This window comes from Acipenser ruthenus, chromosome 4 (genome assembly GCF_902713425.1).
Source record: "Acipenser ruthenus chromosome 4, fAciRut3.2 maternal haplotype, whole genome shotgun sequence".
NCBI lineage: Eukaryota > Metazoa > Chordata > Actinopteri > Acipenseriformes > Acipenseridae > Acipenser > Acipenser ruthenus.
The window spans coordinates 74,820,525-74,892,613 of NC_081192.1; the positions used below are offsets into that span (position 1 = coordinate 74,820,525).

The window sequence follows — 72,089 nt, forward strand, 5'->3', positions numbered from 1 at the left end:
GTAATTCAGTAATATGCGAGAATTGGTCAGGGGTCTGAATACTTTTGCAAGGCACTGTATATATATATATATATATATATATATATATATATATATATATATATATATATATATATATATATTATATAAATAAAAGGCAGTTTAATCCCATCAGATTCTATAGTGGGGCCCCAACCTTCACCCCCAAAAAGCTTTTCATAATCATGTTTGTCTGACATAAGGTGTCGGGTTTAAAAACAATACAATAAAATCGCACACACACATACATTTACAGTATTTTAAATATAAATCATTGCGTTGAAATAACACTAATATGTACAGTAGGTCTATACAGTATACAGTACAGTAATAAAATCAAATGAATACGTAGCACTTTTCTGGTACGTTAGCCTATTGGTAACACAAAATAAATCATGAAACTACATGATTTTAGGGTTTTATTGTTATTATTATTATTATCATCATCATCATCATCATCATCATCATCATCATCATCATCATCATTATTATTATTATTATTATTATTATTATTATTATTATTATTAACTTGGTGTACAATTAACACACAATAGATCATGGTCCTATTCTCAGAATGGGCTGGAGGCACATGTGTGCAGTCTGTTGCTCCCAACACGCTTGGAAAACCAGAAATGTCATAGAAATTTGTTTTCAAGGCTTGTAAGTACACCCTGACTTTAGTGAAAATTAGGTACTTGGGTGTTTGTCTCAAAAATACATTGAGCACAACTGGCAACACACAAGAAAAAGCGGACTGGGAAATGCCAGCAACAATTGCGACACAAACTGATGTAATTGTAAGTGTCACAATTGCCCGCAGCTTTAGTACATCTTATCACAATATTTTTGATCCCTCATTTGCACGATCTCCACCCTGTTTTTACTGAATTTCTGCAGGAAATAAGAACTGCGGCTGCAAAGCATTTGTTAAAATGATGCTAACAGTGTTGTGTTTGTTTAGTGCATTTCACACTACAGTTCCTTCTGGTTTGCATGTGGTTTGCAACGATTGCAACAGATGCAACACTTTAGTACATCTACCCCTAAGTATTTGTCACTGAGGTGAAGTAGTTTTAGAAATGGCCATTAGGTGTTTGCCCACCCCCATGAGACCATGTCAACTGCAAAACAGTAAATAGGAAATCACTATACAAAGCAGACTGGCATTGGTAACACGCAGTATACCCATTGTTTGCAGAATGTAATACAGTCAACCTCGGTTAACTCGACATCCCACGGGTATGCCATTTAGTGTTGACTTATCCAATGTGAGTGAACTACGGGTGCACATGAGCCACGGCATTAACATGCATATAAGTAACAGAACTCACACGTTTACAGTATTAGGCCTACAGTATTTACAAGTTTATTTTAAGTTAAATGTCTTTATGAAAACGGTTGAAAGAACTAGTGATTGAATCAATTACAGTATACAGTATTGTACAAACTCGGTACAACTCGTAATATAGATTGATTGAAATAAGAATTAATAAAAACTACAGTGATATTTTTAGAAAACAATCCAACCACAAACTGTTGACTATATTTTTAATTATTGGCTTGTACTGTCTAATTTTTATACGGACCCATATTTTTTATACGGACCCAAGACTGTCTGTCGAATTAAGCGAAGGTGTCGAGTTATCCACCAGTCGAGTTAATCAAGGTTGTACAGTAATCCATCACGTATCTGGCTGTCACTTATCCGTCCTAACCGTTTATCCGACATGAGCAAGCTCTTCGTCAACGTTAGTTTATTATTGAACAGAGAAAATTAGTTCAAAATAGAAATACCTTATAGGAGGTTATCGCATTTGGTCTTCTGAATGTCACCATATAAAGAAGATACGTGGCCACCATGCATGAAAGCGTTAATGTTTGAACACTTCATTTTGATCACATAAAAGCGATTGACTAAAAGCGCAAGATTTTATATTTGGGTGAACGGAAAGGGAATGCATTATTATTATTATTATTATTATTATTATTATTATTATTATTATTATTATTATTATTATTATTTATGTTTTGGTCTTTATTTATTGTAATGCGTCTTTACCGTAATTCAAATCCAGCAATGAGTTGCACAGGTGTACGATGGTCAGAGCTGGTTCGGGAGACTAGATGCTTGTTGAGGAGTTGGTTAAACCTGTGCCAGAAATAAATAGAAAATACTTTACTGTACAGTCCTAAACTAAAGTCAATCTTCTGGCATTTCATCATCAAAAATTACCGCTCTCACTGAATTCTGCTGTCGTTCACCCCAATCCACTTCGGAAGTACGAAAAACCTGTGTCTCGAAAACTTAAAAAAAACTACAAGTACCAGACTGCATGATAATGCGTGGCGTATAGGGAGGCCTTAAAATGTGTGGAGAAACTTGTAGTTTTTATACGTTGACTGGTTTCCTGGGCGCTTAGGTTTTAGAACTACAAATCCCAGCACCACGCGAGTATGTACGCGGAACTGTCTAGCTCCGGTTTGAGAGACGGCTGGTGTCTGTTTCCTACAGGAAAGAGTAGGTAAGCAGTGAGTCAAGGAAGATACACCAGCATTATAACCTCACCAACTTTACAGTACAATGAAACTGCCTGCCGTCCTACCCTCTCTTGAGTTCAACTACATCACCATATTGCTGGTAAGTGCCTCTGTTTGTGTCACAGAAATCAGGGTTTTAAAAAATTCCAACGTACCGGTAGTCCATGTCATGGCTTTGCTTGTGTAGTCTGCATACTGCTTTGTGAGTGGCTGAGTGTAATGCAGACAGACGAGTGGGAGAATACTCAGTGTGGCCTAGTACTAGTGACCAAATCAAAAATAAAACCGAAAAGGGGGAGGGGGTATACAATATGAGTTTATTGTCGCCTTCAGCTCAATGTTCAGGATTTCGAGGCCAGTGCAAAGTGTACAGTAATGTTTGAACAGCTTGTATTTAAAACAATGGTTACTTAGTTTAATCTTATGTCAGATTGACACATTGGCATACCTCCTTACTAACTTCTGCTATGTATGTGTAGATAACCACACGTAAATCTATACAAAAAATAATAGCGAATTTTTGGAATGGTAAGTGTATGCCACCTAAAAGACGTGTGGCATTAAATATATATATATATTACTTTCCTACTAGAGGATCTATATATCCTTTAAAATGTCAATCACAGCAACATCAGCTATTATAAACCATTCTAAAGTAGTCGTGTATTATATAGTTTATTATTTGAAATACATTTTCAGTTCAAGGACAAGGGCTGAAAATATCTGACAGAAGTACATTGCAATGGTTATTTTACTGCCAGAGATTGGCATGGCTGTGTACTAGTAGTATAGAGACCGTTATAGTTCATCTGTGGCTTTCGTTTCTAAACTGCTGTTATGCTGTGCTAAGAAGTTTAATAATACTTTGAACATAATCTTTCGAGTAATTTGATGAGCGTTTTGGCTAAATTCCGATGTCTCTGCGGGGCTCCCAGTTAAAAGGAACCGGTTTAAGGCATTCTCTGTTGTGGCTCATTTTAATTGGTCGGCATCCCGGAACTAGTCAATAGTCAGTAGTGTGAAACGGATGCTGTGACGTCTCAACTATTTTCTATATCCGCAATAAAACGGGTAGCTGTGTAGTTTCCAGCCACTATTTTATCTAATGTAAATAACTACTGTATTACCTTTTTATCGAATCAGAGTAGACTTTCACCTTTTTAAACTCGAGTAACTACGGTTCTTTGTTAGTTTCGTTTCACGTTTTCACATTATTGGGCTAGAGTTGCGTTATTATTATTATTATTATTATTATTATGATGTGTGAAATTATATTATGTTATTATGTGTGAAATTATATATATATATATATATATATATATATATATATATATATATATATATATATATGCAACGTTTCATTTAGTTAGACACACTGGAAAATCTTAAGCCACTTAACAATACTATAAACAAGTTATAAACATACTGTTTCAGCAAGGCAAAAAGATGTGTATTTTATTTGAAAACACGTACATATTTAAATGTCAGGCCCTACCCTTGCACATAAACGGTATATTTAAAGTGCACTATTACTGATTCCCATTTAATCCATGCCAAATTTAGCCCCACGTGAAAAAACGAGATTCCATACATTTTGAATATGTATGAATGTTTGCAGAGATGTTCATGAACTGCACAATCCTTTACATTATTTTGACCGTGACGTGGTTTTCTTTCCACTGCAGAACGGTAAAGCGAAATTGTGCCAGTAGACAGTGCTATTAGTGTATGCTAATATTAATGCCTCCCTGACCAACCGCAGCTCTAGTTACACAAGCTTGTACTAATGTGATTAATAATATTAGCAGGATTGTACAGTCACTACTGTGTTTATTAATTGTTTTTATTGTTGTTATTTTGTTATTTTATTGAAAAATTTAACCCATTTAATTAACAACAAAAAGTATTTTTTTATGAAATATCCCTGTGCCTAAAACTGAGCTAAGAAAAAAGTTCCATAACTTTTTTTTTTAATAAAAACTGTGCTTTTTTAAATAAATTTATTATTATTATTATTATTATTATTATTATTATTATTATTATTATTATTTAATCGTACTTTGTTATCCGGGGTAGTGAGGTATCAGTACCAGGTTTGTGTTACTGCTTCACAGTGGCGAGAAAGACATTATTTGCTTTATGGAATACCTGGTTACTTACCAAACTGACTGGAAAACGTTAAGGACTACTGGGCCCGTGTTAAGTAACAATTTAAACAATGCACAGCAGAAGAGATGCTACCATCGTACCTGGCTGAATGTATGTGGAGAGAAAGGTACGGCAGGAATTGTCAAGATGCATTTATCACAACCTGGTCTCACAAGGGAAAAGTAACAAAGTAACGTCTTGCCTAGGCGCTGAAAACATTACGTAGTTAACGTTTCGCTCGATCTACCACCATGCTTTGTAGCTACGTACCACAGAACCCCAAATCTGTGTCTCATACGTCACCTTTTCAGTACTGGATTTTTTTTAAAATACAGATTATTTTTTTCATTTCTTTTTAACCTTTTCAGTAAATGTAACTATTAATAGACTAAAGTGGCCATTTGGATCAGTATCATAAGATAACTTTTACCACCGAATCTGTGTTTAAGAACAAGAACAACTGCAGCCTGAGCTGAACCATGTGCCATCCCTATGTCTTCTCCCCATTGAAATCTTCAGAAATTTTTATCATTATTGGAGGAATGAGATTCTTGTATGAAACAAAAGTCTGAATTCAAGTTTTTAGCATAGAGAAATAAAGCTTTACGTTTGATATTATTTCTTCTTCTTCTTCTTCTTCTTCTTCTTCTTCTTCTTCTTCTTCTTCTTCTTTATTTCTTAGCAGACGCCCTTATCCAGGGCGACTTACAATTGTTACAAGATATCACATTATTTTTACATACAATTACATTGTTTTTTGACATACTATTACCCATTTATACAGTTGGGTTTTTACTGGAGCAATCTAGATAAAGTACCTTGCTCAAGGGTACAGCAGCGGTGTCCCCCCACCTGGGATTGAACCCACAAACCCTGCGGTCAGGAGTCCAGAGCACTAACCACTACTCCACACTTCTTAACCCCCTGGCATTAAAATTAATTATCGAAAGAGTAGAAATTATGAAATCTTAAATAGTACTTTAACAATACAACAGCATTACATAAAACGGAGCCATACCCATTTAGTTTAGATGTACGTTGTGCCATAAATATTAAGAATTATTAAAGTGTGAAGGTTTAAGCTATCAATATAGATTATTCATATTAGCAAGAAAACTCTAAATAAAAAAAAAATAAAAAACAACTAAGACCTAGCTTACTTCACAATACATACTGTACCTACATACACTGTTCCTTGAAAGGCAAACCTCAGGGATTTCATGCGCTGGTTTTACTGGGATGTGGAAATAGGCTTCCTTCAGGTTCACCGTGGTGAACCAGTCGCCTGGCCTGATGGACTGCAACAACCATTGCGAAGACAGCATCTTGAACCGTCTCCAACTCGGATACAGGTTCACCTGCCTGAGACTGAGGATCGGTCTGAGGCTGCCATCCCGTTTTGGTACCAGAAAATACCTGGAGTAGAACCCTCTGTTCTTGCTGGGGCGGTCTGCTATGCAAATGGCCCGCTTTTGCAGCAGAGCTGCTACCTCTTGAGCCACCTGCGTGGCAGCTTGCAGGTCCGTGACAGATGTATTTGTCACACCCCAGAAAGGAGGGGGGCCAAGTTTGTACAGTATTGAGCACCCAGGGGTCTGTGGTGCACTGTTTCCAGTAGTCCAAATAACTTATGGAGAAGGAGCCCTGTCATCTGAAGCTGCGTCAATCCTGTTTAAGCTTTGTTATGTGAAATATAAAGACATGTCCTCATTGACTGGTCTACTGCAATACATGGCAAAATAATGTGATTTAAATTTTTAGAATATTCTTACAGCAATAGCTAAATAATGCATAATTCTGACAAACACAGCAATCTTACAAAAGTACCTGCTTTGATGGAAAGGAGGGAAAATACAGCTAATTTACAAGAGGCAATAAAAAACAAATATCACCTGCAATTTCCAGGCGGTGAAGGTAAGAAAAAATAAGTTATTTGGAAGTTTCCATACTGGTATGTGCTGTGGCCACTAGTTTAGTGGTATAAGAATTCTCCCAATGAGCTTCAAGTGTGTGGTTTAATGTAGCTGTTTAATGCTCTGGCAGTTTGCTTTATATGATTCCACTTGCTGTATTACCTCCGAACTCCGTGAGTGGGATTGCCAAGTACCTGATTACACGCTTCACGTGGTGACTGAAACACTTGAATAGTAATTGTACAAAAAGAGGGAAAACATGTCTAAAGGAGCCTGAATGCTTGGTGCACACAAGTATAAATCACTAGCTGGAGGCAGTTTTCAAAAGAAGATTGTGGGGAGGGGGCACTTTCCATCTGTCTGTTTCTATAAAACTTTTTCGTGTTATTTAAGCAGTTTGCATAAATGGGGTGCTTAAAGCACCTGTGTAAACTGAATAGGAGGGTACTTGTATCTGAAGGATTGGATTACAGTATACAATGATTCCCTTTTGCTGTAACAGCAACAATAGTGGAATCCATCCCAACTCGCTTACAAGATTGGATTTGTCTGTCTCTGTGTTTTTATTTAGGCTATTTTTTTACCTCTTGAATTGACCCCTTGAGGTTTAACAGTCAACAGCGATTGTTTACTACTGAAACAAAAGGATTCCAAACCCAGCAACTGTTAAGCAAATCAGAAACAAGTGCAGTGACTGAACTATGATAAATAACATTCTTGGATGGCTCTTCTAAAATCCTGAGAAACGTCCTCGTCCTGCCAAGCAGGACAAACAAAAGGGAATTCCACAATTGAATTGCTGAGAATGCAACCACACATGTTAAAATCTTAATTCTGGGATGTGTGTGTAAACCTGGGGCTTGGGTGAGGTAACCGAAGAGATCACATCCTTTCTAAAATGATACTTGAAGATCCACATTAAAATACAGTAAGAAGGGGAGTTGACCAGTTGTACTGAATATCTCTATTTCCAATCTGCTATACAGTGGCTATTTAAAGGGGGTAGAAGGCTTCTTGTGTTGTACTGAAATTTAATCAATCAGAAATGGTTTACCATTGAACTTCTACAGTAATTGTTCTGGCAATCCACAGTGCAGTACAGTAGTAGGAACCATTTGCCAATACACAAAGTTGATCACTTAAAATTTACAAAATACTGCAGTGCATGTTAATTTAATGCAATCAATATATCCATAATTAAAGCATCATGCATTTTCCCCTCAATTTCTGGATTTATTTTAGAAAAGGTAGACTGGCCTGTCTTTACCCTTGCTCTTTGTCCCAAGTGATTCATGACCTGGGTCCCACCTGAAATAAGGGATTTGTGGACTGCATAATTAGATTGCTTCTATTGAAAATTTTAGAAATATGGAACTAGAGGCTAGAACACCATATTAATCACCTGAGCATTTTAACAAAATAAAAAAAGATATGATCGGTTTTGCGTATCAGATGTATTAAACTTTAATGTATGTTTCATGGGGGGGTGGGGGGTGTATATACAGTAGAGTGTAGCACAGATTTTACAGTAAGGAGTGTGGCTTCATTCCACACTGAGCTCCAAGCGTGTGCAGCTACAGTATGCAATTTTAATACAGAAATGTTCTTGGCAAAGTGTGTTGATACAGTACTGATGTGAATGTGTGCAATGAGAGCAGTGTTAAGCACTGTTACGACTTTTAATGACCTGTTTAAGAAATGAAGCAGCATTTTTCTTCGTTATCCGAGTTATGTTAAGACCCCCGTCCTCCGTTCCTCCCTCCCTTTTATGATCTATGATCTATGAGCCACGATTTGCAGATAGAACTAGAATTAATGCTTTTAAAATCTTCCCAGTGTGTGTAATATGAGGGAATGAATTATTCTCACAGCACTGCAGTAAAATGTGCTGCACCATACAATTTGGAATGAGAATGGCGACCATTCAGTTGATCTAGTGGAGGCGCCTGTCCATACCTGTGTGTGTACAGGTTATTAAGTGTGTCAGAATCTGGGAGTACAAGAAGATGCCAGTCCATCTGTCTTTCTGTATGTCTGTAAGACTCTGCATGTTACTCTTACATTTTTACTCAGATAATCCCTTATTTAAGAATGCTCTGCGTTTGATAAAATGTAGTGCACTGAATAATAAAAGAAATAAAAAATCGGAATGCCTCTAACTGAATTACAGTAGGGTTTGCAATACTTCCTAACATCGCTTTGTTCAGTGCAGTGTTAAGGATACAGTAGAGAGAGTAGTCTCGTCTCAACTTCAAAATGAGCTGCTGATTAATAAGTTACTCAAACCTTTTCAGTGCAGCTTCAGAGCTAGGCATAGCACTGAAACAGCCTTGGTCAGAGTAGCCAACGATTTGCTCATGACTGCAGATTCAGGGGCCCTTAATATCTTCTTCTATTAGACCTCAGTGCAGCCTTTGACACATTCAATCATAATGTATTGATTGAACGCATGGAAAAATGACTAGACCTTACTGATACTGTTCTCTGCTGGTTTAAGTCCTATCTGTCTGACAGACACTTGTCAGTAACACTTTGTAACTCTTAAACTTAACATCAGATATTTCTCCAGTTACTCATGTTACCACTTGGCCAGATTATTAGACGCTTTGGCCTCAGGTATCAGTTTTATGCTGACGATACACAATTATATGTGTGCACGAAACCTGATACAAGCACTGTTACCTCTGTACTAGTCAGTTGCCTTTGTAATATAAAAATTTGGATGCAACAGAGTTTTCTTAAACTAAACTGTGACAAAACAGAAATTATATTAATCGGTTCCCAGTCTCTTGTTCATAGAGTTGGTCATTTTAATTTGGATATTGACAATGTAAATGTATTTGCTTCTACTGTAGTACATAACCTGGGCGTTATTTTTTCTTCTTCTTTGATCTTCGAAGCCCATATTAAAAATGTCACTAGGGTGTCCTTTTTCCATCTCTGCAATATTGCACAGATAAGGCCCATTTTATCTTTCTCTTATGCTGAAAAACCGATTCATGCTTTTAATACTTCTAGGCTTGATTTATTGTAATTCGCTTTTATCTGGAGTCTGTGTGAGAGTTATACACAAGTTGCAGAATCCTGCCGCCCGTGTTTTAACCCATACAGCATCTCGGGAACATATTACACCTATGCTTTTTAAACTACATTGGCTCCCAATACGATTCAGGGTTGACTTTAAGATCATGCTCCGCACGTACAAGTCGCTCCATGGCACTACTCCGGGATACCTGCGAGACCTGCTTCATGTCTACTCTCCTGTTCGCACTCCCCGGTCTTCCAACTCCGGTTATCTTCGACCACCTATTACCTATTACCTACGGCTACGGTCCATGGGAGCCTTCTGTAGTTCAGCTCCTTACCTCTAGAATGCACTACCCAGCTCCATAAGAGACACAGAGACGGTTGAGATTTTTAGAATCTGCCTCAAAACACATCTTTTTAAACTAGCTTTCAAGGATCTGTGTTAATGCTATCTCTTTGTTTTTTATCACTGTATTTTATTTTGCCCTGTCGTTTGTTATCTTGTCTTCTATCAACTATGTTAAGCGCTTTGGGATTGGAAAGGCGCTTTATAAATAAAAAAAAGTATTATTTATTATTCTATAAATTCATACTCTTCAGAGTTTAAACTAACAACGATCAATCATTTGGAAAAGGGGAGAAGCTTTCAGAAATACTGATGGACTCCAGTGGTTCAAAATGCAAGTTGTGGACTATGTTAAATTCTGAATTTAAAGTCTCTTTTTGCAAAGAAAAGAAAGTCTGACTCGCACGAACAGAGCAGGTGGGCTATATGTTTTACTTGCAGCCACATGTACACTGTAAAATGTTCTATGTCAATTTAAAAGTTTGTTATTACTTCTGTAAAGTGTGTGCAGTATTTCCTGTTTTTTTTAAGTTTCAGTTTCATAGATTTCACTTTGTCAGTCATTTGTGTTTCTGTTTTTTCTATGACTTACGAAAACCACATTGAAGTGTTTTCATCCAACACTTGTTGGTTTGGAAAGCAAACTCATTGTAGAACAGACGACTATTTCTTTACATGTGGAACTCGACAAGTTCTGAATCACAAAATGTGCTGAACTACTCCCAAGTGAACTTGCGCCATATGGCCTGTCGTAGTACAGACACATCATATATTATGTTCACTGACGTATTAATCACCTAATGAGAAAGGGCAACATTAAAAGAACAATGTATTCCTTGCTTGCTAGCAACACTTTCAGTATTATTAGGCTTCCTGTTCGCACAAAGATGGCGGCCTGACATTTTTTGGAAAAACCTTTCAAAATCTTCTTGGGAAGAAGTTGCTGCGATAAATTTTACTATCAAAATGGCTGCCACCAAATTCACCAAAACGCGGTAGGTGTGGTTATCCTGAGGACAATGGAATTCAAATATGGCAAAATGGTGTTCTTTGGTAAAATAAGATGTCCGCCAGACCTACATCTTCTTAAATTTAAAGCTGCTTCAGTTTAAAAATGGTTTACTTGATTAATTCCAAACCCGAAAACCATCATGCCTGTATGAGTACAATTGAATTTTTCAAAAATTGTGTTTGTGCGTGAACCAAGATGGCCACCTCATGCATTTTTTGGAAAAACCAAAATCTTCTTCTGGAGAACTGGTGAAGTTACTGATTTCAAACTTGTCAAATATCAAGAACTAAACCCGCATCCTCCAGTAATTACTTAAGTATTTGGTACTGGTACTGGGCCTTGGGAGCCGTAAAACTCCCTGGCCGTTCTAGTTATTATTATTATTATTATTATTATTATTATTATTATTATTATTATTATTATTAGCATGCAAGACAATTGTTTATTTCTCTTTTCATGTTTGTTGCTAATTTGATACGTTTTCAGTTTGTGAAACAAGCTGATTTAATTAACTCCCAAGTTTGGAAACTTTGCCACAGCCACACAATTTTAGTGAGTAAAGTTTAAGTAATGCTTTTCACAGTACAAGTTGCATTGTTTTGCAAATGCATTGGTCAAATTATAAACACGAATTTGGTCAAGATACATGGCCAAGTTACTTGATTTTAAGAAAAAATTTAAGAATGGGAAAACAATCTGAACATACTCAGTTCAGATTAAAAAAATAAATAAATATATATATATATATATAAAAAAATAGTTCTGGCACAATTCAGGCAGACAGTTGCAAGGTATATTTACCTGGGGCTAGAAAGAATACATGCTTAAGAGGCAATTTAAGCCTTTAAATCTGGATGCCTTAAGGGGGTACCTGTTTCATTGCTTAAGCATTCATTGAAAATAAAGGAATGTAGGCTACAACAACAAGCTTGTCATTGTCTGCAGATGTATGCAAAAACAGTGTGTCCCAAAGACATCTAATTCCATTGCTCCAACTGGACAGGATTATAACCAGGAGCACCATTTACTTCCATAGAGTAATTAGACATGTACAGGTATCTGCTTTTGTTTCGTTGTGTCCCGTTTTTGGCTAAAGCTTAGTTTACATACATGCAAACGTGTTCCTGGATGGACGATGCGTGATAATATGCCAGCTGTCAGAATCAGGTTTAGTTAATTACGGAGTGTCAAGGTCTCTTTCTCCACTGGGTTATTCTTACGGGCAAAAGCAAAGGTTGTGGATTAATTTTGCAGGACTCTGGGGTAATGCTATCCTGATGTGAACCATATTTTGTTGGTCCTGTAACAATGATCTGCTAACACGACCATTTCATTTGTAGGAAATTGTTTTTTAGAGTTCTCATTCAGAAAATGAGGACCCTTATGCACTGAATGTATCCATACTAATATTTGTAACCTCTCGGGTACTGTGAGATTATCTCCAAAAAATCTGCCACTTGACCTCCATGGCCTTTCTTAAGATTGTATTTAGTGCAGCATGAGGAGGGGCTGTAGTCCTGCAGAGGTATATGATGGCAGTTCTTAGTTCTTGCTCATCTTCACATACATTGGATTCTTGAAATACAATAGATATTCATATTTCCTGATTAGAACTTCTTGCTGTATTGCCATTGTATTTGAAAGAAAAGTGTGACATACAAGTGCTTTCTTGCCTTAAATGAAAAACAAGTTTTATGTCTAAAATAAAAACTTAGTTTGAGTTTTAATTTTCTTTAAAGATTATCTATATGTATCTTAAAATTGAGATTCTCATCTATGCAAAAACCCAGGTATTTGTATACTTTTACAGATTCTATTGTTGTAATCTTTGTTAGCCAGATTTTGAGACTTGGATTTAGTGAATAACATTGATTTAGTTTTTCCTGAGTTTTTAATACAAGTTTTAGGTTATAGAGATTACATTGAATAGTGTCAAATGCAGATTGCAAGTCTTTAGAAACCAAATCTAGAGTGGGAGCACTAGAGTATAAAATGGTATCATCAGCATACAAGTGAAGTTTAGCGCTAACGACATTTTGGCCTATGCCATTAATGTATATAGTGAACAGAAATGGGCCTAGAATGGAACCCTGCGGCACTCCTTTATCAATATATTTTTTTTTTAAATCATATTTTAGGCCATCAGTATTTATACGTTGAGTTCTGTCCGTTTAAATAATTCTGAAACTCTAATAGTCTAATACACTCAATTGCAATGAAACTAGCTGTACCAGGATAGCTAAAACTGAAAACATCCAGGTTTAATCTGCAGTGTACAACATTACAACTAGTGTTCTGTAACAAGTATTACAACAGTGATTTGTGCTCCTCTTATGCAGACACCAGGGAGTTTGTCTGTAGGGACTGCTGATAGTAGTTGTCCCCATAGGGTGATGCATATCCCAGGCAACCGAGGCGTAGCCAAGGGACCAGGATATACGCATACAGTAGCCTACTGATTTGAGAATCAGTTGGAGAGTATGGGTGGGACTCTGGGAATATCTGAATGTGCCATCCTTCTGTATGCTTTATTCCCCTGTGGAGCTGTAGCCGGTTTGAACATAATATTACCCGATAAATTGACCTCTAAAATAAAAAGTGTTCCACAAAGCTGAAATTACTTACTCTATCTAAAGCAGTGCATGCAGGAATCCCACTCCAAGAAACAATGGCAGTCCCTACGATTTAGCAAACGTTTAAATTATCCAGATGGATTTTCTTAATTGCTTTATAATGTCCGGCTTATTCTGGTACTCAACTATACTGTATTATGAACTCCTCAAAATACACATGTTCAGTATAAATCTATTGAACACAGCTGGGATAAATTGACACAGACTACTGATATTCACTAGATACATCAAAATGCAAGCCAGTATGCTGGTGATGTTTGGGTGGTTGGTGTGTTGGTCTTGTGGAACTACATGAATGCTGCTTCTGGTTTTATTTTCAGTGTTTTCAGCCAATAATCTGTCACATGCATGCCCCCTGCAGGCTTAAAAGAGAGGAATATTAAACCTTTGTCAAATATGCATTTTATGCAGTAGGATGTGCAAAGTCATTAATTCAAAGTCTTTACATGTTACACATGTAGTCTCGTGCACATTTATGTTTGTGCATACATCAATGTGCACTCTAAAGGCAAGGTTTTCTGATTTGGTTACAAAGATCCTAACCGTGTTTAATTTCATAAACTTCTCAAATTAAACAAAAATCAACATCCCTAATAATGGATTGATCAAAAATAGCACTGATTTCACACAACTGGCAAATATGCAAAAAACTACTATAGCAATTTGTTTTATTAAACTTATTTTATAGGACAGAATGCATCTCGTGTTTAGATGGCACTGCTATACCTGCTAGGCTATTCCATGTTTTTTTTTTTTTTTTTTTTTTAAACTGTGAAACCCTCCTTCCAATATTCCCTCATGTCTAATCTCTGTGCTGCATTATTAGTTTAATGAGCTGGTTTAACTATCTATACCAGGGGTTTTCAACCTTTTTTTGAAACTGTACCCCTTCTGTCTGGAGTTATTCTTACTAACACATTTATTTTTTCCCCTGTTGATCTAATATATAATTTGTCATTATTTAATATATAATTTGTTTGGGACTGACAAACTGCTGGTTTAGGACAGAACACCAAACAGTAGGCTTCATTATTAAAACTTTTAATTGCATGTCTTTGGATGCACGGTATAAAAATGTAGTATTTGGGAATCTCTTTGGAAACACTAGTATTCACTTTCTATTCAGCAAAGTTATTTTAAATCTTACAAAATGGTCTGCACTGCAAATGTTTCACGTTACCATTTACTTCCCATCTCAGCACAATTGTGTGCCATTTAAAATGTTTACAATATCAAAAACATCAAGATGAAACTAGAATAACCAACATTATTTTTTATTAAAGCCACATAAACAGTATCTTCTGTCGCTTTGCACTTTCTGTACTCTTGTGTTTTCTTCTTTTTTGTTTTTCTTTTGCAAGTTAGAAATCCATTTCAAGCAGCCGCTATTGCTGTTACTAAAAATGCAGCCGCGCCTAATTACATAAAACAAAAACGTCAAAAAAGAAAAGGGCTTGTAACCAGGAGGTCCCCAGTTCAAATCCCACCTCAGCCACTGACTCATTGTGTGACCTTGAGCAAGTCACTTCACCTCCTTGTGCTCCGTCTTTCGGGTGAGACATAATTGTAAGTGACTCTGCAGCTGATGCATAGTTCACACACCCTAGTCTCTGTAAGTCGCCTTGGATAAAGGCGTCTGCTAAATAAACAAATAATAATAATGTAGCGAGGTGACCAAAACTGGACACAGGATTGTAAGTGGGCTCTAACTAGAGCATCCGATAGTCTATTCATGGCATAGCTTCCATAGACCTGATGAGGTAGAGTGGCTTCCTACTGTACATGGCACAAGGGATCATTGAGTAATGAGGTATGGTGAACACACACAGAGAACAAGGCCTGCTTCCACTAATGATGCACTAATTAAGAGTCTGAGACCCAGCAACCACAGGTGCTAATGGGACCTGCCTTTTGACTGATGAGCGACTAAATGCTCCAGGAACAACAGTTCAGAGATACAAATGAAGGAATTAAAATGAAGTGCCAAAGATAAATATGTGGTTTTTAAAAACTACACATTTTCTTATTTCTGTAACAGACCTTGAACATTTTCTATAACATTTGCAGTTCGTGCCAGTATTTCATCCATAAGTTTAAAATGCTCAATCAAATTATAAGGTAAATTTACTAGTCAGCAAGTCTACGAAGCTGAGTATTTGGTTTGGTTTCTGATGTGCCAATACAGTATCTCATGTTGCGGTAAAGCAAGTGAGATGCTGGGACATAAGAATTCCACATAAAGCTTTCCAATGGGTTTGGCCAATACAGTTCAGGTACAGGGTCAGAGGGTGGCATTTAAGTAGTGTTCCTAACTAGTCAAGTGTTAGTCCCTAGTTACCTAAGGTAACATTAGGTAGTCAGAGATTAGAGCAAATCTGTGTTTGTGATACCAGCTTTAAATATCTACATTTTTGCTTGTTTCTTCATTATTTAAAATGCAAACTGTTCCAGAAAACACTGGGTTTCTGAAAAGACTCCTAACACACACACACACACACACTTATTATTATTATTATTATTATTATTATTATTATTATTATTATTATTATTATTATTAATTTTTTTAGTTTTTTGGTTTGAAGACGACCATTAGGGAGTGCATGTTGTAATACCCACTTCCCTTCCCTCTGAAATTGCCATCACACATTGTGGCAGGATAAATTAGGCTAAACTGGTTAAAGTGAAAATAAAGTCAAAGCCCTGGGGACTTGTGAGGGTGTTGATATGTTAACGAGAGGTACGGAAATGTAATTGGATTAAATCATGAAGAAGATGTCTTGTAATTCCAAATGAATTAATACCCACATCAGAGTAATGGTCGCAGTGCAGTGCACCATTGTTACATGCTCTGCTGTTTAATAAAATGGGAAAGGAGAGAAGGAAGTGGCAGCTGTGGAGCAAAACATTTTGAAAAGTAAAATGCTTTTTATAAAGAGCATCTCGGGATCTTTTAGAGGTAAGTGCTGTGGTTAGGCAGGGAAAGTACTGAAAGGCCCGGTCAGAAGTGTGTTTGAAATTTTTTTGTTTCGTTTTACCCTTTGTGGTTTGTACTAACTGAATTCTAACCAGGACTGGGGATGGTAGTTGATCTCTGTTGTGAAGATTTCAAGAACCATTTACATATTACTCACTTTGACCTATATTTTACTTGTCTCTTTGTTGCAAGTGAACTTAAAACAATTCTCAGGTTTTAAAAGTTTGTTAAATATATCTTGGTGTTTTCTTTTATTGAAGGCAGCAGTGTGGAGTAGTGGTTAGGGCTCTGGACCGGAGGGTTGTGGGTTCAATCCCAATGGGGGACACTGCTGTTGTACCTTTGAGCAAGGTACTTTACCTAGATTGCTCCAGTAAAAACCCAACTGTATAAATGGGTAATTGTATGTAAAAATAATATGATATCTGTATAATGTGAAATAATGTATAATGTGATATCTTGTAATAATTGTAAGTTGCCCTGGATAAGGGCGTCTGCTAAGAAATAAATAATAATAATAATAATAAGTTAAACAGCAGATGTTTGTCCCTATTATTAGGTGGCACAAGCAGTCACTTCTAAAGTTTTTAGTAGTAGTTAAAAAAGGAAATGTCTGCTTCAATATTAGAAAACATACATTTATAATAATCCAAGCAGAAACAACATCAACAAAGTGATGGAGAACAGTTTTAAGCTAAGAAAAACAAAAAATACTACTTGGCCCCATACAATATTACACTGAGCAAACCTGCAATTCACACCTGCTTCTGCTTCTGCTGAAAGAGTTAAGCTCTTGTTGTTCCATAGCTGCTGCCATCCCTCACCATTCTATCTATAGCTGGCTGTTTTTCGGATTCTGAAGTTCATTATCGGGCAACAGGGAATATCTCGGCAGTGAGTGGCTCCCTGATTGATGGCTTTCAAACCCAGCTTCAGGGGCTGTTTGAGAGGAGAGGTCTCAGTGCTCGGTCTCCCTGGAGACAGTCTTGCATCTTCCCTGTTCTCCCTACAACAGCCTGCAACAACTCTCCAGACCCTGCCTCCCCACTTTCGCCTCCCCACTTTCCCCTCCCAACTTAATGCAAGTCTGAGCAGCAGAGAGATTATCGCTGGCAGGAGAGGAGGATGGGCAGGTATCTAGAGACAGCAGCACACCACCCTACCCTAACCCCCGCCCCCCCCCCCCCCCCCATATCAGAGCTTCAGGTGGCAGCTTCCACTTGTCAATCTAGATTAGGTGTTGGATAAAGGTGTTTGCTGCAAGAGCGGAGGGTCTTCATTTAATTATTTTTTCTGGAAACAAGTTCGCCACTGGCCCTGCCATAGCTGTTCTCAGCAGCTGGCTAAAAAAAAAAAAAAAGTGAGGTTCATGGTTTATCGAGGAGTAAGCCCGGCTATTAAAGCCAGGCTGCCGACCAGATGTAATGCTAATTAGAAGCAATGCTGCTGAGGGGAGAATAGATTACTAATATCCTCCAGGCACCGTGCATTACAGGTGATGACCCCAGGAACGTGTGGGGAATGCTGCACAAGTGCACAGCTAATAGGCAAACTCCCCTGGCACCACTGTCATAGGAGATAGCTGAGCACTGGCCCAACATGAGGAACGTGACGAAGAACATTTTCTCAGGTTAATGACATTATTGAATCCAGACATCCCTAAAAAAAAGTCTAGTCTTCTTTTTAGTATATTTTGTGGATAATGTACAAAATATATTTCTCTTTGCTAGACATATACTTTTGAATGGGAAACATAAAAAATGCAGCATATCCTCAAGTCTTTCAAATTAAAACATCTGGGGCAAGTTGCAGATTTAATAAAGAAAACAAACCATAGGCTAACTGCTTATGAAAACCTTATCTGATTGTGGTGAAACTGTAAGGATAATCCTTAGAACAAGTCATTGGGAGTATAAGAATGTGGGGATAAATGGAGACCACCTTCTGGATGTCTGTCACACTTTCATGTTGTACATACTGTGAGTATATATGTCACAGTTGTTTATTTTTTCATGGTATTATATTAACATGTTTCTTGATAGATACTGTAATCGGCATACTCCAGGTGAGCTGTAACAGAACTGAATAGCTAAGTTTGCAGGTAGCTGATCATTTTAGTAACACTTCTCAACAAGTTACTGTACAGTATATAAAGCTGGTCTGTTCCCACGTTCTCTCGTTTCCAGCTCAGCACCTGAGGGGTGTGTGTGTCTGAGAGAAGAGAGAGATATGTGATTTACACTCTCAGGGCCTTTCCCTGGGAAATCTGATTCTGGTCCGAGGTGGAACTGCAAAGACTCTGCTGTTAGCTGAGATAAGATAAATGCCAGCCTACCTCGTTCGGAATTTAAGAAGGTAAACCATACCTTCATCCCCCTTGTAAAATTATGCAATCAATTCATTCCTCAAAGGCTGATCCCAGCCATCATAGTTTACGTGTTTTCAGGGTAATTGCACAGCAAAAGTAAATCGGCCAATAGCACCATTTCACTTGTAATGTGTAGTTCTCAACACTCTTAGGTGAAACGTAGAAAAAAAAGTCAATACCTGTGTGACAGGAACGGCTGAGTGGTGACGTCACGGCAGAAGAAGGGACCACAACAACAAAAAGGTATTGTGCAGTGGCGCGGGCGCCGTTTTATTTAAAGAATCCAAAAAATAAATAAAATATTCAAACAAAAATAAACACTTGCTCGCAGAGCAGAAATAAAACAATTAAACAAAAATAAATCTCGAACACAAAATAAATAAATAAACCATACAGGTCAGGCTGGGCAGTCGCTGTCACTGTTCCTGTATGCTATGGTTTAGTTTCGTTTTTAAATAAACCTTCTCTCGCTCTCCGTCTCTCTGCTCGCTCTCTCCTCTCTATCACCCACCCCGAGCTGGAGAGCTGCAGGCTTTTTATATTCAGGTGACCATCTCCCGATTAGCAACAAAATTAATCACTTAATTAATTCGGGAGATGGCCACCTTCTGCACGAGTTTTTTCATTACACCTGGCAGAGGACGAGCACCGATCTCGCCTCTGCCAGGACATGTTTTAAAACTAAACAAAACAATAACAAACATACGGCGCTCGCCGTCATGCATACAACAATCAAAATAAACAAACACAAAATAACACAGGAGCGGAGGGGGAACCCTCGTTCTAAAAATAAACAAATCAATGTACAGGGCTGCTCGCCCTGTTACAACCTGTCATACAGTAAGAGAAATAAGTCGCCAAAGTAAGGTAGAAATGTCCTTCTCCTCCTTCTTTTTCTCCCAACATATTTTTTTTGCAGACCCCAGGCACTTATATCCACGCATATGTATATTACAGGACATCCGAGTTTAATGACAATTAACTTGTTTTGTCAACATGAAAATATACTAGGGAGCGCATTTATTTTTACGTCTGTATCATCTATATTAAACGATTTATTGATATTTTAAATGGACTAGTCGCACGCATCGCACACAAAAAATGATTTATTTATTTTAAAATGTAATATTTGCCTGCAATATATATATATATATATATATATATATATATATATATATATATATATATTATATAATATAAATATGGTTTGACATGAGTGGGATTTGAAACTATAACCTTCAGTTTGCAAGCATGTTGTGTTACTGTCAGTGCTACATGATTAGTTGTGACAAGCAGTATTTTGAAAGATGAAGTCAGCCAGCTGAGAATTCTCGGGACCATTATATTTTGGAGATTTTTCGAGTCATCATCATCATTCTGAGATTCTAATCTTGAGCTCTGAAAAATGTTGGTTTCCTGTTTGTTAGTGTAACGCTCAGTGTGGTCCCTATTGGCGCAAGGAAGTACAGTTCCTCTCGATACTGGTTGTTGAGAGTAACACTATTTGTGGTCCCAACTGGACAAAAGGAACAGACATTTTTTGAGAATTAGCTATGCTGAAGGATAGCCTATATATTTGGTTAAGTAAAACATTAATAAATATTGAAAAATCAATACATAAATCAATACATAGACATTGCTTTCTTTTTTTTTTTTATCTATCTTGATATTTATTTATTTATTAATTTATTTTTCTTTATCATATAAACACTGCCATTTAATAATGTATGAAATGAAAATAATGCTCAACAGTTCTTGTTCAATTGTATATTAGTGAAAATTTTTGTACATAAAGGTCGTCATGCTTTCATATATTTTTACTTTCAAATTTTAAAAAAATATATTGTAATGACCCATACAATTGCTTTGTTGCAGGACTTGTTGTCAGTTCAGTTTGTCTCGTCTGTCTTTTTATATGTTACATGTATTGTGAGGGGAACGGCTCATGCTGTTATTTAGCATGGGAAGGGGGGAGTGAGTGAATGAGTGAGCAGAATGTGTGTTGCTGTTTTCTGGGGTTGCAGTGCATGGATGTGACTGGTTCATGAGCCACATAGTGGCGGGAAACGACGGGAGGTTATATAATAAGGGGGTGCATGAGCCTGGGGACTGGAGACAGTCCAGCGCTGAACTTGAATGAGAAAGTGTGGGTGAGACTGAGCGAGCGTGTGAGCTGTGACCGGAGAGAATATGCAGTGATAGTGCCAAGACTAAAACATAGGGTTATTATTTTGGTACCGTGAATTCCGGCCCCTGACAGGTATTCTCTGTAGTTTCAAGTAAAACAAACATTTTGAGAATTCAACACTGTCTCTCTGAGTACTACTTGCTAAACATGAAAACATTACAATATACTAAATGAACGGATCAAGCTTATTATGATAGTTTGCAAAATCAGATGAAAGCTTTCAATGCAATCAGGATAATACATAATCATTATTTACAAAATCTTGTCTCGCTACTTGTTAAAAACTAACTTTACTGCTATACTACTTGCAAATGTTATGAACTGGAAGTACAAACTTTGTGGTGTGAAAGCTAGGATGTCTGCACTACAAGCTGCATTGGACCCATGTCTTGGGTTTGATTCCCACACGGGGTTTATATTGCAAACTTAAAAAAAAAAAAAAAATTAAATGTATTTTATTTATGTGTCATTGAACATACATTTTTGCACACAACTTTAACGTTCATATATATATACAGTGTGTGATATATATATATATATATATATATATATATAATTATATATAATGCAGGAAGCTAAATTAACATCGGCAAGACGAATTAGAGAAATAAGTAATGAAATAGAGATAGTAATAAATGACATAAATTGCATGTTCCCTCCATCAGAAATGAGACAGTTACTTCGTAAAGTAGACAACCTTGAGAACAAAACACTAGAACATTTGAACAACAAAAAGATAATGAAATTACACAAATTAAGAGGTCAACCGGGATTACAAAATAGAATAGGTCTAGAAAAAATTAAAATTTCAAATCATAACAAATCAGAGAATAGGGAAAACACTGCTGAAACACTTTCGAATAGAATGCTTGAGCAATGCGAGTATAAGAGTTATGACGACTACGACATCTTTAGATGTTTGAGTGTAGTTTTATATGGTTCACAAAATGACCATTGAACAATTAGGCATAATGTAATAGAACTAATGGAAAGCAATGTAAAACAATATGAAATGTACATCGACTCAGTGACCCATATTGAAAAAATGAAATTAAGTGATGGGAGTGTAGATTCTTGGGCTACAGAGGCAGAAGTTGGCAGCTGTAGACCTCCTAAATAGGCCCATACACGTATACATAGACTTAAAGAATAAGGACTGTTTTAAATACGAAGGCACAATAGAATATATTAAAAATAAGAACGATCCAATTAATCTTTTATACAGCAATAACCATTTCTCAGTTATTGTATTTAAAAACAATGAAACCGGAAGAAAATCTAAATACTGTGGCATAATTAAGAAAGATAATCAAAATAAATCTAAAACAGTAAAAATAAACCAGGTTAAAGTAAATTAAAAAAATGCAAAATAGAGAATTAAACATGACTAAGACAGAGAATTCAAAACAGAAAGATAGGAGACCCAAAAATAGACATGGTACCAAATACACAAAAGAGAAGACAGAAGACATAGTATTCAATTTATCAAGTAAAACTTTAACCACATCCCAAAAAGCGGTACTGAGTAAAGGACTTAAGTTTATACCGACTAAAAGATACATCGATAAAGATAAACTGGCCACTGAATTAAAGGAGTGGGAGAGACGCATGAAATTAGCAGAATATTTTTTCAATGAAAATATCTCGGATTCAGAGGGTAATTATGAGCATGGGATTAAGGTTAATAATACAAGCACATGGACTCCTCCGGATGGAAGAGATAAATGGTTAGATATGTATATTGAAGTAGTTAAACAAGAAATAATAGTAGGACTAAAGAAAAGATGTAAACTTAATTTAACCAATATTGAAGAACAAGCTATGACTGAGTTGAAATGATGATGATATAATGATAAGACCAGCAGATAAAGGCTCAGGAATAGTGATAATGAACACAGATGACTATATGAAATCTGTAGAATGTGAATTAAATAATACATACACATATGAAGAAGTTAAAAGCAGTAAGATCAATAAATCGGTAAAAGAGGTTAAGGAAATTGCGGAGAGACTAGACAATAAAGGCATTATATCAAAAGAATTTAAAAAAATACATGCAGCCACATAATGCTAGAACAGGCCTAGCAAGAGGAAATCCTAAAATGCACAAAGAAAATCACCCTATGCGAATGATAGTCAGTACAATTGATAATCCAACACACATAATAGCTGGAATAGCAGAAAAACAACTTAGGTCGCACGTTGAGAAATTACCAAGCTATGTTAAGGATACAACACAATTTTTAAAAAGACTTGAATCAATAAAACACAACCTTCCAGAGAATACAATTTTATTTTGCATGGATGTAAAATCCTTGTACCCAAGTGTCCCTCGTAAAGAAACTTTAGAAGCTTGTCAAAAAGCACTAGATAAATCAATACCTACAGCAGAGGTACTGAACATGATCAACATAGTTTTAGAAAACAGTTATTTTACATTTGTTGATAAGAATTACAAACAAAACGATGGTACAGCAATAGGATCTAAATTAGGAATGCATTTTGCCAGTACATACATGGGGAAATGGGAAGAACAATTACTTAGAAAATCGGAAAGAGAACCTTTAGAATACATTCGGTTTGTAGATGATGTTTTTGGGGTTTGGACACATGGAGAAGAATCTCTTTTCCAGTTTCATAAAATGGCAAATGAAATACACAGTAATATTAAGGTGGACCTTCGATGGACAAGAAAGAAATAGAATTTTTAGATACCATAGTAAAACTTGAAGGTTCAATTGAGACTGACCTCTTCTGTAAACCTACTGACATTCACCAGTATTTACACATGTCCTCTGCACATCCGATACACACTAAAAGGGCAATCCCAAAGGGTCTAGGAATAAGAATACGAAGAATATGCTCAAAAGAAAGTGACTATGTAAAACAAAGAAATGTATTAAAAACAAATCTTAAAAAAAGAGGATACAAAGAAAGAATTATAGAGACGGAGTTAAGAAAAGTGGATAAACTAAAAAGAGATGATCTACTAGATTATAAAAATAGAGATAAAAAGGTCAAGAGAGTCCCATTAATAATGACTTACTCTAAACTTTTGCCCAATATTTCTAAAATAGTTTGGAAACACTTGCGGATTCTACATAATTCAGAAAAATTAAAAAAAGTATTTCTTAAGGCCCCAGTTGTAGCATTCAAAAGAGAAGCTAATTTAGGTGATATTTTAGTTCACAGTAAACATAAAAGAATAATTGACAAAATAGGTTCTACGAACATGTGCACTAGTAGGTGTAAAGTGTGTAAATACATAGACAAAAGTAAAAATATAATTAAACATAAGAACACCACATATCCACTAAAAACTAATACCTAGTGTAAAAATAGCAATGTTGTTTATGGAATAGCCTGTGAAAAATGTGATGAAATCAAATATGTTGGAGAGACTGGAACTACTTTATATAAAAGAATTCAGAACCACCTTTCATTAATTAGAAATAAAAAAATGAATGAACCAATAGTACAGCACTTCACCAGTCAGGGACATGATATAAATGATGTAAAGTTTGTAGTATTAGAACAGCTCAAATTAGACAATGCGACATATAGAAGAATAAAAGAAAGTAAATGGATAAATAGACTGAACACGATTATGCCAGCAGGACTCAACAGAAAAGAATGAACTAATTAACTTCAATAAATATATAACATTTAAATAAATAAACAAAATTCATTCAAAAGTTGTGCATGCTGATGCGCTGGGGAGGCCAAATCTAGACTGATCCTCAGAGCCAGCATTGCATGATATAATAAAAATATAAGTTTATATAAAGTAGTGTTAATTAGAATTAATACAGATTCAAAGATAGAAGTAAAAATGATGTCACAATATATAGAACACCATTGCATCATGTAAGAATAAATCATGGATTTGAATGTAAACAATAACAAGTAGTTGTCATGCCGTCAAAAACTTATAAATACCTCCAATGTTTTGATTCAAACACAGGCTCCCTTGAGAAAGATATGTACAACATATCGAAACGTTGGGCAGCTGGCTCTTTGAGCTAAATATATATCATGGGCGTCAGGGTTCAGTATAAATCCTCTACGCAACCTGGTTTTTCTCATTTTTTGTATAAAAAGCAGCACACCGTTTTAATTTATACTGTGGAGGGTAATTGCTTCTCATCAACTTCAGTCTCCAATTAATTTCATGAGTCTTCCCCTCCTTTCTCAAATGCACAAACCCGCTGCATTGAAATAATCCATTCCCAACAACATAGGAGGCTTGTTGCTAGGGCGCTGACGTCACTGCCTTGTGACTTTTGCTAATGCATTGCTGCCACACGTGAACACCTCATTGGCTAAAATAAAAACTGCTTCAGCAAGTAGATATTTAATTTGCTTTGTGTTATTGTGCAATGCGTGTGTATATGATAACAGTACGATGTTAATGCTTTGTTTTTAATTGTTTTGTATATTGTTGTTTGTGATGTGCAGTACGGAATAAAACAAACAGTAATTCTAAGTTTGAATGTATATTGCAGCTAAGGCATATGCAGTTAGAAAGTAAAACTATATGTAATGGCAGGATCTGAACCCTAACTTTTCACTCCAACTACATAATCGCTGTGCTACACAGATTCACATCTTAACCCTTTCAACAGACTAGGCTACTATTTACATTTACCCTATCCAAACGGCAACACATTGCCTCAATATAGGTTGAACCGCTTTTACAGTGGTGCTATTTGCTTGGTGCTGGCCAAGGTTGCCCCAATTGTTTCTTCTAACTTAGCTTGTGCTTTTGATACAAGTTAGTAGAAACAATTGGAGCAACCTTGACCCCCACCGCTTTTACAGTTGTGCCTATTTGCTTTGTGCTGGGTTGCCCCAATGGTTTCTTGAAACTTGGCTTGTGTTTTTTATATCTCCATTTTAAATGGCTGGGTGCTTTTGATAACTTGGTGTTTTTTCACGTCCAATGTGTTTTTGTTTGATTAATTAGGCTCTGAGAATACTTGTTGTATAAATATTGATTTAACACTACATCTAATTTGTCCTGGAAGAGCTGTAGGTCTTCTGCATTATCAGGTGCTGTACAGGTCACTCTAATGTAGGAATAATGAGAGAGATTGAGACAGAGCGACAATGTATTTTATTCTGTATAAATGGCCCTGTCTAGCACCTTGTTAACACCGAGCACTGGGTTAGATTAACAAATGATTGATCCTCAAACAATCAGTCTGTCGACAGCACTATTACTTTAAAGACGGCAGTAATGATTTTGAGCCTACTGTAGCTGTTGCAGGGATTTAAAGATGTTTGTGACTAAGTTGAGTGTTTTGTTCCTTTTCATTAAACATATAGGCCTATGTGTAGTTTTAAATGGTAAAAATATATTGTCCACTTAGAATTTTTCTGTCGGCAAGAGGATGTTCTCTGTAGTTCAGCCAGTAACATGCTCACTTGCAATTTTTACTTCCACATGTACACAGACAATAATCCCAGATTTACAAAACATTCCAGTATATAGTGTTTGAGGGTAGTATTTCATGAGCTGGTTTAGTGTATCATTCTGGTGGTAGTACATCTTCTTTTCCAGTACTGTAAAGAAATATGTAGTGGCTTGCTTGTAGTAAACAGTACAAAAGCAGAAGGGATTTATATTGTAAATACGGTGAGAGAATGCTTTAAGAATTTACTGTAAATGTGTTGTATTTCTGTAACTTAATTGAAAAAAAAAATGTAAATGTAAGCTTACTGATCAAGCTTACAGCTTAGCATTGTCTCCTGTATTCTAAACTAAATGCATTTCTGTAGAATTAATTTGCTCTGAGGTCATTTTGCAGAAAAGCATGCATTTCTTTCAATTCATATTCTAAATATTTTTTTTCCTTTGCTTGTTTGCTGGTTTAATGTTTTTTTTTTAAAAAAAAAACTCCATTAAAATGTGTCGTGTGTTTTATTTACTTCATTTTTTTTTTTTTTTCAGGTAACATGGTTTTACAATCCTTCAAGAAGCGAGATAACAAGTCTTGATAGTGGAAATATCGACGAAACCTTAAGTGAGTGCAGCTGTTAGATTTTTTTGGTGTTGGGTAAACATTAATTTTATTGACCGCTGGTGACACTTAATGCTGAAAAATCATGCTGTATTAAACAGAATGGCATCCCAAAATATATTCCCTCAAATACTATGTAGAAATTGCATGGAGTTCCACAAGGCTTAATCCTGGGCCCCCTGCTTTTCAGTGTCTATGTACTCCCTCTTGGATCAATTATTAACAAATATAACCTTGGATTTCATTGTTATGCAGATGATACTCGGATATATTGTTCTTTTTCTACTAATTCGGAGATGGTGGGTTCTGTGCTGTCTCAGTGCCTGAGTGAAATCCAGTCATGGATGGCTGTAAATTGTCAATATAAATCCCAATAAGAAAGAGGTTCTATTAGTAAGCTCTAGACACAACTTCGCTAAATCACCTTGTTTTGAAATATCTCTTGATGGGAATCTTTTGCTCCATCTCGTGCTGTGAAAAACTTGGGAATCACTCTGGATCCAGAACTATGTTTTGGTCACCCACATTAGCTCAGTTATAAAGGCCTCGTTTTATCATTTGAGGAACACTGCCCAATTGAGATCCATTCTATCTGATAAAGATGCTGAGATGTGGGTTCATGCCTGTTATTTGTTAGCTAGATTTATAGTAATGCTGACTCGCACTCGCTGTTCACAACACATTACCCCAGTTCTAAAATCACTACATTGGCTTCCTGTTAAGTTCAGGATTGATTTTAAAATTATCCTTACTACTTATAAGGCCCATGGTTTAGGGCCTTACTATTTGCAAGAACTGTTGGTACCTTATGCACTTATTCCTACCATGAGATCAGCAAATGCTGGCCTTCTGGTTGCAGAAATCAGGAGGGGCAAGGACCTTTAGTAGTTATGCTCCCTGCCTTTGGAACTCTGTTCCAAATTAGATCAGGAATGCTGGCACCGTTGACATTTTTAAATCAATTTTAAAAACATATCTGTTTGAGTTATTTTTTAGCTGGATTGCTAGGCCATTGCATTGTTTTTATTGTAAAGCACCCTGGGATGCTTCGCATGAAGAGCGCTATATAAAAATTTTATATAGAAAAGTGTGTCCTTAAGAAATTTCACTTGAGTGTAAAAAATTGTATTTTTTTTTTCATTTTCAGACAATGCGGATGTTGCTTTAGTGAATTTTTACGCAGACTGGTAAGTCTTTTTTTTTTGTTTGTTTGTTTTTTCCCCCCCTCTCTGTGTGCTTTGTTGTTACTGTATGAATCACTAATGAATCACTGAAATAGCTTGGTTGGATATTATTATTATTTATTTCTTAGCTTATTTATTTCAGTTTTTTTTATTTTTCTTAAATATTTCCCAACATAAAACCAATGTCACCTTACAATAATTGATTTTGAGTTTCAGGTTTTTAAAATAAAATATCAAACAGAGCGAAATTTCAGTGTACCATTTGTAATTCAGTAATATGAGAGAATTGGTCAGGGGTCTGAATACTTTTGCAAGGCACTGTATGTATATGTATATATATATATATATATATATATATATATATATATATATATATATATATATATATATATATATATATACACACACACACACACTTTTTTTATTCTTATTTATTTTTTTACTATGCTGTGTCGCCTGTGTTTGTAACCAGGTGTCGGTTCAGTCAGATGCTCCACCCAATCTTTGAAGAGTCCTCCAATGTGGTTCGAGAGGAGTTCCCAGACCTCAAGCAGGTGGTCTTCGCCAGGGTAGACTGCGACCAGCACTGTAAGTCCGTGCAAGAGAGCTGTTCCACAGGACAGTCAAGCTGAATAAAATTAAATTAAACAGCATCTGTATTGTCAACTACATTCTTCTGTAATTTAGCCTTCGTTGCACTCAAAGTAGCCAATGTTAACAGTCCAGTTTGTTTACATTTCACAAAAAAGACACCAGTTACCGCCTTCCTTGAAATTTACTAACAGTACCACTACATCACTGTGAGCAAAGTGAGCATGCTGCAGCTAATATTACTGTCATGTTTTTTATTCTACTGATTTTACATTTGCCTGGATTTTATAATTAAGGAACAGTTTTAAAGTCCACCACCAGGTGGCACTATGTGTTGCATTAAAAAAAAAAAAAAAAATGTAGCAGGCCTACAGCAGGGTTTTAGAATGATGTTTCTTTTTTTCTGTCGGTGGATCTATATGACGTAGACATAATGCCACTTCTCTGTTTCCATTTCATTCTCAGCATATATAGGGGGTGAAAAAGAGTATTTCCAGGTATCCACAAACTAGCCTTACAGAATAATTTATGAAAGGACCAGGCAGGCTGAGCCCACTTGCCTCTTGTTTTGGTGCCCTACACATCAAGCTCACACACACACACACACACACACACACACACACACACACACACACACACACACTCTCTCTCACCAGTCTTTCGTAGATAAAGGAAATTAAACAGAATTATTAATGCGCTGCAAACTGTTTTATGGCTAATGACAGAACTGCACTTCCCTCTGTAGTCTGTCAGTTTAAGGTGTTCTTGGGTGGGGGTGGGGGTTGCTGTCTCCTAGTGAGCAGTTTAATGAAACAAATTTAGAAAATTAACCCTATGCTGGATCTTTTATCTAGTGTATCTGGAATCTCTATATGGGATTGCTATGTGTGTGTGTGTTTTTTTGGCTTGACTGACTGCTGTTCCCAGCCCCTTTTTCTTTTGCCTGTTAAAACTGTAAATGTGCTCAGGTAAATATATGTTTGACTGTCACAGCACTTTAGCTTTGAAGAACAGACTTGTGTAGGATAAATGTGTATATCATATATTAGACCCTGGTATTGATGTAATTCAGCCATTTGAAATGTCTTTTTATTAGATAGTTTGAAGCAGATGGACATGCCATAACATTAAAATAAGCTACATTGTTTAATTGATATATTGTTTAAAAAATCTAAATCTAATATAATTTGTGTAAGATACAAGCTGATTTTTGCCCACTCTGGGTCAGAACCTCCAGTAAGCTACTAGATGCTGTGACCGCTTGTGGAGTGGATATCACTTGTATTGTACAGCACCCTAACAATCTTTTGTGTTTAACACATGCTTTTTCTTCCTTCCCAGCTGACATTGCCTTGAGGTATCGGATCAGCAAGTACCCCACGCTCAAGCTGTTCCGCAATGGCATGATGATGAAGCGCGAGTACCGGGGTCAGAGGTCAGTCTCGGCCATCGCTGATTTCATCAGGCAGCAGAAGGTGGACCCTGTGAAGGAGATACATGACCTGGAGGAGCTGAAAACACTTGATGTGAGCCAGCTTCCTCTATGCATTTAGTGTACCGTGTGGGGCTGCCCGGGCTGTTTTATTTTGATGTTTGTATGCCATTTATACGATTTAAACACTGTCTAATGCTCATAAAAATAAACACATCTGTAGAAAAATGAGAAAACTTCACTAAGTAAATCTTTGTTGGCTATCACAAAAAGATGTATACTTACATACAGTACTTTCAATGACAACAACAAATGCTGCAAGTCAACAGACTGCCGTACCTTAAATCTAACGTAAAACCCATCTTTGGACAACAATGTAGTTTCCTTCCACTGCCAGAATTACAGCACACACAGACACATGAATTGATTAGAAAAATAATTAATGTAGAAATACTTGGGTTAAAGTGGCTCACCTGGTAGAAGCGCTGCCACGTGCTGCGCAGGGTGCATCATACAGCGCATGTGTTTCGTTCTGGCTGTGCAAAGTAGGCTAGTCTTAGCTGAGGACTCCGAAGGGAGCGTCGCATTGGCTTTGACGTTCCTGTCGGTTAGGGAGGTAAAACCGGCAGGGACTGTTTCTCCTCATCAATCTACAGCAAACCTTGCTGGCCAGACGCCCAGTGAGCTCAGAGCAGACACCTGCAGGGCTGGCCTTTGTCCTCCAGAGGTCGGTAGCTCGCTGACATCTGCTCTTTGAGTTCCTGGGTGAAAAATGAAGCTGGCTTGGTCGTGGGATTGGGCATTTCAAATTGGGTGAAAATCGGGTGAAAAATTACAATTGGACACACTATAAAACTGAACAAAAACATATTGATTCATGTTGCAAACTTGATGTTTGTAAAGATGTCAGACATGTTGGATTTGTTAGTTTGCATTACATTTTATTTCCCTCTCCTTTTAACAGAGAAGTAAACGACACATCATTGGCTTTTTCGAGGGAAAGGATTCAGAAAACTACCGAACATTTGAGAAAGTGGCAAATATCTTGCGAGATGATGGTGTCTTCCTTGCTGCACACGGGTATACTTTAATCACTCTTCAGTTACTATTGTAAAAAAAAATAGTCTCAGTTGCGCTGATCTGATATTATCCCCCCTGTGTGGTAAATAAGATAATTCATTTAGATAAGTCACAGAAACATGCATGTGTGTTGTTCTGTAAAATCTATACTGTAGCACTGGAAAGAATATTCACAGCTTAGGTTTTTTAGGTATTCTCTCATTATTGAGGGTTTTTAGATTGTTCTAATATATGCTTGCTATTTAATTAATGACACAACTGTATAATTCAGTCTGCCACTGTCTGTGTCACCACATCAGGCCCGGTGTGCACTTGAGGAGGAACAAACCCTCAGAACGGTGCCATGGGCTGCGCTTTTTATTCAAGTCTGTCACTCTGCTCATTACTATCTGCATACATAAGCTGTGAGCTGCGAGCTGCCCTCTGTTCAACATACATGTGTATCTTGCAGCCCTTTTCACTTGTGTGGCGGGTAGCTGCAAGCACCCCAGTGACCTCTAATAGCAGAGTGTTTTTTTTTTGTTTTTTTTTCTTACCTAACTGATTTACATTCCAAAGCCAATTTTTCTGTGTTTTTTATTTCTCTTAATTAGGAGTCTTTCGAAGCCTGAGAGGTTTAGTGGTGACAATGTGATTTACAAGCCACCCGGGGTGAGTTGATAAGCCTTCTTCCCTGTGTATTGCATTCAGGTGTACCTGGTAGCTGCTTCTGGTACCTTGTTTCACACAGGCAGAAAGATTAAATTCCAGTATGTGGGTCATGAATAAGTGCAGCTCATGAGTGATAGGTACATTGCTTTGTGACTCCAGTGCCGCATTTTAATTACATTTTAATGCTAAAAGAAAACTGGTAATTTTTTTTTCTTAAACATGCAAATCTGTAGTTGGCTGTGACAATGTATCATTTTTACTTCACTTAATACACATTGGTTTAAGAAAGCTCTATTTTAATCAATATCTATCGTTATCCAAGGCAATTAATAACTTTTTGTTTGTCATCTGATCCACGTTTGCTAAAGCAAAAGGAGTAATGGTGATAATTATTATTTAAAAATACCTGTTGTCTCCTCCTCCTGCTGCTCGCAGGAGAACTCCCCAGATATGGTGTACCTGGGCTCCTTGAGTCACTTTGACCTTATCTACGCTTGGGCACAAGACAAATGCGTTCCCATGGTTCGAGAAATCACATTCGAGAACGGAGAGGTAGGCAACTTGATACTTGGTTCACATAATTAGATAATCCTGATCTAGGCTTAGTGCACTTTTTTGCAAAAATGTGTTCCTCTATGTTGATTTAATGTGAAAGAAATTCCAATTTAGTCAAGTTTTACTAAAACAAACAATTTCTTAAAGAAAAAATAGAAAGAATAAGAGCTTTAGTATTGTTTCTTCTAATTGTTAAATATTCTATGCTGATGTAAAAACCTAATAAATGTTGCATCTGTGCATTTGCTGTAACAGAAAAGGAATGCATTCCCCTTAATTAATAGTCTAACATTGGAATGGTGTTTTGCAATGCATGCACCTGTCCCTTTCCAACCAAGCACACTTTTTCATAAGAGGCAGTAGTTGAGCAAAGTCGTGGTCCCAATGCAATAGTTCTGTGTACAAAGTTGCGATGCCAGTTAGGAAGGTGCCTTGAGCTTTTGGAAGTGTTTGGGAACAGGGTGTCAGTATTAGGCTAGTATAAGTGGACTCTACAGAGATGAGAACCGTACAGGGACAGGTACTGGAAAACCCCAGTGTCAGGGAAGAAACCAACAGTGACATGAGTCACCTCTGCAACTAGAATCACTGCACAGGACAACATGAAATTTAATTTTAATTTAAAGTAAGAACAAGTAAAATGAGCACGAGCATGAGCAGAATTTAACATGTCCCAATTCTGATCTTGTATAGTTACATACATCATAAAGTAATGTTTCAAGGAAACGGATTAAGGACAAGCATTTAGTAAACTTAAACCACTTTTTAAATAAAAAATAAAAAACATTTTTAGTAATTTAACAAATCTTTTAGAAATAAAAATGTATTTAATTTAATCGTTCATGACAAAAGTATTGGCACCCCTGCTTTAGTATGTTGTGCTTTTATTACAGCTTTCGGGCATTTTTGATCATTCTTAACCAGTATGTTACATCTTGTTGGAGTAATCTGGGCCCATTCTGTCTTGTATATTTTCTTCAGCTCAGACAAATTGGATACACAATGCTTGGCTACAGCTTTTTTTCAGATCAGTCCAAAACATTTCTATTGGATTAAGATCTGCCGATCACAAAGGCATTCCAGAACATTTATCTTCTTTTTCTTCAAGAATTCCAGAGTTGACTTAGCTGTATGCTTTGGGTTGTTGTCGTGTTGAAAGATAAACTGTCTGCCAATCAGCCTACGAGCAGATGCATTCATTCGATCTTCAATCCCATGCATGTCTCCAGTCCCTGAACTGCTAAAACACCCCATATCGTGATGGAACTACCTCCATGTTTAACTGTAAGGTTTTCTTCATTGAAGCCTTTCCCTTTTTCCTCCAAACATACTATGGTCTGTTTTGGGGGAAAAAGTTCAATTTGGACCAGAGAATTTTGTCTACATGCATACAACTCTGCTGTGTTCCAGTTCTTGCATGCTCTGCTTCTAAATCGTTCTTTAAATCCTCGGGTGTTAATTGTTGTACCTGTCTACTTCTTTCAAGTGTTTCAGTGAAGTTGTTCTGTGGTACTTTGATTATTGCTCCGATTTGTGGATTTTGATATTCCATATTTCTTTGATACTGCTCTGTAGCCATTTCCTTTGTTGTAGTTTGTAACAAGTGCTTTTCTCAAATATGACTCCAACTCCTTTGTCTTGACCATCATCTGCTGTGTTGCCAAACCATTCTTCTTCAACAGATGTTGGAATAAATTTCCTCTTTTTCTGGTTATTGATTTTATAATGCAGCTCAATCAATAAATATATTTAATTACTACTTTTGCATTTTTACAAATTTTAATTTAAAGGTGCCAATACTTTGGTCATGAACACATACTTGAAATTACTTAAGCACTTTATTTATTTTTTTCATAAAGATTGTTTCTTAAACTACCAGAAATTGTGTATTTGGTCTTTGTCATTAATTAGTGGCTAATGTTCATTAAATGCTTGAATTTAACATGTTTTCTTGAATTATCTTATATTAAGTGTCGGGTGCCAAAAGTTTTGTCTGTGACTGTATGAGACTATGTAAATAGGATAGCAAGATTACTTCAATTTATGTATCATTTTAATGCATGTCGAGGGACCTGTGGAAAATACCCCAGTGACTACCAAGAGATGCTGGGACTGATTTACTAAGTTTGCTCTACTGTTTTTCCTCAAAATTGAATAAAAAAAAAAAAAAAAAATGCTGGTCATGTTTCTTAGGTGCATATAAGGGCTCTTAAATTAACATCTGTCTACACTTTTTAAAAATTCCATTTAGAAAAAGTGCCGCAAATGTTGCACCTGGTGAAAAAGTATAGTAAATCTGGCCTGCTGTGTTAATTACGGTATTCATTTATTTAAATGTAAGCAAATCATTATGTTTTAACATAAAAATTCAATGTCAGAAGCTAGGTTCTTTACACATGTTATTAAACACTGCACACCAAAGCAATACAACAGGTCTGGAATCATTACAGTTCCATTGTGTTGTTGTGTTTTTTGGCACAAATTGCTTTGTTTAGTATTTCAATTGTGCTGCATGTTGGTGTGCACTTAAATTCCTTTATCAGATTGGAGTGAAAAAAAAAAAAAAAACATGAATAGATTTTCCTTGTAATGTAGCAAGTGCCTCCCCACCCTCATTTACATATCAATATTCCAAAATAGATGCCAGATATTTAGCATATTTAGCCCTGCATGATGGGTCTTTAGTGTACTTTTCCCACAGTGAACTCGGCCTGTAATCCTTAGACAGGAGCGCCAGTCAATGCAGGCCTGCAGCAAGTTTTGTCCCGCTCCCTGTCAGTCTCTGCTGCAGCTCTTCTCTGCTGTTTGCACAGGCAGATGTTTGGGATTCAGTCTTGTTCCCCTGTGACCTCCTGCCTAGCAACCTGTGTGTTCAAAGTCTGGCTGATCCCATTACCTAGACAATATCAGGCTGCCATCGCTGCTCCGATATTGGCTTCAAGTTCTGAGGACTCTCTGTCTAGCTCAGCCAATATCTACAACCACTGCCTTCCAGGAAAACCTGTTTGTTCTCTACGTTACACAGGCCACAAACCTCCCGGGCCTTCAGAGTGGGGGAGGGGATGGTTGACCAACTTGGAGGGTATGATACACTGGCCCAGACACACACGCACAGCGGTATAGCAAAATATAGACGATGATTTGAAGTGAATTGGCCATGTTGCACTGCTGCAGTGGGAAGACCATTCCTAACCAAACTGAAGGACTTTCCTTCAAGAGATTGTGTGTTTGTGAGTGTCCCTGTGAAAATTGTAATTGGATGTTATCCCGACCAATAGAGCACCTCCTTGAGAGTGTGGAGAAAGCAGTTCATTCAGTAACAGTCATCTCCCTGATTTGTGGTCCTTAAATTGTGGTGCCAACTGTTTGGTGCCTCCTCCCATCAGTCATTGCTCTATATGTATGTATTTTCCAAGTTAGGGATTATGCATTTTTATCCAGCTTTTGAAAAACAAACTGGACTCTGATATATCACCAAGATAGTGCAACATCTTTCACACTCCAAACTCATTAACCTGCTGCTCAACACACATCTTGGCAAACAGTCTGTGCCTCCGAACAGCATCTTGATTCCTATTTATCTATCAATTTAAATGTTTGTTTAGTTTTTTTATGTTACTACATTTTGCCATTTGAAAATGACAATGATATTGTGCACTGAGGAGTGTTAAAAGTTTAACTAGAATAAGCTGTCGCTAAACTGAACCAATTAGAAGCGAGGGTAAACTGAATTATATATTTGCAACCCAACTGCTTTTAAATAGCAACCCTTGGTTGCATCTGACTTTCTACCATGTTTCATGTTGTTTTATGACGACACAGAATAGCAGGTATTTGAGAAGCAGAAACCACAATGGACTGAAGCAGGGGGTCCCTCCCTTCAGATCAAAACTGATATTAGGCGGAAGCTGAATAGTTCATTATAATAGTTATGTGTTTAACGGTCCTCGCTACTCATGTAAAGTAGAAGGAAATGGTTGGGAGCCCCTACCTCAGCCCACTGTGTTCTTTGCTTCTCACATCCTTAGAAGTCCAGAGAGCAGAATCTGAGACTTTCTAATGTCCTTTGCAGCCTCTTGACCCTGTCTCAATATAAACCGATTAGACAAGTACTGCATATCATCCCACCATGCGATATTACATATACACTTTCATGCAGTGCAAGAATAATGAATTGACTCTTCGTGTGATTCCTCATTGTGAAGCTTATGCATAAACACCTAAGACACTGATGTGGAAGAAGGATTTTTAAACGCAGTTCCATCATTTCTGCCACCTGCTATGCAAGTCTAAAAAACGTGATGACAGCATCTCTGTGGTGTATGAAACTGGGGGTACTTTTCTGTATCTCTGATGCAATAGATATAATTTTGTTAGGGACTTTTTGCATGGAACAGAGACTCATAGTAAGATATTGTTATTAGCAGGTCAGAACTGCAGGGTCCTTTAGTTAAAAAACATGCTTGGTTTACCAGTTTCCCTCAATAATAAGACTTGATCACAGTAACACAGTGGGACAGATTCTCTTTTTTTTTTTTTTTTACTTAAAAAACACCCATTATAACTGTAGAACAATTAACAAGGACTACTTACAACATCCCTCAAGTGAAATCTCGCAGTGGTTTATCTCTGGTATGGTCACTTTATTAGGATTTTTTTTTTCTTTTTTTTTTTTTTTTTTTTTTTTTTTTAAATAATCCTGCTGATTTTGGAGTTGTTGAGAAACTAGCCCCAGTATCTTCTGTTTCTCCCTCTCACCTAAACCATGATAATTAATCTCAGCACATTGTTTGTAATCACATCAGTGCTCGGCTCCAGATGTACTGCATGAAGTCTTATTTCAATGTTTGTTTACCAGGTTCTTGTGATTTACAACTGGGTAATGACTTCCAGTATGTAATACAATTGCAACTCTCTGCAATGGAATCCACAGGGACTCGCATTGTGTGAGAGAAGCCAGTCTGCTCCTGCAACAGAACTCCCATCAAAGTGCTTGTTTGTTACACACACTCTCCCTGCCATTAAACTTCATTGAGAGACAGATAATTTAAGTTACAGAGGCTTACCTCTTAGAATAGAGGGTTTTGTAGTATGTAGCTGCATATATACCGAAGGGAATTTAACTGCAATTCCTATAATGTTTTTGAAAGGGCTAAAATATTTCTGTATTTCTTTATTTAATTGAATTGTTTTCCGAGAAACCTTTTAATATATACGTTTCCCATTTGCTCTAGTTCAGAGATCCCCAAAAAACATGTCCATCTGCTACCCTACAAGTAACACGGCCTGCAACACATTGAATCAATCACTGATAACATTAAACCCAGTACTGCCTGTTGCAGTTGTAAAGTTTTCATTGCAATGACAAGCATTTTATTTTTTTGTTTAATTTGTAAACTGGTAATGATCCATTTGAAACCCCTGAATGCCAAGGTCATCCATACCTTGAAAAAGGTTGGGAGCCACTGTTTCCAGTGCTGCACACAGCCTCTTTTAAAGCCACGGTGACTGATGCAAACAGCCACTAATCTGTTCAAAACTCAAGGTGACTGCTGCAAGAGGCTTTTCAGACATAAGGCCAGATGCTCAAAGCTAAAGTATTTACTCCAAATCATCATTAGCATTTTTTTTCTTAACAGAAAAAAAACACAAATTATAATTCTAAAATTAGTATATATTAAAAAAAAAACCTCCTGAGACTGTTTTACAAGCAACCTAAATTAAATATCTGCATTGTATAAGTTCAAGTTTGGTACCTTTATTGGGTGCATGGGGGGAAAATGACGCTTTGGAGAACAGAGCTTTCAGAATCCAGCCCATTGTGTGGTTGCTGCTGGGTTTTGAGCAGACAACTGCAGTATATCAAATGGGGTTGGGGGTTAGGGAGTGATTGTTTTTAAATCCATTTTGGAGAATTTCTTTTCTTAGATTTGAGTTTTGTTTTGTTGTGCAGGAGCTCACAGAAGAAGGCCTCCCGTTCCTCATAATGTTCCACCTTAAAGAAGATACAGAAAGTCTTGAAAAATTCCAGCATGAAGTGGCGAGGCAGCTGATTGGAGAGAAAGGCAAGTGCTGTCTTCACCTCCCACTACCTCTCTGCTCTAGGGGCCGGTTGCATAAAAGTGGCTTAATAGTTTAAGCAGTTACACTGGTCTTGAACTAGTCTAATAATCCAATACTATAAACACTAAATAGTGCTTAAGTGAATGAAGACATTGAGAAAAACTTTGTCAATGTTTGATTACATTTAATAACTTTCTTTTAGGATATCTAGATTACTCTAATACAAATGTCAGTGGCATCAAAAGTTAGCCTGATTTAAAATGTTAGCCTCCCCCAGGCAAACTTTGTTGTCTTTAGACGTTAACAGTGGAAATCATGAATATTATTTTATGCAACCAACTCTTCTGCCTTTAGCAAGTCTGACTTGATATTATCCACGTCGGTCTGCTGGCCTCCTGAATGTTGAACATTCCTGCAGCTTCATTGATCAAGATGGATTTTTCATTCCAAAGGCTGGGATTACAGCTGTGGCCAAAAGTAGTTTTGCATCACCTAGAATTTCAGGATTGAGATTTATTTTTATATATATATATATATATATATATATATATATATATATATATATATATATATATATATATATATATATTATGTAGATATATATATTATGTAGATATATTTTATTTGTCATGCAATGTAAGAAACTAAAAAATGATATTGCAAAAGTCTACCGGAAGCCATAATAATACAGTATCAATCTATGATGTTAGATTTTGAAATTTCACATTGTTCAATTTTGTCAGTATATAGAAAAGTACAACGCGGTATGTAATTCAGTGTTAACGTAATGTTATTCAGCAGGTTTGATTTGACTTTATGAAGTAAAATGTGTTGTAGGGCGATTCAACACTTTTGGCCAGAGCTGTATGTTGCAAAATAACTTCAAACAATTTACTGTTAACATGGCCTTGGTGAATACTGACAGAGCACTGTATTTTGTAGGACTTGTTCATAGACAATGCCAGGTCACCTGAAATTCATACTTAATTACTGAGTTCTTGCACAGCTAATCTTGAACTATGCTCTTAATACTGCACACAAACAGGTATAATGATGGAATCAATATATTGACAGCCTACTGCTTTATTACAACAGTATCCTTTTGATTAACCACAGGCAGAGTGGACAGTTTCAGTTTCACCAGAAAGACAGCTCAGCCACATCTAGGTTTTAGTTCTGCAAGATGACCTTTAAGTCATAACCCTGTTTAACCTTTAAAAAAAAAAAATCATCAGTCAGGATAAAACAATGCCAAAAAAACTCCTAACCACTGCTGACGTCCTACTGATGATTTTATTTTGATGTGCAGACATTACTGATTTCATGGTTTTGTCAATTAAATGCAGCATTTTATTGTAGCATTAGGCTTACTCGGGATAGAGAGTGGTGGTTGGATATATCAGTTCATCCCATCAAATGTGTGCAAACTGTCAAAGCCTTTTTCACGTGTTCAGTTCTGTACAATGAACCCTATATTTGAAATCTTTCAAGAAACTATAGATTCATGCCATGCATTTCCACAACAAAGCAATGTAGTATAGGGGTTAGCAGCCCTATTTCAACCATGCCCTTTTGTAATCTGCACCAAATACCCCCCTGGCCATGTCCTAAAGCACTTAATCATTTAATTATACCTGTTAAACATGAAATGGAACAACTGTCCAGAACCACAGCAGTATACAGTACATTGACCAATTAGCAGGCAGTTCAGATGATTAAACCAACAAAGCAAAATTAGCTCAAATTAATGGGATGTGAGTTCATTGTAACAGTCAAATAACATTGCCAATGTGCTGTGAATCTACTATTGAAAAAACATTAAATAAAAAAAAAAAAAAAAAAAACGGGATATTTTTATTTTCAATACTCTTGAGGTCTTAACGTCTTGTGTATTTGCCTATATGTTTCAGGTACAATTAACTTTCTGCATGCGGACTGTGAAAAGTTCAGACACCCTCTCCTGCACATCCAGAAGACCCCAGCTGACTGCCCAGTCATTGCCATCGACAGTTTCAGGCACATGTACGTCTTTCCAGATTTCAGTGACTTGAAGTAAGTACTTTTTCTTTTATTATTTTTAGATTTTTTTTTGTTTGTTTTGTTTCTAGCTTTAATTAAAAGTGCTTGTATATATTTTTTTCATTTAAAAACCTGGCTCGGGATTCACTGAGAATTGAGTGCTCAGTTTAATCACTGCTGAACAACTGCAACCCTAAGGGTTATCTTGTATTCCATAGCACTTAATGATTAAACCTGCATTTCAATAAATTTGATAAATGGCTTCTGACACCAGATTCTAGGTGCCTTAAGGTTTCCCTGTAAACACTGGATTAAATTGAATTAATTTCACATACTTCGTGAAGACTGTGACCTTCAAACAAGTGTGTGTGTGTGTGTGTGTGTGTGTGTAAATATATATATATATATATATATTTGGAACTTACACAAAATTACCGCTAGCCCCCTTCCCCGACAACAGAAACGTAAAAATACATAACTCTTTGCTTCACCTTTACAAGAAAGAAGAGCTGCATCTTTGCCATAAACCAGTATTTTTTTTTAATGACGTTTCAACCTGTGTCACCTGATCTGAGAGTAGGGTTACCAACAGGCGCCAGAATCTCGGGACACTTTAGGCAGGTCAGGTTTTGTAACTCTCCTCTCTAAACTGCAGTGTTTATTAAAGTGAGTGCGAATTGTGCAAATTGTCGCTAAATTAATTGAATTTTTTTACTTGTTACCAAAAGCACACACCTGCCTGCGAGGATCGTTTCCATCAGACCTATACAGCAGCTGATTGGCTTTCTGAGTCTGACTGGGCGGGACTGTGTGAAGCATGAAATATTAAACAAATAGAAACTTTACCTGTTTTCAAAAGGTTAAATGAAAGAGTGCCGGTGAGTGCAAAGTTATCTATAATAAGGGTGTTGCACTATTTTGATAGATATTGTTAACTGTATAAAATAATTCGAGCAATAAGATAATTCGTTGTTACGAGGCTCTCCAGATAGAATCGCCACCACAATTAAACAATTAAACACATTTACTAAACTGCTCAAGCAATTCACACTCACTTTACATGTCGAATACATTGCAGTTTAGAAATGCGAGTTAAAAAAGCTGACCTGCCTTAAGTGTTCCTTGATACTGGAGCCTGTTAACCCTATCTGAGAGCTGTGAGGAAAAAATGACCATGATGAGTGACCTAAATCTCTGCGAAATAAAACCCACGTTGATTTAAATGCACTGTGTGTGTAGCACATATCAAATAGGCTACGAAATAGTTTAAAATATATTTTAATAAAACACAGCAGTTATCAAATTAATCTACTTGTATTGGCACATTACAATAACGTAATTTAATTTACTAAAGCATATTGTTCAACAACGTCTTGCACATCTGACAGTTGTAAAGTTACAAAAAATATATATTTCTGTGCACCTATTTATTTATTTATTTATTTATTTATTTATTTATTTTATGGATCTCAGTATGATCTCTAGAACACGTTTCACAAACAAAGCACAAAAGTCTACAAAAGTTTGCCGTTACTATATATTACAGGTTTACAGCATAACTTTACTCCATGAAAAGTGTGATGTGACTGCTGTTGCATACGGGGGTATGTTTGCATTCAGCAGCTGCGTGACGCGTTTAGTGTGTGCGCCACCAGTAATTTAGGGAGTTGAGAGCTGCGACAGAGTTCATCAAGCTTGTTCTTGTTATTAAATACTACAGTTACGCCTGGGTGTCAAATCATGGACAGAAATACGGATTTCCGTCCTGGTGAGATTTCTGTCAGGGCCCTAACTGCCAACAGGGTAATAATTTTGTGTTGCGATTTTTTCACTTGTCAGCTGTCAGCGGAGCACCCTCAATAATAAAATGGCTTGGATAAAGTAAGTGCTGTGATTGGCTGAACAAGACCACATGACCGTGCGGTAATAATTGTCTTACCGCACGGCTATGACATCATAGACCAACTTACTTACCTGATCTATTAATATTACTATGCCTCAATAGTAACACTTATCTAAACAGTGTTTCTGTAGGTAAAAATGTCAACATACAACTGAAACAGCATTTAAATTACTCAACAATCCGTTGTTTTTTTCATCTCTGTCACTAAGAATTACAGAAAAACTGGTAAATAAACTGTGGTATTTATTTAGTCAGAGAACAGAACAAAGAAAACTGAGGCAAGCAGTAGCAGTAACACTGTTCAAAAGCCATCTGAGAAATCACCACACAAGTCTCACTCAGCATGTAATATACTGTATATGCATATTAATGTATATGCACTGTACATTACTTAATATACTTAAGTAAGAAATAACCCACGACAGGGTGTGTGGTAAGACAATTCTTACCACACACCCTGGCAACATTTTTTTTTTTTTTTTTTAAATAATTACACAAACTAGCTTTTTTAAGAAAAAAAATAAGAAATATATTATGTATCCTTCCACTGAGAAAAAATAGTCCCTGGAGACTATATGATTGTAACATATATTTTGTCCTTTTTTTTATTTGCCATAAACATTACATTGAACATTGCCATTTATAGTCAAATTTTCAAGATGAAATGACGTTTGTGAATTGAAAGCAGACTGATTTCCCACATCTGAGGGAGGATTCATGGAACAGCTAAACACTGGCACTCGAGAGAGAGGGGCTTCCAAGTTTTTGAAGGAAATGATCCTCTCAGGCTTTGCGGTCTTCAAGAGAAGTTGACCAGTAATTTCTGAGGCTGTTTTCACACCAATGCCGGTAAGCGGCATAATTTCCCTAGATTGTAAACCCGCATTAGATGATATATGGACTAAACAACTTCCGTGTCAGTTTGCGCAGTGCCGCAGTCCTTCCCGTCCGCGGCGAGCACAATAGAATTCTACGCCAAACCGACCTTGTTTAAAAGCCCAATGGTTGTGTCAGCAGAGATTTTAATTTTGTTTTAAATATGTTTCTGAAATCGAAGGGTAGTGGTGAGTTGTATCTGTTGTGTCTAAACATTGCATACTCGCTAGTCAGTTTTATAAGGTGATATTTAGTTTAATAAGTAGATGCCGCTGCTGCATATACAGTATATTTCATGCTGAGTGAGACTTGCATGGTGATTTCTCAGATGGCTTTTGAATAGTATTACTGCTACTGCTTGCCTCAGAGTTTTCTTTCGAGAAATGGTTAAAGGAAACAGACCAACGTGGCCAGGCCTGGTGCGTGCTGTGCTACAAGCCATTGAACTATGGTTCAAATGGCAAGAATCTACTTCACAAACATGCGAAGGATCCTAATCACCGCGCTGCTACGCAATCCCCCTCCCTCTGCATGCATATCACACAATAACAGTGCTGTACTCGGTATGTATTCAATAAATGTGTATTCACTTTATTAAAACTAATCTTCACTAACAGAAAACAAAAAAAATACCTGCACAATTTTCGTCTGAGAAAGCCTCTTTCTTTTTCACACGGAAACTGCACGACTTGCTTTTTTTCTACTGGGAGTCGCTGCGGACCAGGGATTATACTGAATACACACTGCATGCGTGCCTGATCACACAAGATGTGATCCAATTCAAATTCAAAAACAACTTTATTGCCTGTACACGTCATTGCACTTGACACAGTATCATATTACATGTAGTCAGTTTGCCCCGAAATTCTTACAAGCAGATTATTTTAGCATGGTTAGTATAGGAATGATTTGGTCCCAGTGGTTTTGATCACTATATGCGATTGATTCTTATATCAGTAATTCTTATAAATGAAGTGCACTGTATATTCATAGCGTTTCCTCATACTTGCATTACATTATAGCTGAATTTGACATGTCTGTCACTATCGCACAAACAATGAAAAAAAAATATTTTAAACAAACAGTTACTGTTATTCTCACAGATTATATAAAATAAATGGAAAGAATGAAATATATATATATATATATATATATATATATATATATATATATATATATATATATATATATATATATACTCACACACAGTAACATACAGAGATTACTGTACATTGGATTTTACAGTTTATAGGTGCATATACTTCTAGATAAACTTATTTCTGAAGTTTTTGTTAGGCTTAAATCTGGGAATGTGGGTGTGAGAGAGTGACAGCTGCAACACCAAAGTCACTCTGTTCTTGGCAAACAAAGGGCTTTACTGTCTCTGTATGAAGTTTACGCAATTTAATGATGGAATGCCGTAGTTACACAGCTAAGAAGGGACACATAGCACAAAATCGAATATGGCCGATTGCAGCTACCCAAAGACCACTAGGTGTATCAAACATAGTTGATGAAGGCTGCATAGGGGTTAAAGAGACCAACTAATCTCTGCATCCTTTCTTCACTATCTAGATTACCCATTGATAGTATTAGTTGTGAAAAATAAAGATTAGGACTCTTGCACCTTTTAGGACTCGCTGATCCACTAAGTCCTTCTACTAAAGAAAGATGTACATCCTCTGGAAGAATATAAACAACCCTGTTTTCAGACTTTTAAAAGGTTATAAAATACAGCACACCCCAGATAAAATTGTTTCTGTGTTGCAATGCAACATTTGAATTTAGAGTTGTCAATTCAGATCACAGCAATAAGTTAAGGTTCTTTGCTTTGGATTACAAGATAGCGGTGGAAAGATCATTTATTATTTATTTCTTAGCAGACGCCCTTATCCAGGGCGACTTACAATCGCAAGCAAATACAAATACATTCAAGTGTTACAATATAAGTCATAAAATAAGAACAAGAAATACAATAATTCTCAAGTGTGACAAACCACAATTCAATAATACAGCAGATAATAGTGAAAGTTACATCAGGATATGATTAAATAGTGATAGTTACATCAGGATATGATTAAGTACAAAATACTACAGATTAAACACTTGGCAGATTACAATATTCTGAGGTACAGGATTAAATGCAGTAAAATAGGGGGCAGATAAGAGCAAAATAAAGCATATTTAAATGAAGGGTGATAGTGTCCCAGGATACAACAGAGGAGTTCTACAGGTGCTGTTTGAAGAGGTGAGTCTTAAGGAGGCGCCGGAATGTGGTCAGGGACTGGGCAGTTCTGACATCTGTAGGAATCTGTATCATGTGTTGCAAGTTATGGTCGTACTTTGTAACAACAGAGATTAGGAAGGCGCTCTTCAAGAATGCAAGCAGCAAATACTGACCCATCAGGGTCCTACGGCAGAAGCGTGTTTTAATTAAATGTGTGCAACTGCAATCAACTCTGCATTTGCCAAACAGCACATCAATTCCTAGCTGCCTAATTGTTCCCTGACCCTGTGAGTTGTGCAGAAGCCAGGAGATATTGGGAGGCATGTTTAAATTTGAATCTGGGAATTTCTGATGAGGTTTTTATAGGCATTAATTGTAGTGTGAGCAGACATAAATTAAAAGGACCTGGTTACTTTTTTTTTCCATCCTTGTTTTCAAATCCTAGTTCAAACAGTAAAAGCTACTATGTCTACCACTGCATCATTTGTGTCCCTCTTTGTAGGTGGTAGATGTAAATCAAGATACCAAATACACGGTGTGTACTGAGGCCATTTAAGTGCAGATAAATTAAACCAGGCAGTAGGAGGCTCCAGGCGTTTGGTACCAGGTGATAACTAGAATCATGGGTCACAGTGGGTGTTCATGCAAGAAACCTTGGTTTCAGCTACAACTGCTCAATGTTTACATTTGCCTAAATGATCCAACATTCTTGTTTTTCCATCACTTTGTACTTCCTCGCCCCAGGTTTTATTTATCTAAAGTAAATGGGTTTCCACTGTGCATACTTTGTCAGGTTGCCTGTTCAGAAAATAGTGTATGCAATGAATTCAGAACAAACAAATAAAAGCCTGCAAAAAGCTTCACTTATAAATAACAGATTACTTACTTACTACCTACTGTATGTTATACAATTAATTCCTTCCTCATATTTGTTTTCAAAAGACATTGACAAGAACTTTTTCTTTGTTCTCATATGGATTAATAGGTTTGTGTTGTGGTTTACTCCGGGGTCCAGTGTTTGCCTTATCGATCCTGATATAGTGTGTATAAAAACCTGATAAGTGCCCACTGTTTTTAAATACGTTTCAGGCTGAGCTCGGGAGTGTATCCAGCCTGGAATCTCATAATGTACAAAACCGGACGAACCGCTGCTTGATTCATTCTTCAGAGCTTTTGAGACTAGCTAATAGTGCTTTTCATCTTTGTGATTATGGCATATTTGACATTTCATAGATACAATGGATCTGTGTATTTTAGCTGCTTGCAGTAGGTGACAGCAGATAATCTGGGATGAAATTTAAATTGATCGACTCCTCTCTCTGTGTTTATCTGGGACTGTGCTTGCAATTATTTGTGCACTGTAGGACCTTTTTAGAGGTGTTCTGTCAATACGAGCTTCTTGACTGGCACTTGTATTTGTGAACTGTGCATTTGACACCTGCTGAGGCCGGCTGCATCTCCACAAGCAGGGAGCTGTGACCGCTCTACAGCAGACTCTGTGCTGCACTGTGGGAGTTGTTGAGGGACAGAACCATTGTCAGCATTGCATAGCCCTGGGGGACTGAAAACAGGACATTTCTAGGACAGCCAAGTTAAACAAAACAAGTACATATTTAATCTAATTTTATTATAGTACTTGTAATTTAAAAGCATGCACTTGTATATACAGAACAGTTTAATTTACTACATAGTTCTTGATGAAGCCTCGCCATTCAGATGTATTTATCACAATAGCAATAACAGTTTGGTTACAGCAGATCCAGGGTATTTTAATCAAATCAAATAAATAAAACATGTTTTGTTTTTTGTTTTTTAAACCCAGTAATGTCTAAGTTTCATTTCCCTTGGAGAACTTTTTTTTTTTTATGCAAATATTAATAGAATTGTTTCTCCAATTGTTTTTAGTGTCCCAGGTAAGCTGAAGCAGTTTGTACAGGATTTGCACTCTGGAAAACTACACAGGGAGTTCCACCATGGGCCTGACCCCACTGATGTCACCCCTGGACAGGTGAGCGTCTTTCATGGGAAGCAATTGAACCCTTAACTTGCAGGTGGTGGCGTTTTGTAGCCACACAGGATTGAAATCAATGGCAAAAAAAAGCCTTACTGCCATATAGTGGAAGTCATTATTCAAAGAAGAGGGGGATTCCACAAGTGCAGCCCAGTCTAAAAAATGTGACTGGTCGTTCAGTTCAAACTGGGTCATTCCACCAACTGCTGCTCTGGGGTTATTAAGCCTACAAAATTTATAAGCAGGAGGTATAGTAGTTAAGACCAAATAGTAGATCTTGGTTTTGAATGCATTGCACATGAATTGAATCAATGTCAGATTTATTTATTTTTTTATTTTTTTAAATACTATCAGGACTGATGGTCCTTTTTAACTAATATCTAAAATGAGAGTATACTATTCTTTACTGTGCAGCAGCTTGTTGAAATTTGCCCATAAAGATTGAGCCAGTGCAGGTTCTTGCTAAACTGGGTCCACTCCGTGTACCATAAATCTTCTGAATGGAATGAAGTCAACATTGAAATCTTTGGCAAAATATTCATGTTGGAATGCCTCCTATTTTTTGTAATGCTATTTTAATCAACTCTTGCCCTCAAGATCAATTCCAGTCGAGATTTTTTTCCAACCAGGTCCTAAATTAGGTCAATTAACAAATTTGGGACTCGACTGGTACAAAGTACTGGACTGGAACAGACCTAAGGGCCAGTGTTTTTCATTCTCCCATAAAATGTTCCCAACCAGTGTACTTTAATTCATCATTAAAGCAGCATTTTTTTTAACAAGGATTGTTCTTTTCTCAGCAGGATAACCAAGAAGAGGTAGCAAGCAATCCCCCTGAGAGCTCCTTCCAGAAACTGGCGCCCAGCGAAACGAGATACACCATCCTCAACAGGGACCGGGACGAACTGTAACACACGAGGACTGACTTCAAGAAGAACATTTACAAGCCTTGAAAAATGGGAGCAACGGCCCCTGTGCGGTGGAAATAATCTATTTTCATAATTCTTATGTGTACAATTTTATTTTGGATAAAACAGGAGAGACAGATGTCCTTGACAAAAGGAAAAAAATAATCTTTTAATTTTTATTTTATTTTAATTTTTTCAGAAGCTTGTAAATAAAGTCTGTGCTTGGTAGGTCTTTCTATGCAGTAGCAATGTTTTTCCCACCCATACTATAGAAACTGTCAGGCACCATACTTGGATAACTCAAAAATATGTGTTCTGTTTCTTTTAAATGAATGAATAATGCCAGTTATTTAATTTCCAGATGAGGCCAGGATTTGTGAGTGTCCTCCTGCACAACTCTCCCTGCAATAGGGTTCCTCGTTTTCTGTTGTCTCCAGTTCGAGAGCATGTGCTTTTAACTTTTTTTTTATATGAATTTACTTTCACCAGAGCCACAGAATTGCTACTTGTGTCATTGCAGCCCATTCCAAGGGTGGGGGAGGTGAGGGATTTTCTTGTTACGTACATATCTTGAGGGTAGGAGGGGAAAAAATAAATTAAAACTTTTTACAAGGCCTGCTTGTGTGTGTACTTATTTTTTTATTTTTTATAATGCACAACAACACATTTTTGCACATAATCTGTCAAGATCATTAAAGTCATATGATATCTTGCAACCATTAATGATGACATGTATCAGGCAGTGAATCAGCCCTCAATTACATGACATCCCTTTTCTCTGACTAAACAGATGGGTATTTTTAAGGGGAAGCCTCACATCAAAGGGTGAAGGTTAAATACCTCCCACATGGAAGGGAAACATTGGATGTTTTAGATTAATAAACCACTGAAAGTGTTCGGGTGTCATAATAGTTTGGCCATTGGCAAATTGGCTTCCTGGCGATAATGAAAGAAAGGTTACTGTGCAGTGTGCCAGGGCTGTGAGTGATTCACAAAGTGGTGAAATACAGCATTACTTGTTCTAAAACGATTTGAGGCTTTCAGAAGGATGTCAAATTCCCTGTGGGCTATAATAATAATTGAATCATGCTTTTATGTATCATTACATAGGTTTGCTTTTTCAACAAGAATTATTCTGACATTACATTTAAAAATTAGATTTTCTGAACTTGCTTTGTCATTTGTGCAAATAATATTGGCTTATTGGCACGCTCATGTCCTTCCACCAGTAAGTCTGCTCAACAGCCCAATACAGCGGCAGCATTGTTGCTTTGTTACACAGGCACCATACAAATTGTATAACAAATTACTGTAACCAGTACAACCAAGGGAAAGTATAGAGTTTTTCCCATAATTAGGTAAACTGCCATCAAGATAATAATTATAATAATTTATTTCTTAGCAGACGCCCTTATCCAGGGCGACTTACAAGATATCACATTATTTTTACATACAATTACCCATTTATATAGTTGGGTTTTTACTGGAGCAATCTAGGTAAAGTACCTTGCTCAAGGGTACAGCAGCAGTGTCCCCACCGGGGATTGAACCCATGACCCTCCGGTCAAGAGTCCAGAGCCCTAACCACTACTCCACACTGCTGCCCAAGATAAAGTACATTATATTCTCACCTGCAACAGGACAAAAGAAACAAAATCACTGGGGGCCAGGTCATTTGAAACACCCTGTAGATTCCCAAAATATACAGCTGGGATCATGCATTTTGCCATTGCTATATTATTATTATTTATTTCTTAGCAGACACCCTTATTCAGGACGACTTACAATTGTTACAAGATATCGCATTATTTTTACATACTATGACATTATTTTTTTACACATTAATTTTACATACAATTACCCATTTATACAGTTGGGTTTTTTTGCTGGAGCAATCTAGGTAAAGTACCTTGCTCAAGGGGACAGCAGCAGTGTCCCCCACCTGGGATTGAATCCAAAAGTATCCAGTGTCAACAAGGCTTTTACCCTCTCTTCATCCCTATACAATTAATTTAGTATTGTACAACATACTGTGTTTGGAGTGGGGGTAGGGGGGATACAAGAACATGGGTAATTCCAAAATAGAATGCATCACTATCTATAAAAGAATACCTATATTCCACAGAATCATTATTAATTATCACCAGCACCAAGGGTGACCACCTAGGACATGTTTTAACTGTAAGTACAAGGCATTTGCAAAAAAAATCTGAATCTGCTTAAGATCCTTGTTGCCATCTGTCACTGTTCGACACAATCATCCCATTGGAAGCATCATTTACAACATTCAGCCACCGGGTGGTGCTGTGTGACAAAGGTAAATGAATCCCTGTGCAAATTCAAATTTGTTGAATTAGCAAAGGGCCTTATTTTCTGCATGATGCCTAGGCAAGTTGAATAACAAAAACATTCTGGGAAATACCAGATTCTACTGTGTAAACACATCTTGGCAGTATTTTGTTGTTTTTTCATGCAGGAGCTGTATTTATATTTGTTTTGTTTTAAAGACGGAAATGTGTAATATGCTGTTTTTGTTACACACACAAAATATTTTGGTTTGTGAGAGACCACAGTACCTTTATGGCAGAAGCAGAAAGTAAGGTCATTTTAACAGGCAGGAGAGTAGGTAGCCTAATGGGACTGAAGCTTTAGACAAGGCAAGTGTTTCATTTCTGCTTGTTTATTATTACGATCTGGGAAGAAGCTCTGCGTGTTAACGAAAGACTGTAGTGTTCTGCATTCTTTCTTTATTATTTATTTAATTATTCTAATTAGCCATGTGCTTTTTTTGTGGGGAAATTTGTCAATCAGGAGCATTTGCATAGCAGAATGCATTAACAAAGCAAATATTTAGGTTACAATGCATTGGAGATCTGTCCTCTTATGCTAATAATTGGATAGAAGTGAAGGGCACATTTTCTAATGGGAGAGGGGTGGCTTTTATTTCAAAGGGATCCTTAGTAGTTTATATGTTTTTTTCAGTATTGTCATAAACCAACAGCAGGGTGTAATTCCCGGCTCTCTGAACACACTGCCCGGAGCAGCATTCACTCAGATTTGCTGTCGCTTTGGTCACTGGAAAGTTCCTTGAGGTCTTGATCGATTCTTGTCTTGCGGTTCTTCTGGTTGAGATTCCCGCCTGTGCAGCTCAGCAGGCCCTCGCTCACTGCAGCTGCCACCCCTGCCACCTTGAACCCCGCCAGGAGCCCAATGGGACCTCCCACCACCCTCAGATAAGGGTGCCGGCCACTGGCAGCACGGCCTGTTTATACTTCGCAGCTTGAGAAGAGAAGAAGGGGAGCAGCGTCAGGAACAAGCACATGCGAGGAACTGAAATGTGTAGACAGCACTTATTTTGTCAAGCTTTACTGTAATGGACACTTTTTTATGTTTGTTTATTATCCATTAACAACTACCTTACAAACACATTTAAGAAACTATTAAAAAGTACAGTTGTCTTAACATAAATGGATATGACACGCATAATGACAGGTTTGTTAGTTTTTTGTTTTTTTAACAATGAATTGCAATTAAAAAAAAAATTGCCATTTTTTCCCTATTAGGGAAATTAATTAAATCTGGGGAATTAGAAAGTTTGTCATCAGGATTATTGAATGAAAAGCACATAAACCAAAATGAAATGGCCAAATTATATACTAAATCTTGTGTCTCAGTATATATAAATAATAGAAAAAAAGAAAAACCCTTGCATTCAGTAAAATTTTATGAATGTTCAACACAATATAAAAGAATGGGTTCCCTTGTCTTTTAGACTTGGTTGGATCTGTAGCACATTGAAACAACTGCTTCTGAGAACTTCTAATTGCTATTTATGATGAACACAAATGTAGGCATTGGTACAGTGGCAACTGACTTATCCAGCCCTGTATCTATTACCTTGTATTACGAGGCTCAGGTTCCATTATCATGCTGCAAGAAACAGTTGCGGTCTGATACCGTTATTCACACACACACAGTAGCCTGAAGCACTGGCATTGGGAGTATTTAAAGAAAGCAGCATAATCACCCTAATATATCTTTTAGGAAGGGTTGTATGATTCTGTGCAGATGTATGAATCTAAAAGCATAAAATAAATCCATATATAAAACTTACTAGTCATGTTAAAAACGTATTGTTAAGTGTGTGTGTGTGTATATATATATATATATATATATATATATATATATATATATATATATATATATATATATATATAAGAGAATAAGAACGTTGATCCCCCCCTCCCCCTCCCCCTCTCCCTCTTGGGAGTAACGTTCATTTAACCAGTTATCCCAGAACAATCTAGAATGAGCACTTTTTCATGTGCTGGAGTTAAAGGTGATCTGCATTTGACCTGGAAAATAAAGACCCACGAGAAAATGTTTTGTGTCCTGCCAAATTATGCAACAATACCAGACAGTACAGGTTAGTAAAACATTTTATGCGGAATAAACTTTGAAATGCATTCTGCAGGGATGGGTATTAAAAACAGACCTGTATTCTGACCTAGACGTTCTGCATTCACTCTTCGAATGGGCATAAAAATAGGTAAATCCTTGGAAGACAGTTTTAAAATATCTAAACTGAATATCCCGAGACCCACAAGACACAAATGAAATGAAATAATTTCACTAAAAAAAATCATAGTGCATGAGGTTGCTTGAATGACTTTATAATTACACCTTTTAAGATTTGAGATTATATTCATCAAACGCTTTCCAAAGCCCTGCTGACTTCTAACATTCCTCTGATCAGCAATATCATCTAAAGCCAGCAATCTGTGTTGGGGTCTACTGGTAAATTAATTAATGAGTCATCCCTATGGAGGTTTTTTTTTCGTAAGTTGTATTTAATTACTTTCCCTCATATCAAGGTATCATAACCTTTTTGAATGAGATACACAAACAGAACCAGAAAACTTGTCACTAACATGAATAAGAGAAAGAAAACCCATGTCTTGTGAAAAGAAACGTTTCATTAAAATTCCTACTATCCACTCTGAATAGATAACTGTCCTCTTTTCAAACATAAAATAGGAAACAGCTTGCAATTCCTTCTGTGTCTGGTGTTGTTTTGTTCTACACATTTACTGAAGTGTAGCCTACATATTTATACACTATGGGTGTTAGATTCCATTTCCTAAACGTTTAAACTTCAAGATTAAACACACTTAAACATATTGGGAACGTTGATAACCACTCAGATACAAGAAGCAACTCCCAACAGACTACAACATTCTATTAAAATGTGTCTGTGTAATAGATTATGAAGAAATACTCAATATTAAATACATTACCTTACACAGTATTGGATCTACAGTGGCTCTCAAACGTATTCACCCCCCCTTGGACTTTTCCACATTTTATTGTGTTACAACATGGAATCAAAATGGATTTAATTAGGAGTTTTTGCCACTGATCAACACAAAAAAAGTCCATAATGTCAAAGTGAAAAATAAAATCTACAAATTGTTCTAAATGAATTACAAATACAAAACAGAAAATAATTGATTGCATAAGTATTCACCCCCTTGAGTCAATATTTGGTAGAGGCACCTTTGGCAACAATTACAGCCATGAGTCTATTTGGATAAGTCTCTACCAGCTTTGCATATCTGGACACTACAATTTTTGCCCATTTTTCTTTGCAAAATTGCTCAAGCCATGTCAAGTTGGATGGGGACCTTTGGTGAACAGCAATTTTCGACTCTTTCCACATATTCTCAATTGGATTGAGGTCCGGGCATTAACTGGGCCACTCCAGGACATTGACCTTTTTGTTTTTAAGCCACTCCAGTGTGGCTTTGGCTGTATGTTTGGGGTCATTGTCCTGCTGGAAGATGAATCTTCTCCCAAGTCCCAGGTCTCTTGCAGACTTCATCAGGTTTTCCTCCAGGATTTCTCTGTACTTTGCTGCATCCATTTTGCCCTCTATCTTCACGAGCTTTCCAGGCCCTAACGCAGAGAAGCATCCCCATAGCATGATGCTGCCACCACCATGCTTCACGGTAGGGATGGTGTTCTCAGGATGATGTGCGGTGTTAGGCTTGCGCCAAACATAGCACTTAGCGTTGAGGCCAAAAAGCTCTATTTTGGTCTCATCAGACCATAGAATCTTCTTCCAATTGGTCTCAGAGTCTCCCACATGCCTTCTGGCAAACTCTAGCTGAGATTTGATGTGAGTTTTTTTCAACAATGGCTTTCTTTTTGCCACTCACCCATAAAGGCCAGTTTTGTGAAGCACCCGGGCTATTGTTGCCGTATGCACAGTGTCTCCCAGCTCAGCCGTGGAAGACTGTAACTCCTTTAGAGTTGCCATAGGCCTCTTGGTGGCCTCCCTGACGTGCCCTTGCCCGGATACTCATTTTTTGAGGACGGCCTGTTCTAGACTGTTCTGCCTTTGCCTGGGGTCGTCAGCCTGCCTTCACCCGGGGTCGCCAGCCTGTTTGCCACTTCCTGGGATTGCCTGTTTGCCACAGCCCGAGGCTGCCTGTTTGCCACAACCCGGGGCCGCCAGATTGTCATTGCCTGGGTCCACTGGACTATCTTTGCTTGGGGCCACTGGACTGCTTGTGGGTCCAAGACAGCCTCTGTCCCCACCTCAGGAGTTTGACAAAGACATTTGGGACTTTAGTAGGGGAGGTGGCTGTAGGGCCATGTGTGCTCCGCACAAGAGGGGGATGTGTGACGGGATGCCCCGATGTGCGCTATATTATTTGTATTATTATTGTTTTCAATATTATTATTATTATTATTATTATTATTATTTTTTGCGTGTGTATAGATATAGGTGTATTTGATTAATTATTGTGATTGTACTATTGTTTTTGTTTTGGATCGGCAGGGAGGGGGTTAAATTCCTCCCTGCCAAATACATGTGAGAATGTGGCTGGAGCCTTAATTAGCTAATTGTTAATTATTACAAAAGCCAAGAGGAATCCTTTGTCTGGGTGGAGTGGTTAAGTTTTGGAGAGACACAGAGAGTAAGCGTTACCTATAATAGTGTATATATAGGTACTTGTTTAATTTGATTTGTTTGTCCTGGTGTTGTGTTTTGAAACCCTTTTGTTTGGCCCTTGTGCCCTTTTATTTTGTGTTGTGAAAACTCTTTATTTTGTTGTTTAATAAAACACTGCGCAGCCACGTAGTTTTTGATGTTTTTGTACTACTTTCCTGGAACCTGACGTCACACACATCAGCCATCCTGGCACACACCCCTAAATCTTCTTTTGTTCTAGGGTAAATAATTCTTTCAGCCTGTAGTCACAGCTTATTGGGACAAAATGTTAACTATGAACACCCCTGTTATGCATTGCACAACAGCTGTGTGGCAGTATTCTGACACACACCACTTGCATCTACCAGTGTGTCACTGAAGACAAGAGAAGTGTGATCCAGAATGAAACAAATCAGTACTGTATGTTAAAACCAACACATACGCATGCGTGCAAGCTTTTGAATGCTTTTGTTGAACATCTGCATTCTCATAGGAAGCTGGTAGATGGGAATGTTCATGTTAATATTGCTTCAAAAAGACAACTTTCCTTAGGAAACATTCTTGTCTTTAATCTCAGTGTTGCACGGATGTCTCTGACCAGACAGACATGCTAGCAGGCTCACTGCCAATCCCTCTATTGTAAAGGGAAGTTAAAGGCACTCTGAGCTGGCTGATTGGTGAAAGAAAACCCCTTCCAGACAGATGTTTGTGAAACCAATCCAGGTAACGTTTATTCAGATATACAGTAACTTGATTATAGGCATTTCCACGTACCCTGTGCAATGACCAACCTGTGCTTAAGCAATTAGGAAGGTAAACAAGTTAATACATTTTTACTTTCTCCATGGAGAGTGCGTGACGAACTTTCAGTGCAGCTGAAAGGCATTAACAAACCATTCTGAAAACCACATTTTAAACTTGTACCTTTTCTATTGTTTTTTTTTATATATATATATATAGACAAATGCACTCTTTCTTCACAGGGGAGAGACATACTTAAACACAATATTGTTAAAAAAAACTTCTATTGATCCATTTGCATGGTGGCGTCAGATGCCAGCATTATAATACAGTTCACATGGTTGGGTGTCCTTTAAAAAAATAAATATATATATATATATATATATATATATATATATATATATATATATATATATATATATATATACACAGGTAGTGGACAAAAAAATGGAAACATCTGGGTAAATGAGGGACACCAAGTATATTGAAAGCAAGGGCTTCCACACAGGTGTGGCTCATGTGTTAATTAAGCAAATAACATCCCAGCATGCTTAGGGTCATGTATAAAAATGTTGGACAGGATTGGTTGCTTATAATTATGGCTAGCATGGCTGCAAGAGGAGACCTCAATGATTTTGAAAGAGGGGTGATTGTTGGGGCGCGTTTGGCAGGGGCTTCAGTGACCAAGACAGCTCAACTTGCTGATGTTTCACGAGCAACGGTGTCTAAGGTGATGTCGGCATGGAACTCCGAGGGAAAGACATCATCAGCAAAGGGCAATAGTGGGTGGAAGCGCATACTTCAGGATCGTGATATCCGTGCATTCATTCGAAGTGCAAGGCAAAATAGGCAAACAACTGCAGATCAATTGACTGCAAATTTCAACCTGGGGCGCGAGCAGCCAGTTTCATCAAAAACAGTCCGCCGAGAATTCCACAGAGCAGGATACCATAGTGGCCCAACACCCTATTAAGTGACTTTACATTGGTGTTTCCATTTTTTTGTCCACTACCTGTACATATATATATATATATATATATATATATATATATATATATATATATATATATATATATATATATGTGGGTGTGTGGGTGTGTAAAAAAGTAAGGGACAAAGTGAAAGTCTATCTAACATTTTCTTTAACAATAAAAACACAACAAAATTGGCAGACACCAGTGCTATTTATCATCATGGCTAAAAGGAAACTTGTTATTGTCTGCGTTTAGTTTGTTACCAATATTTGTTTTGAAAATAACTGAGCAATTGAGCAGTGTGAATCATTTACCTCTCTTTCATACACAGGGTGTCTGTACATGTATATTGGCATAGACTTGTATGGTCTAAGTTAAGAAACAACAGCCCCCACAAGCCCCATCTATACTCGAGGAAACGTGAGTTTTGTCAAAAAGACTGAAAGCTAAACATGGGGAGTGTCTCTTGTAGTTTATTAAATATATTTTACTTATAGATCTGGAACAATTTGCTCTTGTGCGTTAGTACCGCCATATTAAATGTCTTTAAACTAATGGCTGAACCAGTGAAAAAAAAGACAATTCCCTATACCAAACTAGGAATGTCCTTTAATTGTTTGATCAAGTGCATTTAACACAATTATATCCTCAGAGCACATGCGTTAGCAATGGTTGACAATCAGACGGACTAAAGAACCAGAGAGCAGTCTTTTTTTTTTAATTTGATACTAAACTGCCCAACTGTATTTAGACAAACAATTAAATATAAAAAAAATTAACAGCATGTACTTAAATATTGCTCTCCATTCTACAGCACTTCCATCACAACAAGAGACCAATGAACACAGATTGATTTATTTTTTCTCTCCGTCTCTCCTGGCTGCTGTTCTCTCCTTTATTTTGTTAATTGACAGTTCCCTCAACACTAGAGATGCCGGATCAATGGGGTAAATACAGAAAATTGCTGGCAGGCAGAGTGCCATTGATTCCTCCGCAGGAGCTCCTCCCTCCCTTCCCCAGGTTCTTGGTTCCCTCTTGAACGTTTGCAGCGGTGCTGTTAACATGGTCTTCAATGCTGTCAATCTTCTCCTGTTGAGACTGAGATGCAAAGGAATTATGTGTGAGCAGTCCTGCTGGGAAGCAGCAGTAAGCCAATACACACACATTTAATGCCTGTAATCAGGAGCTCTGCTGTAGCTTCATCTGCTAGTAGCTTCAGCTCTTAATGGCACTTTATTAACACAGCTTTAAAGACATTATTGCAGCTATTTCTTTCTTTCTTTGGAAGGTAAGGGAGTAAGGGAGAAACCACATGAACTCTACTTTTGAGAGTTCTTCGATACTGTATATATATGTGTGTGTGTGTGTGTGTGTGTGTGTGTGTGTGTGTGTGTGTGTGTGTGTGTGTATAGAAACAAAATACAAAAAGTTTTTTTTTGGATGTACTCGGAAGGTTTAAATGATTGAAAAATAATAATTCAGTGGGTTTGGACAAAAGCCCTTCTTCAGCTGTGTAGAACTGTCTTTTTTGTACAATGCAGTTAAACCTATTTTCAAACCATATATATATATATATATATATATATATATATATATATATATATATAAACAAGTAGCTTTCGAGTTAAGGTGAGTGAAAGCAATAGATTAAAAAACAAATGGGTTGTAGGGAGATATGCAAATAAAGCATTACAAGAGCCAATCAAATCGCGTGAAAGTTGCCTAACGGCTTCTACATTCACAGCGTTTTAAAAGTCAAAATACAGAAGCTGCAAACATGTTTCGCCCAGAGTATGTGACTATATATATATATATATATATATATATATATATATATATATATATATATATATATATATATAGTCACATACTCTGAAGTGTTAATAGAGAAGTCACTGTTACATCATAGTCTTTCAGCACCCAGTCAAACCCATACAGAACAATGCAAAGAAGGCATTTTTTTTTCTTTTACATAAAGTAAGATATAATATGTAAACTGCATCCGTGTATAATAAAACATTACCATTACCAAAACATGAACCGGTGAGAGAACTCATTTACCAAGTTGTTCCACTCAATAAAGTCCCACAAAAAAAGGGAAAGGTGACATACCGCTTCTACAGTGGTCCCTATTTGCTTGGTGCTGGCCAAGGCTGCCCCAGTGGTTTCTTGAAACTTAGCTTGTGTTTTTGTTATCTCCACTTTAAATGGCTGGGCACTTTTGATAACTTGGCATTTTTTCTTAACACACACACATTATGGGAATAGCAAAATTGTTCAACCTATATTGAGGCAATGTATTGCCATTTGGATAGGGTAAATGTAAATAGTAGCGTAGTCTGTTGAAATGGTTAAGATGTGAATCTGTGTAGTGTAGCAGTTATGTCGTTGGAGTTAAAGTATGACTAGTTAGGGTTCAAATCCTGCCTTATATATAAGCCTGTTACAGTTATGTGTGCAAAAGTATGTATGTTCAACAAAAGTGTCATTTATATCAACAACATTTCCACATTAAAAATGTGTTTGTTACATATAAATAAAATACATTTAATTTTTTTTTAAGTTTGCAATATAAACTCTGTGTGGCAATCGAACCCAAAACATGGGTCCAATGCAGCCGTCCTTGCTTTCATGCCACAAGGTTTATCCTTCTATTTCACAACATTTGCAAGTAGTATAGCAGTAAAGTCACTGTTTTTAACAAGTAGCGAGACGAACAAAATTTTATAAATAATGAATATGTCTTATCCCGATTGCATTGAAAGCTTTCATCTGATTTTGCACACTATCATAATAAGCTTGACCCGTTCATTTAGTATATTGTAACATTTTCATGTTTAGGAAGTAGTGCTTAGGGAGACGGTGTTGAATTCTCAAAATATTTGTCTTATTTGAAACTACAGAGAATTCCTGTCAGGGGCCGGAATTCACGGCACCAAAATAATAACCCTATGTTTTAGTCTTGGCATTTTCACTGCATATTCTCTCCAGTCACAGCTCACGCGCTCGCTCAGTCGCACCCACAGTTTCTCCTTCAAGTTCAGCGCTGGACTGTCTCCAGTCCCCAGGCTCATGCACCCCCTTATTATACAACCTCCCGTCGTTTCCCGCTGCTATGCGGCTCATGAACCAATCACATCCATGCACTGCAACCCCAGAAAACAGCAACACACATTCTCCCCACTCATTCACTCACTCCCCCTTCCCATGCTGAGTAACAATGCATGTAACATATAAAGGACATACGAGACAAACTGAACAGGCAACAAGTCATGTCCGGAACTTTACAATATATTTTTTAATTTGAAAGTAAAAATATATGAAAGCATGACGACCTTTATGTACAAAAATCTTCACTAACACACAATTGAACAAGAACTGTTGAGTATTTATTTTCATTTCATACATTATTAAATGGCAGTGTTTATATCTGATAGTGAAAAAGAAAGAAAGAAATATCAAGATAAATAAAGAAAGAAAGCAATGTCTATGTATTGATTTATGTATTAATTTATTTCAATATTCATTAATGTTTTACTTTTACCAACTACAGGTAGTGGACAAAAAAAATGGAAACACCTGGGTAAATGAGGGACACCAAGTATATTGAAAGCAAAGGCTTCCACACAGGTGTGGCTCATGCGTTAATTAAGCAAATAACATCCCAGCATGCTTAGGGTCATGTATAAAAATGCTGGACAGGCTTGGTTGCCTATAATTATGGCTAGCTTGGCTGCAAGAGTGATTGTTGGGGCGCATTTGGCAGGAGCTTCAGTGACCAAGATAGCTCAATTTGCTGATGTTTCACAAGCAACGGTGTCTAAGGTGATGTCGGCATGGAACTCCAAGGGAAAGACATCAACAGCAAAGGGTAACAGTGGGCGGAAGCACATACTCCAGGATCGTGATATCCGCGCATTAATAAGAAGTGCAAGGCAAAACAGGCGAGCAACTGCAGATCAATGGACGGGAGCTCCCAGTTTGCGGCGCACAATTGGCCGATCGTCGCCAGGGGGGAGGGAGGGTTAGGTCGGCCAGTGTATCCTCGGCTCACCGTGCACCAGCGACCCCTGTAGTCTGTAGTTGCCTGTAAGCTGCCCGAGAGCTGCGTTGTCCTCCAACGCTGTAGCTCTTGTGTGACTGCATGGTGAGTCCGCAGTGTGAAAAAAAGCGGTCGGCTGACGGCACACGCTTCGGAGGACAGCGTGTGTTCATCTTCGCCCTCCCGAATCAGCGCAGGGGTGGTAGCGGTGAGCTGAGCTTAAAAAAATAATTGGACATTCTAAATTGGGAGAAAATAATAAAAATAATTGGCAAAGACTAAATTTATATAAAAAAAAAAAAAAAAAAAAAAAAAAACATCCAGTCCGGGGCACACTGTTCCTGTTATACCGAGCTCTCACAGGTTAGTAGGGAGATTATTGCCTAGTATTCAATTGCTCTCTGTCACAGACAGGTATTGCCTTTTTTTTCTACATTTCACCTAAGTTATGGGAACTACACATTAAATGGTGCTTTTGGCTGATTTACTTTTGCTGTGCCCGTACCTTGAAAACATGTAATAAACTCATTACTGTGTAAAGAATCTGGCAGTTCTCGTGTTTCGCTGACAACTTGGCGCGAGAAACTACCGTTCCTCTCAATCGATTAATCATTAATCAATTCAGACCCCTAATTTTAACTGTACAAAACTACCAAGAAACCACTTTGTGGCAGGAATATATACATTTTTACAATCTGTTCTATTGTTTCAAATAATACTGTCCTAATAGTCCTATTATTTTAGGACTATAATACCAGATTTTTAGAGAATTCCTAGTCACATACTCCTCAAAGTTACTTAGACTGAGGTATGGTGGCAACCCCCAGAAAATTACTTGGTTTGCTGCCAATTACTCAAACTGATTTTCTAGTGTCGGTTATAGAATTCAGCAATTTTCTCTGTAGCTTCCAACCTCTGGATTACCTCTTCCAGTCTTTCCCAGCATTCTGCTGCGTTCTGGTCCTTGGGGATTGGATTTCTAGAAAAGGCAGCAGTATCTGAACCATCGCCTGGGATCCTACTTCCTCTGCAGCACTGAATCTGCTGTAGAGGGTTCCTTACCCAGAAACATGAGACACATCAAATCAACAGCATCAGGGTCTATTTAATCTGAACAGTGGCAGATCGAAATACTGCCACCCTTCAAATAGGAAAAAAATAGGTCGAACCTGATACTTTTAAAGACTTATTACTATAACGGCTATAGATAATTAGTTTTCACAACGTCCACTTCTTTTAATTATTTAAAAGGAGGCAGTAATTAAGATTGTGTGTCTACAATCCAATTTCTCTTGTCTACGGTAAGTACAAATACTATAAAGGGGTTGTGAATACTTATGTATTTATTTTACAAGGAATGTTCTTAGTTATATACTATACACAGAACAAACACAAAGGCACATAGATAACATTCCATAGACTGGGACAAATATGAAATAGTCAAAGAAATGTATATAAATGACTGTATCAATAAGATAGCATGCAAAGGAAACCAATGCATTTAGGACAGCTGAAATAAATGACACAGTGCTATTGTACAGAAGAGTGTTCTGAATATTCTGTATTTTTTTTAAAACAATTATATAATGTGTGGATTACAGCAGACCCTGCAATAATATATTGGATAGTTTGTTCTTATCATTTGTTTCAGTACAATAACTGATTAGTGTACTGCATAAATGGTTGCATAATTTTTTCACACAGCTTTTTTGATAGCTTTTTTTTAAAAAAGCTATAAAATTGCATAATCCAAGGGGTGCTTTGGTATCAAGAGACCTCAACCGCTCCTGTCTGCCTTCCTCTCGCTCCCCTGCATTGCTAGGTGCAGAGGGAGCGGTTCAGGCTGCCTCTGGGTATCTTGGTCAGTGAGAGAGCGGGTCTTGGGGAGGGCTGGCTGTGCACTGCACTGCACTGGTGGCTTAGCTCCTCAGCGGACTCAAGTGCTGTCTCAAAAACTCCACAGCGTGGTGGATGCCTGCTGCCTAACCGGCAGGATGATTCTGTCCAACTCTGCCATATCCTCGCCACACACACGCTGGCACAGCTTCTCCATCTCCCAGAAGAAAGAAAGAAAGAATCAAAGATGTTTATCCTCTACAGCAGGAGTCCTTCTTTGCTGAAAATGTATGTCATTGTATTGTGTAAAACATAATGTAATGCTCCATATAACTATACCCAGTCTTTATTTCTGATTGAAATATAATTAATTTAGCAAATACAGTATGTCAATAACATACACTGCTGTGAATGCAAGATTAGAGCTATGAGGGTAATATGCACATGTAAAAATGTAAGTGACTGTGACAGGGTACACCTTGCCCCTGTGTGTATTTAGTTTATTTTGTATTATTATTATTATGTAATATGTATTGTTTAGTGGGTTAAAATATGATGTTTATTATTGTTGTTTTACAGCATGGATAAACCCAGCTAAACCCATGCAGAATGTGATTGTCTCCAGATTGATTCATTTATTACTACCTGGAGACGGTCACCTGTTTAAAAATCCGCAGCTTTGACTGAATGAGGTCGGTGTGTTCAGAGGTACAACGAAAGAGAAAGAGATCTAGAAAGGTTCATTCAAATTCAAATGTTCATTCTTGTTGCTTTATTTACCTGTTTGTTTTGGCCCTCGTGCTGTTTTGTTTTGGGTTCAGTGTTTTGTTTCTGTTTTGTTTAAATCTTTTATCTGACTTTTGTATCATTCATTTCCTGGTCTGGCGTCACCCGCAAGCCATCCTTTCCACAGTGACATAGAAACAAATTGCCATACACTATACCCACAGATTCAAATACTAAGCTTATGTTATTTTAATATGCAGCACAGTATATAGTCCAAGGTCAGAGATAGGCATTGCAAGGGGGCTTACCAGTAACTGTCAGTCATAAATGCATTTTTATAAATACAGATCTGTTCTATTATATAGATAGATAGATAGATAGATAGATATATGTATATATATAGATAGATGATAGATAGATAGATAGATAGATAGATATATGTAGATAGATATATATATATATATATGTGTATATATATGTGTGTGTGTGTGTGTATATATATATATATATATATGTATATATATATATATATATATGTATGTATATACACAGTATATACACCGTTTTTTTAAATGTAAATGAGCATTATGATACAGGGGAGACCTTCTCCACAGTAATCCCTGCAAACAACTCCAGGTGTCGCTGTTCAACTTAGTATGGTCAGTAGCACCAGATGATGTTAGCTGACCCTTTTGTTTAGATTTGATGCATGATTTGTATAGCGCGCTTTAAATAAATGCAATTACTGTACCGGTACAAAATACAATACAAATATCAGCATTATTAGTAGTACCCCATTATTATCAATGGCAACAATAACAATACTAATAACAATAGAGTGCACGCAGGCACTAATTACAGGACTGGACTGACACAGGAAAGACAGTCCGTGGGACATTTACTGACATGCTAACTATTGCCATTTTTATTTGATATAGGGTGTATGGTTAAACTTATATAGAAACCACAGTTAAATATTATGCTGTTTTAGTATTATTTATTTCTTAGCAGATGCCCTTATCCAGGGCAACTTACAATTGTTACAAGATATCACATTATTTTTATATACAATTACCCATTTACACAGTTGGGTTTTTACTGGAGCAATCTAGGTAAAGTACTTTGTTCAAGGGTACAGCAGCAGCATCCCCCACCTGGGAATGAACGACCCTCTGGTCAGGAGTCCAGAGCCCTAACCACTACTCCACACTGCTGCCCCCCTACAAAAAGGCAGATTACAAACTCCTGTGCAATATTCATAAATACTGAGCCTCTTCAGCCTGAGCTCCCCAGTGATGTCAAATGACTGGATTCTATCAGAGTGTACTCCCATTGAAACCAGCGGTGTTGTTTAACATTTTTCTACATGTTTTAGAAGAAGTGAATTAAACAATGTTGTTTCTGTTTGCCACCCTTGTTCTGACTGTTGAACCTCTGTATTGGTTGGGTAAGGGTACTTCCTGAAGACAGTTAAGAGGTACAGTGGCTATTGAAAACTTATTTGAACTATGTATCAAATGCATTATATCAGGGGTCTTCAGTTCTGGTCCTGGAGGGCTGGTGTCCCTCCTGGTTTTTGTTCCAGCTGTACCCTAAATTACCTAATTGGACCAATTATGTACTTATTAGAAGCTTAGTTGGTCAAATTATTATTAGAAGCTTAATTGGTCCAATTAATTAATTTAGGGTACTATAGGAACAAAAACCAGGATTGGAGACCCCTGCATTATATTAATCTTGTTGTGCACTAGATCACAACAAAGCACTCAAATAAAGTTTATTTTAATGAAATATCTTTACTTATGTTAAATATGCCTAATTGTGCAATGAGCTAACCTCATGGTCACAGAACAATTTTTTTAAACAAATAAAATATATCAGTATACAGTACCAAAACGAGATTACAAATCCCAGAAAGTACTGAACATAGACACAAGGAAACACAAAAGTCTGAAGAAAGCAGCACTATGGTAAGTTAGTATAAGAAATAAAAATACAAATATCTGACTTTATTTTGCCAAACACAAAGTATAAAGCATATCACAAAGCACTGAAAAAAAACTGATGAAAATACAGTATATTATGCACAAGAAATCTAGGCAAACTACAATGTTACTTAAACACTGCCATGTTTGTTTTTGTATTTTTGTATTCTATTTATTATTAATGACAGTAGATAGTAACGAGACATGTCTAAATTAATGTATTTAAGTCTGATCTGTAATAAAATTTCATAACGATAATTGAGCTAAATCATAGTAAATAAATTATGTCGAAATCAAGTGTTGAACGGTTGCTGAAGAGATGCATTGGTTAAAGGCAGTGACAACAAACAATTGCTTCCTATTCAGCTTTTTGGAATGGGGCTAGCATTAAGCATAATTAATATCATAGACAATTAAGGTACTGTATCAGTAGGTAAGGCTTATATATATATATATATATATATATATATATATATATATATATATATATAAGTCAGTGTAGGCTATAAAAAACAAAACAAGCAAAGTATCTACTTTATCACACAAATGAAAACATGAACAACTTTTTTTCTGGAGATTATTTTTATTTGCTGTGGTAGTTCGCTACTTACTGACTTGCTGATTTTCTCTTACAAGTTCCATTCAGCCAGGTGGTGCAATCTGCATACAGAAAGATAATTTTTCATGCTTACTTCAAGTAGGCAACGCAATCCCAGTGGGTAGAGTCAGATATAAGATATGTTTTTAAGTTTGACCTCACAGCGTCAATTATATAGGGTGCTATGTGCAAAGACAAACACAAATTAAGCACATCCCTATGGACCACTTCAGCACTGAGTCACACGGTCATGCGAGTACCTGGATCGTTAACGTTCAGAGACAATGACTAGAACCCCAGTACACTTTAAAGGAGCAAGAAACAGCTTTTGCTAAGAATGTGCAAAGAAGAAGGATACAGTGATTATATATATGTCATGTTTGCCAGTTGGGGGACAAGTACTCTTTAGAAAGAAACATCTGCTTATTATCACTGAAATGCACCAGCCAGAATGCATTGGTCAACGGAGATAAGCTCTGATAATATCATTTTGGTTACTGTCACATTCTGCTTCATATCAAGTACATTTAGCAGTCATACCACTGATTTCAACCCCACTTAATGCCACTTTGGAAAATAAAAGCATATTATTTTATTAATAACGCTCAGTCCCTTTGAGGGTTTGACTGTGCACACATACTCCATGCTACCAGTTCTAATCTCTTCAAATATAAGTGAATCATTTCAAGAGTAGGTGTATGATCTGATAAAAAGGGAAGGGGGAGCAGGAGCTTAGAAGCCGTCTGAAGAGGTTTGCAAAGCGGGTGAAAAAAAAAGAAAACGCCTCGCACTTAACAGTATTCAGTAGGAGACAAAACAAATATTCACAGCTTTTTGTTTTCACTTCGCTTGCACAGCAGCAGGGTGACTCCACTTCAGCGCCGGTTACAGGTGCGACTGTTCTTGCTATCGCTGAAGGACACAAGGTTGTAGGTGGTGCCCAAAATATCTCAGAAACACCTGCATGGATAATGTCAAATACCAACGGTCTTGCAACTGATACACGAGCTGAGTGGCTAGATTTAGCTCCAGCTCGGGACTTCACCTCCTACGTCCTTTGTTATCTGTCCACATATCAATTAAATGTCAAATGCAAAGTGATTTAAAAAAATAAAAAACAACATTATCTCCATGAAATCAGTAACATCTAGAAATGGCAACATGGCAAATCACACGCTCACAGATGATTACGCAAATACCAGATTTATTATTAGAAAGCGGGTTGTTTTTTGCGCTGCTTTGGGAAAATAGTTTGTTATAAAGATCAGTAACCGTGCCTGTTGTTGTTCCCCTCTCCATTATGAAGCCGAATACAAAAAGCTAGATCAACCCAGTTGAGGAGATCAGAAGTTAAAGCCTCACCAGCTTTCATAAAAACCAACATCCAAACATGAAGAGAAACAGAACATGCACTTCATGTGAAAATCAAGAACTGAAAACTTCCAGAAGGTGGCTTCAGTTATCTGATTAGGAGGGGGTGAGGGGGCGGGGATAATTTGGTGTTTACAACATTTACACTATTACAGACTACTAGAAAATTATTATTATTATTATTATTATTATTATTATTATTATTATTATTATTATTATTATTATTACATATTGTCTTAAATTTCTCTATAGTGTGTATGCACACTATGTTGAATAACGTACAGCTCTGGCCAAAGTTTTTCATTATCCTATATAATTATCATTTTGCTTCAGTCAACTGAAACCTGCTGAATAATGTTACGTTAACATATTGAATTACATACCACTTTGTAGTTCCCTTTCAGTTTGAAGATGACCGCCAAATCATAATTTTGGGATATGCCTGCTTGTTAGGTATTCGTTGAGCATTTTATATCGATAGGCCCCTCTGTGGAGTGATGTCCTCGGTCCCGCCTCACCAAGGTAATAAATAGTCACTGAGCGGAGATCTCATCCTCTTTTGCCTTTCACAGACAGGTAGGTAAGGTGGTTGAGTATTACTCTAACCTTTTTTCTAGTTGTGATTGACTCTTCTTTGAGTTTATGTGAGTTCCTTTGCAATTAATTGCTGGAAGTAGGCTTGAATCAGAAACTCGGCAACTGAAAGCTGAGCTAATAATACACAAAAACCTTCTTCAACAGCCTATATCGCCTAACGATTGTAGGCTACTTTCTAACCTCTGAAGCTTGCTGCATGTTCCTTACTATAATATTCCTCTGCTTTTTGCAGCTGTAAAAAAAAAAAAAAACAAGAGATAAGGGAGAACACAACCCTCCAGCGAGTCCAGCCTCGCTGTGCAGCCGCTGTTGACTCAAGGGCTCTGGGCGACCTCAGTACGCCCACTTGGTGTGCGCGACCTAGCGCCACTACAGGTCACCGATTACTATTGATTTTACTGCTACAGTAAAAAAAAAAAAAAAAACTCCAGCTTGCTGTTGAGTGTCTCTCTTTCTATTGCATTGCAAAGCTTAAAAAAGAGCACGCTTCCTCCATTAGGCCTTGGCCTTAGTGTTGAGCAGACCGCGTGTATCACCACTCACCCATAAAGCGGTGTGTTTGTGTGTAAAAAAGAAAAAAAACTTCTTCTTTTTCTGCCTATTTTTCTTCCTTCTCCAGGTCTGTGACTGTTCCACCCCGCTGCAAGCTATGCGCTGCACCAGTTGTGTGCTCCACACGCTCCGGACGCCATCTTGGGTGCTCCGCTCCACTGCAAGCTTCGCGCTGCACTGGTTGTGTGACTGCACTGCAACTGTCTGCAGGCTACGTTGTGAGTACACTGCAGAACGCTAGGGCTTCGTCCACAAGAGCGTTGTACGCCTATCAGTGGAAATATTTTCAAAACTGGTGCATGGCTGGAGGCCATGATCCCGTGTATTGCCCTATAGCAGTTATTTTACAGTTTCTGCAAGATCTACTAGAGGCGGGTAAATCCCCTGCTACATTGAAAGTGTACCTAGCAGCCATATCTGCTTGCCATGTCCCCATTGACTCTGGTGACCCGTTTTCTAAAGGGTGCTTGGCGGTTATGACCTCCTATAAAGGACGTCCTCCCCGAATGGAGTCTAGATGTGGTACTGGAGGCTCTCACGAAGGCCCCATTTGAGCCCATCACTACCATAGAGCTGAAATATCTCTCTATGAAGACAGCTTTTCTGTTAGCTATCACCTCCGCTAAGCGGGTCAGTGAGCTACAGGCACTGTCCATGCACAGTTCTTATATGCGCATTTGGGACGATGGAAACAGGGTATCGTTGCGCACAAATCCTGCTTTCCTCCCTAAGGTGATTACAGCATTTCACTTGAATCAGTCAGTGGAACTAGAGGCTTTCCATCCCCCTCCCTTCGCGGAGGAGGATAAGAGATTAAATTCCCTCTGCACAGTTCGGGCATTGAGATGTTATGTGAATAGAACGAGAGCGCTGCGTCAGTCTGACCAGCTCTTCGTTTGTCATGGTGAAAGGACCCGAGGTCAAGCCCTCTCTAAGCAGCGACATTCCCATTGGATTGTGGACTGCGTATACTAATGCCGGCCTACCCCCACCTGGGAGGGTGGCCGCGCACTCAACCAGAGGTGTGGCTACGCCATGGGCCCTCTTCAGAGGTGCCTCGTTGACCGATATATGTACTGCTTTGATATAAAATACTCAGCGAATACCTGACAAGCAGGCATATCCCAAAAGTATGATTTAGTGGTCATTTAACATGAAATATTGTACTACTGTTATGGCTTCCGGTAGACTTTTGCATGTTGTAGTTTCTTTGATTACATGATGTTAAATAAAAAGATGTAAATTATTATTATTCCTCGTTTATTTAGCAGACGCCTTTATCCAAGGCGACTTACAGAAACTAGGGTGTGTGAACTATGCATCAGCTGCAGAGTCACTTACAACTACGTCTCACCCGAAAGACGGAGCACAAGGAGGTTAAGTGACTTGCTCAGGGTCACACAATGAGTCAGTGGCTGAGGTGGGATTTGAACCTGGGACCTCCTGGTTACAAGCCCTTTTCTTTAACTAGCCACTGGACCACACAGCCTCCTATTATGTTCCTATAATTGTTATTTATATTATCAGTCAATCCTAAAATTCTAGGTGATGTAAAACTTTTGGCTATAGCTGTACACAGAGAATCTTGAAATTCAGGCAACTGGTCCCTAAGCTTTTATTAGCCAAACCAATCACAATTAGCCAAACCAATCCAGAAATGAATCATAAGTAGTTGTGCTGAGATTTAATGCAATTCATTGGATGACTGGTTCTCTAGATCAGTGGTGGACCTCCAGTAAACCATGTTTTTTTTTGTTTGTTTGTTTTTTTGTTATCCCAATGCAAAATGAGCAAAAACAAATATATGATCATTTTGAAAAAAAATAGAAATACACATCCAAAGAAGGTTTACGTACATGTGGTTTCTTATTGGTTTGGTAATATTTGCAGGCGTCTTGCCCATACAGAAAATACAACTGAATTGAAAAGACATTATCATTATCTATCAATATTCTGTGATCGACAAGGACGCTCTCACATCCTGGTGGCAGTCAAAGACCCAGTATATGCATTTAAACAATACCATATGTACGTACAAGCTCCTGAAATATATAGGGTACCCATCCCTTGATAACAATTCTGCATGCCTTATGATAATATTTCCATGGTGCTTTGAGAATCACACACACCACACACAAACCCAGAATAGCTGACAGTTCAATTAATACAGTTTGCTTCTCTACTGAAACTGGAACTGGAGCTGCCAGTGCCTCTGTATTGCAATTTCAAATTTAAGATTGTAATCTGAATTACTGGGTCCAACGCCTTTTTGTAAACAAAATATCCTTAAATTGATATGAGGTGGGAGGTTTGAGTCAGACTGGGAGTCTGAAATTGAAAATCAGCGACACTGGATCTAGCCTATACCCTATATCTATTGTTTTGCATTCACTTGAGAATATTAGTCTGTGATGCAATGATTTCATTGTCTTTTATTACATTTTCAAAAGTGGCATCCCAATGGGATCGTGGTGAGTGCTGTGAGGTGAGGGAAGTGCTCAGTGGAATCGTCTGGCTACACAGCTGCAGCCCCTGGCTCCTTACTCCTCCTCTGCAAGACAATAACAAACACGTAACAAACAAACAAACAAAGCTCGGGTCGTACGTTATGTTATCAGTGCAAGGGGCCGTACTCACGTAGCTGCGTCCCCTTTGTACTACCCAACACCTCCCTGCAATCAGCCCAGCGCCCCGGTGTAACCAATCGCTGCCTGGCCCGCAGCTGATCGCATGGGAATCGTTTAAAGTACGTGCAGCTTGTGTGTATGTGCTTCCTCCAAGATGGCCGACTTCCTGTTTCCACCCACAGTCGAGTCGACCTGTCAATGGGGAAGTGTACTACCAACCTTACACAGTGCCCGTTTCGATTATTTCTCTCTTTATCACACATCTCACCCGTTAGACATTCCCCAATGGTCACCCCTCCCTTGAAAAAAAATCAGCATTTTGATGCTCCTTACCCGCACAATGTTTCACTGTATA

At 37.4% G+C, this 72,089-nt stretch overlaps 1 protein-coding gene across 2 annotated transcripts; it reads left to right on the plus strand.

The window, feature by feature from the left end:
- The first annotated feature begins 2,466 nt into the window (after nucleotides 1-2,466).
- On the plus strand, nucleotides 2,467-49,302 carry LOC117399493 (endoplasmic reticulum resident protein 44-like). Of its 2 annotated transcripts, none has more exons than XM_033998720.2 (12): nucleotides 2,467-2,656; nucleotides 27,119-27,191; nucleotides 28,336-28,375; nucleotides 28,845-28,960; nucleotides 30,305-30,489; nucleotides 31,360-31,475; nucleotides 32,069-32,126; nucleotides 32,562-32,678; nucleotides 38,635-38,746; nucleotides 40,655-40,796; nucleotides 47,675-47,777; nucleotides 48,581-49,302. In XM_033998720.2, the coding sequence occupies exons 1-12, from the start codon at nucleotides 2,600-2,602 to the stop codon at nucleotides 48,689-48,691; spliced, it is 1,230 nt and encodes a 409-aa protein (XP_033854611.1). In that variant the 5' UTR covers nucleotides 2,467-2,599; the 3' UTR covers nucleotides 48,692-49,302. The 2 variants fall into 2 exon arrangements, with proteins under 2 accessions (XP_033854611.1, XP_033854612.1); XM_033998721.2 differs by having other exon boundaries at nucleotides 48,584-49,302.
- Nucleotides 49,303-72,089: the final 22,787 nt, after the last annotated feature.

What these genes read in the sequence shown, in the direction of transcription:
- LOC117399493 (XM_033998720.2), top strand. Translation starts at nt 2,600, where the DNA reads ATGAAACTGCCTGCCGTCCTACCCTCTCTTGAGTTCAACTACATCACC. An exon ending in GGTAGACTGCGACCAGCACT is followed by an intron (nt 28,961 to 30,304) that starts GTAAGTCCGTGC and finishes CTTCCTTCCCAG; the next exon opens with CTGACATTGCCTTGAGGTAT. An exon ending in TGATTTACAAGCCACCCGGG is followed by an intron (nt 32,127 to 32,561) that starts GTGAGTTGATAA and finishes TGCTGCTCGCAG; the next exon opens with GAGAACTCCCCAGATATGGT.